This window comes from Elaeis guineensis, chromosome 15 (assembly GCF_000442705.2).
Source record: "Elaeis guineensis isolate ETL-2024a chromosome 15, EG11, whole genome shotgun sequence".
NCBI lineage: Eukaryota > Viridiplantae > Streptophyta > Magnoliopsida > Arecales > Arecaceae > Elaeis > Elaeis guineensis.
In genome coordinates, this window is record NC_026007.2 from 71,841,669 (window position 1) to 71,913,470 (window position 71,802).

A 71,802-nucleotide genomic window follows, 5' to 3' on the forward strand; every position below is an offset into this window, starting at 1 on the left:
GGGACCCACTATAATAGAGAGGAGGTAACTACTATATAACTATTCCCATCAAACTCGTACATCGTTAGTCTTTGGTCTTGGAGGTTTGATAGAGCAGAGGTTTATTTGTTTATTTTTTTTCCATGATTAGGTTTCCACAAGGTGTTGGCTTGTGTGATTGAAGTTTCTTTTTCCTTTTCCTTTATAGTGAATTCTAGCATTTTTGGGCACCTATAATAGAAGAGGTAACTACTTCTACAACCATTTCCATCCAGCTCAAACATCTTGGTCTCTGCTCTTGGAGGTTTGATAGAGCCATTGGACCCTGGAAACTTCAGCAGGTGTGCTACATTATTAATTGAAACAACTGAAGAAATTTACAAGGGAGAAAAGGACAAGGACGGGCACTATTATACCAGAGCTACATCACATACCGAGACCTCTATGAACATTGACCTCATATGTCACTAAAATGACCATCATTTCCTGACGTTGATCGAACTTCCGGACCATTAAACGGGTGGCCGTAGGCAGTAGAAGCTGCATGAACACACATCATCTATGCACTCTCCTCTGCCATTGGGCTCTATAGAGCACTCCTGTTCACATCTCTCTGGCTTGCACTTAACTGTTCCAATCGTCTTTTGACACGTGTGCTCCGGAATCCGTGCTGAATTTGGTCCATCCACAAAGAGCTCGGCCTGCTCAACTGCTCGGAGAACGAATAACGATAAAAAAAAAAATGGTCCATGAATGCTACCCCAGGACTATGCAAGAATGAAGAATCTAGAACTAGATTTAGTTTTATGCAACTTTGGAGGTATAATTCTCCATGCATCAAAAACAATCATTAGAACACTATAATGAAAATGGATATGAAGTTTATGAGAACATCATATTTCTCTTGAGAAATGGAGTGGGTATATATTCTGACAAAAATTAAAAAATGAGGCTACTGGTTACCCTGCTTGCCATTCTACTCCAGCGCATTAATTGGCTCATGTTTATATCTTTGGTCAGCCTAGGCTCACTTTCGTAATTAATTATCTTATGTCTAGCTAATAAAATAAATTGGGCTTAGGCTTAATTCCTTTTCCTCTGAAAAGAAATATCTGGATTTAATTGAAGTGAAGTGAGTGTTTAGGAAACAAGGGGATCATGGAGTACCTGAAGAAAGCACAAGCAGGCCGAGGAGAAGAGGCAGCACGCAGCCAAGCTTCATCTTTTCACGATGGAGATGGAGCAGGATCTCTTTGTTGGAATGGGAAGTGAGAGATGCCCTGGAGATTGCTTTCTTAGGGGGTAAAGAATAAAGGTGGTGGCTTTGAGAATATATTCCTTTCTTCCAACGGGAATACTAAAATTATGTGGATGGTTAGCGGAGTTCCAGCGCTTATCTGTGGGTCCGGTTTGAGGCAGGAGCTGGCTCAGCCCATGGACAGCCCTAATGGCCATGGATTCTGAATATGGATAGAAATTTCTTGGAAAAATATTGTGGGAATGGCCGCCTGGAACCTCGTTCGACCCATTGTTTGAGAAGAGAGATGGGAGATGGCAAACCAGCTTACGTAAGTGCTGCTGGCCATGCATTCTATGAAAATGGAAGTTGGAGCGTTGTCAACTTGATGATGCCATGGAATAAACACTAAATTTCTTGCTGATAAGGAGATTACATAAAAATGTTCAACCGCTATTACTGGAAATCCCAATCTGGGGTTTTTTAATAGTGTTACCGCCGCTGTTTATATATATATATATTTGAATAGCTTGTTGCTGTTATTTTAAACCCAGCTTCGGGTTAACCTTTTCTTGGAGTGTTGGTCCGGATTATGGTTGAACCGCCCCCGCTACCAATCCTGAGCCGGCCAAGCTGAAAATAACCGGAATCGCGGCAGGTGTCCGTAACTCTTGCATTCCCTCCTCTCTCCATCTCCTTCTCGGCTCCTCCTCTCTCTCTCTCTCGCTCGCGAACTGCGATGGCGAAGGCCGAGGGATTCCGCCCACCTCTTGAGGCTCGTCCTCCCAACTCTTATTGTTCTCCGGTGTCTCCTCTTCCGCCTCCGAGACATCTTATGCGTTGCATAATATCACATTTTTGCTCGTCCCGTTGGGAGGGGAATCTTCGAGATCCGTTGGGATTTTTTTCTAAAAAGAAAAAAAACTCAGCGGAACAAAGTTTTGACTGAGGTCTGCAAATGGGTCAGGTTGGCCCATGATCTAACCCAATCTAATCCGCATAAATTCGATCTGAGCCATTTTGAACGATCTATGAATCCGGATCAGATTTTAAAATTGAATCTGTTTTATTTTTTGGATAGAATCTAGATTTACTAAATTTTGACCTGACCCAATTCGACCAAATCCATGAAGATTTTTAGATTTATTTGGATTTTGAGATAAATAATCTGATTTAATACGATCCAACCTGAACCTAATACGAGACCTAAATGGTTGAACCCGAACCTATCTCGAGTCTCTCTCTCTCTCAAACTTTTAGACACTCTCTTAAAATAAAAGAACACTTCCTTTTGGGTTCTTCTTTTCAGAAAATTTTGAATCTAGTAGATTTTAGGAAACATCCAAACACCATGGCGGATGTAGGACTAGAATTCAGCAACTTATATCAAATTAATGTCAGAAATCAATTTAATTGCCTTTCTCTGTAGCTTATAATTTCCTTAGGAATAGCACAAGCATCAGATCTTATTGATATACTTATTGATTTTGTTATTCATAATCTAGATCCGAACTGATCCAGATTTACATCTAGATCGAATTCATATTTTATGGATTAGGATTGGATTATAAATAGATCCGATTCGACCTAAATGATCCATTGGATCAAAAAATTTGATCATAAATCTGACATGATCTTTTACTGGACTGAATTTGTGTCCAATATTCAGATATGATCAAGAAATCGGATCAGATTAGAGTCACTCATGATTCAGATTGATCCGACCCATTTGCAGCCCTAGTTTTGACTAAGGTCGTAAAAGAACTTGAAATATGGCTGGGTGGACGCGATATGAATGAGATCTCAGTTTATGTAAGGTAAAAAAAAAATTGAAAAAAACTAGAGATTGTCTAAAACTTTCATGGGTTTTTCATGTATGGAAAATTACATCCTAGAGTTGGAAAATTTACTTCTTTTTCTTTATAGAAAATTATGGAAAGCAGATTTGTGCCCTGGAAAATCACTCCTTGATGCCCGTTAAACTTGTTGAGAACATATTTAATTGGAAAATTAATGGTGACTACAATTCATTGACGGAAGAGCCAATAATGCCTTCCAAGATTTATGCACAATTTTTCAGTGTGAATCCCACTAACAGTATAAAAGTGCCTTAATTGTTAATGTCATCTGTCTGCAAGGCTTCCAAAGCTGTAATAGTGCCAACTGGTGAGACTAAGGGTAAAATGATAACCGATGATATTGAGATAGAAATCTGATAAAAGTGATAACTGACGATATTAAGATAAAGGTGAGCACAAAAACTAGCTTTTTTAATTTTTTTTTAATAAATATTTCATTAGTTGAAAAAAAATAGGAAATAAATAAAATTACGATAGTTGAATCCAGTTATTTTTGGTTCAGTTGGCTCGTGATTGGCAAACTATAATCCTAGGCTTCAGCTCATGGTTATATTCCTGGCAATCCGAATTATGTTTTAGCTTGTGATTAGCAAACTATAATCCTAGGTTTCAGCTCATGGTTATATTCCTGGCAATCGATAAACGAATTATGCTTTGGCTTATAATTAGCAAATTATAATCATAGGCTCCAGCTCATGATGGCAAACTATATGAACTTGTAGCTGCTTGTAGTGGCGAACCATAATTCCACACTTCAGTATATAGCAATGAATTATATGCAAACAAGGCAAACAGAGAAAGCTAAAATGAAGAAAAAATTATCTTCATATTTCTTGATTGAAAAACTAATGAGGAGGTTCCCTTTTTTATACAAATGAAAAGGACTATCTAGAATTCAAAAGAATGATCTAGAATGCTAGCTAAGTTGTACAGATTAAGAAAGGATTCATAGCAAATCTTTTCTTTTCTTGCCAGCTAAAATAAGTAAGTAGATCAGCTGGATAACAAATCTTTGACGCTCTTTTGAGTAAGTAGACCAAGTGGATAACAAATCTTGATTGCCTTTTTCTTGCTAGCTAAAATAAGTAAGTGGATAACAAATCTTCATCCCCCCCTCAAGCTGGAGGCTGGTGAAGATCAACCAGACCAAGCTTGGACAATATGAATGTAAAGGCAGCAGCAGACAAAGATTTAGTGAATACATCTGCCAATTGAAGACGAGATGGAGTGTGAATAGTTTGAAGAAATCCGCTGTTTATATGATCCCGAACAACATGACAATCTATTTCGATATGTTTTGTACGTTTATGGAACGTTGAGTTGTTACTGATGTGAATGGCAGCTTAATTGTCGCAATGCAATGGAATGGGAGTATGGAGGAAAATCTGAAAATCTTAAAGAAGAAATGAAATCCACTTGAGCTCACAAGCTATGCTGGCCATGCTTCTATATTCGGCCTCAGCTGAAGAACGACTCACGGTCGTTTGTTTCTTTGATTTCCATGAGATAAGAGTAGAGCCCAAAAAGATACAAAATTCCGTGATTGATCTACGGCTTGTTGGACATGCTACCCAGTCAGCATCGCAATAAGCTTGAAGCTTGAAGGATGATGCTGCTGGAAAAAATACTCCCTTGGAAGGACATCCTCGTAAGTATTTGAGAACTTGTACAACAGCTTGCCAGTGAGGAATCCTTGGTGATTGAAGGAATTGACTGAGTTGTTGAACAGAATATGTAATGTCTGGTCTAGTCAGACTTAAGTATAATAATTTTTCAACAACTTTTCGGTACTTTTCTGGATCTGGCATTAAATCTCCCATATTTGGTGATAAACGAAGAGCTTTTGCCATGGGAAAAGAGGCATGTTTAGCATTAGAAAGCCCAACGTCTTGTAGCATGTCAAGTATATACTTGCGTTGGCTGATAAACAAACCTTCTGATGATCGAGCAAGCTCAATACCTAAGAAGTATTTAACATATCCCATGTCTTTAATGGTGAACTCAGCATCAAGAAACTTCTTAGTGGAAAAAATAAAATGCTCATTTGTACCGGTGATAAGGACATCGTCAACATAAACAAGAAGAGCTTGAAAATCATCTCCAGAGATTTGATGAATAGACAATGATCAGAAGATGACTGAGTGAAACCGAACTCCTTGAGTTTGCTTGTAAACTGTTTATTCCATTGACGCCCTGCCTGTTTCAACCCATAAAGAGATTTAATAAGCTTACACACCTGGCCATTGCATGCCTTTGTATAATCCTCCAGCGGTATCATATAAAGATCTTCATCAATGAAACCATGAAGGTACGCATTGTTGATATCAATTTGATGAATAGGCCATTGTTTGACTGAAGCAATGGCAAGAAAAATGCGCACCGTAACTATTTTAGCAACCGGCGAAAAACTGTCTATATAATCAATTCCTTCAATCTGGTTATAGCCCTTAGCTACCAGCCGGGCCTTGAATCTATCTACTGTGCCATCCGGCTTGTACTTTATATGATATACCCATTTCAAGCTATGGATCTTTTTCCTGCTAGAAGTTCAGTCAACTACCATGTATTATTGCGCTCGAGGGCATCCAATTCTTGATTCATGGCTTGAACCCACTGGACATCATTCTTAGCTTGATGATAAGAAGATGGTTCCTTGACACTTGATACATTAGCAATAAAAGTAAGATATTCATGATTAAAGGTAGGAGCAGAAATGAAATGGTTATGGGAAAAGATGTACCTGCAGAACCATCTTGATTAGGAGGTAAAACTATTGGTAAAGAATTGTCATGTGTAGTTTGTGCTACAAAATCTTGTAGCCAAGCTGGTTTTGAGACCGTCCTTGTACTTCTACGAAAAGATGCAATAAGAGGTACAATAGGTGGTGTAGGACATGACTCTTGATGAGGTGATGGTGGTGGACACTCAACTGGAACATTGGAAATAGGGATGGAAAAATCATTTTGTGTAGTCACAGGTATGATGGGTACAGAAATTGTGGATGAAGGATATTGACTAGATGATGAAATGGAAGGCTCATGTTTATAAGGAAAAATGGACTCGTGGAAGACTACATCTCTTGACATAAATACTGTGTGTGATTTGATATCATAGACCTTATATGCTTTGTACCCAGATGCATATCCAAGAAACAGACATTTTGTAGCTCGTGGTTCAAATTTTGTTTTGTGTGGCTTGGTGTTGGTGGCAAAACATAAATAACCAAAGACTCTAAGGTGTTTATAATCTGGTAATTTGTGATATAAAACTTCGAAGGGTGTTTTCCAGTTTAAAATCGAGGAAGGTAATCTATTTATTAAGTAGACAGCCGTAAGTATGGCTTCACCCCAAAATTGTTTAGGTAGATAGGAATGAAATAAGAGTGCTCGAGCTACCTGTAACATATGCTTGTGCTTTCTCTCAACCACTTCGTTTTGTTGAGGTGTGTGAGGACAAGATTTTTGGTGAAGGATCCCTCGGTCTTGGAACATAGATTGGCAAGAGGCATTGATGAATTCCGAGCCATTATCCATGCGAATGAATTGCACTTGTTTCTGGAATTGTGTTTCTGTTAAATTCAAAAATATAGTGAGGTGAGATAGGGTTTGGGTTTTATCTCTCATTAGGTAAGCCCAAGTTGTTCTACTAAAGTCATCTACAATGGTTAGAATAAATCTTGCTCCAGTGATTGTATGAATATGATATGGTCCCCATAAGTCTACATGTATCAATTCAAACACAGTTTTACTAGAAATTGTATTGATTGAAAAAGGTAATCGCTGCTGTTTTGACAAAGGACAAACTTCACAAGGTAGAGAATCTTTAATAGAAATATTGATATTTGAGATTTTGAACAATGTAGACTTGGATACATGACCTAAACGTTCATGCCATAGAGCACAAGAGTTTGTGACAGACTGAACATTATTGCAACTTTTATGAAAAACAAACTGTGAAGGAGTGTGTGTGAATGATGAAGAATCAAGCTTGTATAAACCAGCTTGTTCTTTTCCAATAGCAATTATCTCCTTAGTCCAATGGTCCTGCAAAGTACAATGAGAAGGAAAAAAATAAACCATAGTATTAGTAGATTGTAGAAGTTTACTGACTGAAAGAAGATTGTACTTGAAAGAGGGCACATACAACACATCTGTGAGAGTTATTTTCGGATGTAAAGAAATAGTGCCTATACATGTGACATTTTGTTTGGTCCCATCGGGTAAGTATATGGGTGAGGGGTTAGGTGGTTTATGTAATTGAGAAAACATTTGTATATTTGAGCATATGTGGCTGGTTGTACCTGTATCAACTATCCAGTACCAATATTCTCATTACCTTTGCTAAGAAGACACCAATGAGGTTCATTACCTGCAAAGTTCGAATAATTGGCAGTGTTTGGCTCCATGGTCACCTTTCCTTTCATATACTTTGCTATTTCTTGCTGAATTACGGTGGACAGATTAGCGCTCCGATCACTTGGCTGAGATGGAGGATTGAGTGGATCATCATCCATAGGGGTTTCATAAACTCGTGCTGTGTATGCCTGATTCTGTTGATTAGCACATTTTTGCTTCAGCTCCTTGTACCAATCTGGATAGCCGTGTAGTTTAAAACATGTGTCACGCATATGACCTTGTACCTTACAATGGTTACAAAATCGATCCTCCTTTCTAGCAAAGTCATGCTTTTTGTTGCTACTAGAATTCTGACTTTTTTGAATATTAGCCTCTTTTGTACCTTCAACCTTCAATCCTTTAACCATCATTACCCCGGCGTGATCCATCGAATCTGAAGTAGAGAGAACTTCACGCTATTTTTCAACACGAAGCACCATAGAATATGCTTTATTCACGGCGGGTAATGGATCGAGCAGCAAGATCTGGTTGCGGACATGATCGTAGCTATCATTCAAACCCATAAGAAATTGTATCAACCTATCTTCATTCTCAATACTTGCAATAGTTTTTGCAGCCCCACATGTACAGATCGAAAAATTTCTCAAGCAAGATAACTCATCCCAAAGCTTTTTCAGCTTTGTAAAATATACCATCACCGATATATTTTCTTGAGAGAACGAGCTAATTTCTCGTCTAATTTGGTAAAGCAACGGGCATTGCTTTCACCAAATCTTTGTTCAAGTTCATTCCAGAGTTCACATGCAGTAGTTACATAGAGAAATGCCTCTACTAGATCTTTAGAGATAGAGTTCAAAATCCATGACAGCACCATGCTATCGACTCGTTGCCATTTCTCAAACAATGGTGATTCAACATCAGGCATAACACATTTCCAATTTATAAAACCAAGTTTATCCTTAGCCTTGAGTGCGATCTTCATCGATCGACTCCATGACAAGTAATTCAATCCAGTTAAGGGAGCGCTTACCAGGAGCATGCCCAGATGATCAAAATTCGGAAGGTTGTAAGGATCGCCGGTAGGAACTCTGTCGATCTGAACACCGGACTGAGCTTTTCTTCCATGAGTTTTAATCATCACAAAATTTAGAATATTCTAGGCCACAATGATCGTGGCTCTGATACCATGCAAATAAGGCAAACAGAGAAAGCTAAAATGAAGAAAAAATTATCTTCATATTTCTTGATTGAAAAACTAATGAGGAGGTTCCCTTTTTTATACAAATGAAAAGGATTATCTAGAATTCAAAAGAATGATCTAGAATGCTAGCTAAGCTGTACAGATTAAAAAAGGATTCATAGCAAATCTTTCCCTTTTCTTGCCAGCTAAAATAAGTAAGTAGATCAGCTGGATAACAAATCTTTGACGCCCTTTTGAGTAAGTAGACCAAGTGGATAACAAATCTTTGACGCCCTTTTGAGTAAGTAGACCAAGTGGATAACAAATCTTGATTGCCTTTTTCTTGCTAGCTAAAATAAGTAAGTGGATAACAAATCTTCATTATAATATTCATGTTTCAATCCAGATGGCAAATCAAAATATAATAATTTGACTCCTGACTAGTATTCATAATATGACTAGTCCAAATTTTTTTTATCCAACAATCAAATTATTTGATATCATCTATGTCAAATTCAGAATAACCTATATTATATACGAAACAAACGATACTATTGGTATCTAATATATATATATATATATATATATATATCAGTAATCAATCAGCGACCATATTGCAATCGATGCAAAACCAAGATCATTTAATTTAGCTTACAAAAATTCATACATCTACATAGATAATCGTGTGCAAGAATTTTTGGCCCATCCGTTACAAAAATTCAAGTTATAGCTGAGGTATAATCCACTGTAAGTTACTATAATTGTATCGGAAGCTCGGTAATTGGTTTAGCAGTACAAGAGGGAAGGCTGGCTCATACCATGATGGGATGCTATTATGAGATTGTAAGCACTCAGCAAGAAGACTCGGTCTCAATTTTATTCAAAAGCACAATATTAGACTCGGTCTCAATTTTATTCATAAGCACAATATCTTTAGTTCAAATCCCGATTGGTATCTTACCAAAATAAAATCCCAATAGGTAGGAGATTAAATAATTATTCTCAAGATAACAGGGATAACGTTAGCTCAATCGCATTGATAGACGCATGCACATATGTTGTTATTCCCCGGAGGAATTGGGATACAATTTCCAAGTCCATTTTTGTACACTGGATAGCAATCCTGAGCGCACACTTTGGGGTCGCAGTCGCCTTGGGGACCCAGGTAAGCTATACATGACTTAGCATCCACCATTGGCACCATCATCTCCGCTTCAAATATTTGAAAAAAAAAATACAAGTATTAAATAAAAATAAAAGACAAATATTCAAGCATATATTGAAAAACGTTCATAAAAACAAAAATAGACCGCAAAAAGAATTCTGTTGAATGTTTTCTAAGTATAGAATTCTATGGAACTTTGGATAGGAACTCTTAAAAATGATTCAAGTGCTTGTATTTTTTACATTTCAAATGATAGCTATCTAAGAGTTAGCATATCATTTGATTTTGTTATGAGAAAATCTTGAGTACTTATATAGAACTAAGAAACCCAAACGATAATTTCCAACTAGTCTTTTTAAGTGAAGTCTTGGATTGTTGAAAATGATATTAGAACAAATGCAGCCCATAGTTCATGAAGACTAGAGGACACCATAATAAAAGCCTATTTGGATTAATCATAGACTGATCATAATATTTGTGATTAAATTTATGATATTTATGATTGGATTCGAAATGATTTAAATCTTAATGTAGTGAGAACATTAAGGTTTAAAAGGGGGAAATATGTGAAGATCTATAAGGGAGTGCTTTCGAAGATCTTATTTATTTTTCTTTTTCATATCGATTATCCATAGATCAAGGTTAATCTTTTCTCAAAAAAAAAAAAAAAAAAAAAAGAACTTAGCTAGTTCTATGAAAACATCTTGTCATTTGTCTAAAATTGAATTTGGTTGGTAGAAATGGATTAAAAGAGATGGAAGGAAATTAGAAGTACCTGACACAAAGACAAGGAGGATTAGAAGAAAATAGGAAAGCCTGGCCATCTTCTCCTGTGACAAATAGCAACACTATGTTTTTCAAGTTTACCTCTTCTTTGGTGATGAAATAGATTATAAAATTTCATATTTATAATCACTTGATGCATAAATTGTCGTCATGTAACGATAGCCAGGATTCAGTAAATATTGTTTTGCTATTTTTGGATGAGAGATTTACAGAAGGGGATCTTTAAGATTTTTTTTTTTTTTGATTAACTTTTAGGGCATGTTTGGTTGGAAGTAATCTGACATGCTCAGGTACCTAAATTATGAAAGAAAGGAAATTTTTTAAAGCCCATTTTCTTTGGTACATTGTCATTTTTATTTTCTTGTAGAAAGAGAGTAATGTAGATGGGAGTTTCATTGGTAAATATCCATAAATTAAATTTGTAGATATTTAGGAAATTGATCCCAACTTGGGAAATCAAGAGTCTATCTTGGAAAGTAATTTCTTTTTTTGCCAGAATTCCATAAATATTTCTTTGTTATTTTTGAATGAGAGATTTATAGGAGGGGATCTTTAAGATTTCCTCTTTTTTTTTTTTTTGATAAAATTTCAGGGTATTTTGGTTGGAAGTAATCTAGTATTAGAAAATAAATCCCACATCAAATTATCATATTTGATATGAAAGGTGGATGAAAGAGATGGTAAAATAAATGGTTGTTCTCCTATCTAATTTTCTTAGATAAAATATAAAGATATACCACCTGAAGGTAGCATTCGATATTACCGAGTAGAGATAATTTGAATTTATTATTTCTTCAAGCAAATACCCTCACTCATATTATAAGTACCATATTAATTTTATAGAAAATTGCTCAGATACCTAAATTATGAAAGAAAAGAAATTTTTTAAAACTGTGCTAACGTTTGATGAGCATTTAAGAGGAATATAGCAGGGGATGAGGAGGCCGTGATCTAAATTGGAGATACCTTTCAGTAGCCTTGGATGGTTATGAGGTCTCCCATTTTCTTTAGTAAATTTTCATTTTTATTTTCTTCTAGAAAGAGAGTAATGTAGATGGGAGTTTCATTTGTAAATATCCATAAATTAAATTTGTAGATATTTAGGAAATTGATCCCAACTTGGGAAATCAAGGGTCCATGCTTAGAGAGTAGTTTCTCAGTGGGTTTTCTGTGATATTACTGCTGCAAGTGGTGGTGTAGTTTAGTTTGGAAACAGGACCTAGCCCTCCTCTCTGGCTACATGCAGAGGGATAGCTTTGGGGTCATTGCAACACCTGTACCTGGGTTTTCTGTGATATTTCTGCTGCAAGTGGTGGTGTAGTTTAGTTTGGAAACAGGACCCAGTCCTCCTCTCTTGCTACATGCAGAGGGATAGCTTTGGGGTAATTGCAACACCTGTAGCTGTTGTGGCTAGACACATAAAACGCATCCAAATTCTAGCAAGAGGATCTAAAGTGGTTATGATCATAATTAATTGGCAAGAACTTTTGTAGAGATTGCCGGAGGAATGTCATCCGCGAATTCGAAGTGTTGAAGGAACTAAAGCGCATGCGAAGGGAACCCTGTTATACTAGTTGGTTTTGTTTTTCTGATGCAGCTTTTCAATATCAGATTTGCATTTGCCACTGTTGTCAAAGATGCATGTCTAAATTTTGCTAGCCTATTCATCAACTTTAACAATTTAACATATTGCTATTCTAGAGATAAATGATTTATTCTACGGAAGCGCTTCTGATGAGAATTGCAAGAAGAAAAACTTTTCCTCAATGAGCCACTAGATGACCTAAACTATACTTAACCCTTATGATAAACAGGTCAGTGTTAGGGCTGGCAAAATATGACCCGATCCATGTTCGATCTGTCATAAATAGGTTTGGATTTAGGCTAAACGGATTTGGATCATAAACGGATCAATTCGTTTAAATCCTTTAATAATTGGATCAGATTTGAATTTTAGATATCCGACCTGTTTAACCTGTTTAATCCGTTTAATATTCAGATTGGATTGAGTTAGATAACCCATTTAACCTGTTTAACCTATTTCTTATCTATTTAACTCGACCTGTTTAACCTGTTTAATCCATTTAAGACTCGTTTAACCTATTTAAAATCTGTTTAACCTATTTCTGACCCATTTTACCCGATCTGTTTAACCTATTTAACACGTTTAACATGTTTAACTCGTTTAACCTAATTTGACCTATTTAATAAATAGGTTAAACAGGTCGAGTCAAGTTATCTGTTTAATAAATAGGTCGGATTCAGATTTGAATTTTTGACTTATTTAATAAACAGGTCGGATTGACGATTTTCTGATCCGATCCGTATTGACCCGATCCATTTATGACCCAATCCGACCCGATTGCCACCTCTAGTCAGTGTGTTCACCTACATGCAGCTGCACAATGATCAAGTTACACAATGAATGACTTTTTGATGTAAATGTGGCTTTTTGAACTAATTGCTAAGTTTTCAAAAACTTCCACATATTACAGCCTTAATTTTTACTGCTTACCTACAAGTATGCATTGAGGTTCATTGGTTCTGTATGCAAGGACCCTAATGTTGTGTTGATAGGTTTGGATAATGCCTAAATCAACATGTGCTCTTGTATTTGTTTTTATAGTGATGACCTCAACAATGGATCCTGCTTCAATCACTTCATCCACTTTGAATGATTTGCTCACAAATACACATGATACATCTACCTTTCTAACCTCTGGGGATTCGGTTACTGAACTACGAAATATTCGTATGTCTCCTAATGTCACAGATGAACAAACCTCAAGTGGCAGTATCGGTACAAAGTACATGAAGAGTGATAGTGTCTGGCATCAATGTTATATTGATGGAAGGCTAGGTGCTAGGGATGGAAATGCCTCTTTTGTACTTGAGCAGTTAATATCATCAGGAAGAAAATTGAGATTCAGAAAAGATTTTCTTCTGGATCAGGCTTATAGTTTTTATGACAAGCATCGATCTAGCAATGGCATTCATAGTAGTATTCAGCAAGACAATTCTGAATCAAATGGATGCACATTGTCTTCTACTTGGGGCATGATTGGGCTTCCCAGCTTCCCAGGTCACCAAAAGAAAGGGTTGTGAAGGGCAATGCTAGAAATTGCAATCTGCAATTCCCTGATAAACTCCACAGCTTGAACAGTATAATGTGAGATGGATTTGACTTCCAGTCTTGTAGCCGCAACCAACAGGCTGATTATAATGGAAAGGATTGGTATCAAATTTCTACAGTCAGATCTGGCTCAAGATTGCAAATAAAACAAAAGGTGCACTTGATATGCCTAGCTAGTTCTATTGAAGTGCTAAACATAGTCAGGGTTGTTATGTGCCAGATACCATTGTCATATCAAAAGGAAAGCATGTTGGGAGTATACCTGGCAAGGATGTTTTCAATACAGAACAAGTTTGGCTACCACTGAGTGCATGTAAAAAGTGCTCTCAAAGCAGTTCTAATCCTGACTCTACTTTGAGGACCACTTCTAAGGTTGATCCATCTATAGGAGCTAGATTTGATAAAGGTGATAATGGATGCCCACAACCATGAAGTGCACTCATTTGAATCACTACATCTCCACTTCTCTTAGCATTCTGCAAGTTCAGAAAAAAACTGAATCTTTGAGTAGTTGTCAACTTCATGAGAGCAGTGGAAAGTGACCATAATTGTAGCCAGAATGGATTTATCCCAGTATGAAAGTCAGATTGCCACTCAAAGAATGACACAAAGGAGGAAGTAGGCTCATGTCCCATGTCTACATTTCCAGTGAATAATACTTGTGATCCTACAACAAACTCATCTAGTTCAGCTAACTGCTCATCATGTCTCAGCGAGGGAGACTGCAGCAACAATTCCTTAGGTGCTCAACACACAGAATCATCATCAACTTCAGATTCAGAGGATGCTAGCCAACAATCTGATGGCAGAGATATATCCATATGTGATGGAAATAATTTTTTACAGATATCTGGATGAAGCTGCAGAAAGCAATCATAAGACAAATGGATGCAAAACTTTCACCAGGCAGTTACAGTGCTTGCAGCCGATCGAGAACTGTGTAGTGCCAAACCTTTCAAGGTAAAGTTTAGGAAAAGCTGTCCACAGTTCTGACAATGGTAGAATTGGATTTCATGTGACCCCTTTTCGGCAGCACATTTTATCGGTAAAGATTTAGGAGAAAAGATTTATTGCTCTTAAAACGAGTGAAAACGACAAGGAATAACAGAAGTTTTGTGCAAATGATGTCTCCAAAACATCAATCTACATGCAGTATTTCACTAGGCTATAGACAAACAAAAGCAGACAATCAGCAGGGACACTGAAACAGGCCCTACACAATCATGTATTATAAGACATGTAATGAGACAATTGGTTAGTTCCCCTTGCTAAGTTTAATGATCAATTTGTTGATTTTTATTCCTTTATAAAGCTGTTCCAGTGCGCTTCATATGGTCGTTGCTTTCACCTCTAGACCGTCAACATTTCATACCAAAAAGAAGAGATGAAGCTCTAGGCTTGAACCATTGAGCTCTCATTGGATAATACTGCCCACCAGCTGAGCTAATATTACTTGATTGATATTCATAGGAGTGCCGAGGTCAATCAAAGGGATGAACATTTTGAAGTCCTTCCCTCATGAAAATGGGGAAGTCAAAAAGTGCATACGCTTGTGAGTTTGTTGCCATATTAGATATTTTTAATTGCTCCAGGATGTATATATAAGCCATGATCAGATACATATCTCTTTATGTTACTGTGATTCTATTGATAATAAATCTTCAAAATTAACCTTCCAATATGACAAGCGTGACCCAAAATTAATAAGAGGTGGGGCTTTCTAAAAATTTGGATCCTTACAGATACGAGCAGGAGATTTTGCGTAACACGCCCCACAAAATAATGGAAAGCAATATAGCATAATTTTCTAAAATAGTAGGAAGTCGTTGAAGTGGGATAATCGAGTCAGTTGGCTATTTTTGTTTGATTGTATATAAAGATACGCATATATACCTAGTTGTAGCATTCGAATTCTACTCTTATCTTCAGAAACTTCATGCTAGAGAGGTCTTATTTTCATTTTCAGAAACCAAATAATACCCTCTAACTTGACACAGATTTGGATATGAAAACTATTAATTTAATTAGATGGATATATATTGAAAGTATAGATCAGAGTAACTTGAATAGTGTGGTTATATAGCAAGTTATTGGAAGTCTAAGAATAATTTTGGTGAGAGGTTCTTGCATATACGTGTTGGCTCGAAACATGATATAATCTTTGGCGTATTTAGATAGGTGCATATCGAACAAGCTGTCATTGTGTTGGCATTATATAAATCAAGCATAAACAAAGGTATGAAGTAAATACAAATCGGAATGACTTGAAGAGAAAATACTATTTATTTGATGAATTGAAAAGTAGTACGTATATACGAAATCTTTTTCTTTTTTTCGTTCCAAAATCAAATCCATCAAGATGGTCTTTTGTATAGACTCCACACAGCTTTGCTTGCCACAAGGGGATTTTGAATTTGCTCTTCTGTTATATTGAACTATTCAGCATGCGGTCCTTCATCTTTATTTCTCTCTGCCTTAAAGGACAAATGAAAAAAAAGAACAAAACAATCAGTCATAAATTAATAAAATTACTAAGCATTACCAACAATTCATTTGTTTGGGTGTACACTACTTTTTCATGAAGTCCATCAAAAAGTGAAGCCATTTTACAAGCACATTTCAAAATGGCTACATGATGTAACAAATTTATTTCCTGTGGAGAGATAGATTTAACATAACTACAAATATTATTACATAGCTTTATATCAACTATTTAGGACTAGCTTTTTAGATCCTCATTCATCAAGTATTCCTTATTAAATCCACTTATAACATTTTTCCAAATTGATCCATATAAAAATTATTATAATGCATGATATAAAAACATAGAATTAAAACTACCAGCAAAAAAGTTTGCAAAGTAAACCCCTGAAAATGATAAGTTTTTAATTTTTTGTTAAGTAACTGCAGCTTGGGCAAGAAAAATAATCACATTAAAAATATTATGTCTTAGGTTAAAAAAAATAAAACATATATTATTCTCAAAAATCCAAAATATTACGATGCTTGATGTATTAAATTAAATCTGCAAATAATGGAAATTGCTTTTAAGGGTAGAGCATTTGGAAAATTTACAAAATAATACGATTAATCTATAGAGTTAAGCAAATCTTCTATCCATATAATATTTTAATAATAGTTGATGATTTATTAATGTATATAAATATAAAAATAAAATACTAAATTAATTATTATGAATACTCCTAGAATGGGGAGTCTTTATTTTACAAGGTAAAATTACATTTGTTCATAATAACAGTTTACGCAAAGCTCATAAAGTTATTAATTAAATATACCATAAGTTAATCAAAAAAGTGTATAAACTCACAACATATGAATTTGACAAGTCTAATGTAAGCAACATTTATTATCAACGAATAAAAAGTTATCACATTATATAGTTACCTGAGCTTTAAAAATCATATTATTCTCTGTGACAAATCGATCAAAATTTGGAGATAATTCTATGATCTTGAATTCTAGTTCTCTGTTCTTGAGTTGTACTTTTGCAAGCTCAGTTTGGGATTCTTTAACCTAATAAGAAGCATTCAATAACAACTATTAGATGGGCATAAATTGTTTCTAGATCAAAGATCTTGACAAACAAAAATAGAAAATAATACAGCCAAACCTTTTATGGAATAAAAATAAACTTTATATTTTTGGTTACCTGAGCTCTCAAAACTTCGTTCTCTTTCTTGTGCTTTTGGCATTCAACTTGTGATCTTGCAAGCTAATAAGTAGAATTCAATAACCCTTTTTAGATAAGCAATAGAATGTTTAAGATCAATGAGTTCAGTAAAAAACGGATACCATATTATGGCTTCTTACCTCCTCTAGAAGCTCATAAACATAATCTTGCTTTTTTTTTCTGGAACGTCGGGCTGATTCCCTGTTAGCCAGCTTTCTAATTGATAGAGAATGCACCGATGGAACCGGAAATAATAAAAATTATTGAGATGTTAATATGCTAGCAAGATATACTTATCCTTTTATATGGTATTATAGACTTAGGAGCCTGATTATTACATTAATATGTTAACAATATTTTATGCTACAAATTAAAGGTAAAGCATGATATGCTTAAGGAAATAGTTCTAAATGTATTCTAACTAATGATCGATAAACAAATGCATCATTGAGTTATCAAATAGGAATATCAACATATCACTTAATATATATATAATGTTTACCTTTTTAATTGCTTTTCTTCCATAGGGTCCATATTTTTTGCAGTCTGCGTTTCTCCTCCTTTATCAGTTGACGACCTACTATATGATCCACCTGAAGGTATATCATTTGGAAACCTTAATCCCTGGATAAGAGGGAAAGAAAAAATTCTGTGTTATATCATGAAAAATTCAGAATACACAATTTTAAGTGAAAATGGTGAGAAACTAGTTTAGATGACATAAACAAATAGCATCATATAATATCCACAAAAGTTATTTTTGTGGAGTAGTGCATGACATATACTGAATTATTTTCTACATGTGTTTTCCTATGGCAGGTGTTGATCATGCTAAAAAAAAGTATAATATCGACATAACCAGATCATTACAGTCGCTCAGCCCATCTATTTATAGGATCACGTATTATTAAAACTTATTCTTTGAGACAGAATCGAATGTCCTAAAAGTATGCAGTTCTTACCACCGCGGCACCGGCCTCGTCCAGCTTGCACCTTAGATTAGCCTCTGAGTACTCCGTGTTGGAGTTTGCCTCCATGCTAGAAGATTGGTGGTTAGGAGGTGGTGCCAGAAGAAGGGAGGATGAAGGATTAACATGGTCGACTTCCATGTTGACCGCATCCACGTTGCCTGCAGGCAGCTGCTCTTCCAGGAGATGAGAGGCATACTGCTCCATGTCATGCTCCGAAAGCATCCATGCCCGGAGATCATCAATATCTGAGAACAATCTCTCCATGACAACTCGTTCTTCTCCCTTCTCTTCGATCTGCGACGCTCGAGGAGATGTATCCTTATGGACGACTATATATATAAGCATGAGGGAAAGGAGGGATTGAAGCATGCATGAGTCGAAAATTCTATCGGGATGGATTTGGATTTTATTTTCCTTCATCTTTCCATGTAAGGAACGAAGATCCTTTTAACGAATTTATTGCCTTTTTTTGCACTCCTCTTCGACTCTCTTTGAGCTTTCCATAGTTGTCTATTTAATTTATTACCTTCTCTTTCCTTTTCCTTCCACGTACTCCATGGTTTACTCCCGCCACCTTCAATCTCTCTTCCAACGCTCGACCACTCTCCCCCATCTCCTTCAACTCCACTCTCTGCTCCTCAAAACCGCTTTCGACCACCACCCCTTCTTCGCCTCCCGACTCGTTGCCTCTCTATGCTCGCTCTCCCTCCACCACGCCCATTCCCTCTTCTCCCACCTCCCCTTCCCCCCTCCCGTCTTCGCCTGGAACTCCATCATCCATGCTTACGCCAACTCCGCTTCCCCTGTTGAAGCCCTCCATTTTTCTCGGCCCTCCGGCAAGCCGGGGTCGCACCGGATAACTTCACCTACCCCTTTGTTCTCAAGGCCTGCGGGCGTTCATCCTTGCTGCGAGCAGGTGGGATGCTTCATGGCTTGGCTTTGAAGTCGGGGTTTTTATCGGATTTGTATGTGGGGAACGCCCTTCTGCATTTGTATGCTAGTTGTCGAATGATTGCATGTGCCCGGAAGACGTTTGATGAAATGGAGGTGAGAGAAGATGTCGCTTTGTGGCAGGGGCGGCTGAAGGGCAAGGCCATCGAAGCCCTTGCCTTAGGCCCCCGCCCCCAGGAGGCCCCCCGCCTCCACCTCCGGCGTCCTGGTCCCGCCTGAGCCACCCTCCAGGCCTCCGGCGCTCCGCGGCTCCGCCTCCATGTCTCCGCGGGACCGCAGCTCCGCCTCCAGCCGCCTGTCGGCACTCGGCAGCGCTGGCCCGCGTCGGCCCCCGCCTCGACGAGATCCACCAGCGCCTCCCCTCCCTCGAGGCCTCCGTCCGCCCGATCCGCACCCACCGCGACGCCCTCGCTACCGTCGGCGGCCATATCGACCGTGCCGTCAGCCCCGCTGCCGCCGTTCTCAAGGTGTTTGACGCAATGACGCCGTCCACGGCCTCGAGCGACTGCTGCGGCCCCTCCTCTCCGACCCCGACGCCGACCTCCCCGGCTCTCCGGCTACCTCTCCGTCCTCAAGCGCCTCGAGGAGGCTCTCCGCTTCTTCTCCGATGGCGACAACTGCGGCCTCGCCGTCCAGTGGCTCGATGACATCGTCGACTACCTCGACGATCATTCCGTCGCCGACGGGCACAGCCGTCAGCCGTCCAGGATCACCACCGGTAAGTTTCTTCTTTTTTTTTGTTTTTCGACACTCCCCCTCCGCCCCGCTAGGTGCGCCGGGCCGGCGGCCAGCGGGCCGCCGGTCTGCCTTCGTTTCTCGAAAGTCAGAGCCTGGAAGAACCGAAGAAGGCCCCTCCCTGGCGGCGGTCCACCCCCCGACCTCCACCGGTAAGTTTCTTCATTTTTTTTTATTTTTCGACACTCCCCCTCCACCCCGATTGTGCGTCGGGCCGGCGGCCCGCCGGTCCGCCTTCGTTTCTCGAAAGTCGGAGCCCGAAAGAAAGCCCCTCTCTGATCTCACCTTCATTTTTAGCTTTAGGCCTCCAAAGATGTTGAGCCGCCCCTGCCTTGTGGAGCTCCATGATCGAGGGATACGTTGCTTGGTAGGTGAAAACTCACTTTAGCGAGCCCGTTCTATTTAGTTTTCGATATGTTTCCTAGAGTGTGTGTCGCTTTGTCTCTGAAAACATCTGATACATACTCAACTCTAGAAGTAACTCTGATTTCTTGATTCAGTAAATGAAATTTAGCTAAAGCACAACTGATCTTTCTTACAACCTACAGTTCATGATCAAGACATCGGCACTTTTTGCAATTTTGTGCCATGAAGTATTTTAACGAGCAAAACCATTATTATCTAAGGGCTCGACCTTCATATGCATATTTATCGGTTCTTCATGTGCGCACTAAATGCATTGAAGAATCTATTTGTTCTTATGTTCCTTTATTTTCCATTTGCAATTTTCGATTCCTTATTGCAATTTATGATCCTCTGCTGTGTGCTCTATACTTCCTGACCTCTATAGCTTTGCCTTTGTTCTGGTTCCATGTAATTTAATTTTCAGAACTGCAGCATATGCATCAAACTCTTATTCATGGAGGTTCTTTTGTGTGCACAGTGATCGTCCTCTTGATTCTTTAGTGGTGTTTCGACAAAAGAGACGGGCAAATGTTGAACCCAACTCTGTCACTCTGGTAAGCTTGCTTTCTGCTTCCAGCCATCTAGCTTGTCCGAGCATTGGTCGATCTGTACATTCATACATAACAACAAATGATATCAAATTGGACGTTGCTTTAGGAACTGCTCTTGTCAACATGTATGCTAAGTGTGGGCATATAGAGGAAGCCTTCCAAGTTTTCAAATCCATGGAGGAAAGGAACCTGCTATTGGATAGAATTCTATACCGTTCGTTGCAGCAGGAAGAAAAAAAAAGATAAAACAGGAACACAATCAAGTAAATGAATTAGCTCAAATGCTATCTTTACGAGACATATAAGCTTCACTATGAAAAAGAAACAAGTACAAGAGGAGAATACCTACTTTCAACTCTCATACACAAACCTTTCTCAACAAGAAGCACTCATCTTCATAAAAGCTCTCATAAAATCCTCCAAAGAGATCCTTTCACAGACCTGTCAGTGTGAGGATTTTCAACGTCTCTGGATATTTTCTGTGATGCAAATCACTACATCATGCCTCACTGCCACTTATACGGTCATTGCTGCTGCTTTGCCTGATGCTCTGCTCTGCCACCGACCCTCTGTATGTGCTCTATCTGTGTCTGCTCTGCCGGCTGCATGCTCTTTGGTCTGTACGGGCCGTCAGGCCTCTTTATAGACCCCAAAATCCAATCCTGATCGAAAAAACACTCTTGTTCGGACTCCACATATGTTTAGACCATTCGATCTTCGCCACACACTTATCTGGCCATCAGATTGCGCATCTACATGCTTGATCACATCCGATTGAGCCTCCAAGCCGTCCGATCAAGCCTGCGAATCCTCCTCGATCGTTAGATTGCACACTGGCCTCCGTACACCGCGGTAGATCGTGAGAAATGCAGCGGTGAAACGCATTAGTCCATGATGGACCGCGCGAGATGCGTTGAAAAGGGGCATCGCACCCCGCCCATCTATTGGGCCGGCCCACATGCGCCCGCAGTTGGCTCTAACATGAGTCGGGCCATGCTCGCAGGCCTGGCTTGTAGGCCCTCGGGCTCCACCTCTCGCATCCTTGGGTCTTCTCGTGTGGATTTCTCCATTTTGGGCTTCTGTAGGTCAAATTTCGAGACGTCGAATCTCAACACCTGCAGTCTGGACGATCATGATTTCAGGCTTTGTGGGTAATGGCCATAGGGAAGAAGCAATTGCTCTATTCTCTCAAATGGAAGCTTCTGGCCTGAAACTAGACAGCACTTCATTCTCCATCATCTCAAGTGCTTGCAGCCACTTGGGTATGGTAGATGAAGGCCGGAGCTATTTTAGCAAGATGGTGGATGTTTACAATATCCAACCAACAATCGAGCATTATGGCTGCACGGTCGATTCGTTTAGACGAGCAGGTTTGGTGGATACTGCTTATGAGTTCATCAAAAATATGTCTTGTCACGCCCCGAATCCAACACTCGAGTCGGATACGTGATGGCCGCACACTCCTTAGAGCAAGCCCTAAAGAATATGCAAGGTCAAATTAAATCGTTACAACCTTATCAACCATAATATTTAATTTCAATAATAATTCATAAAACTTGCATAATTACAAATAAATTTTTTCAATTCTCTGATCAGATACTATGACACTCCTATTTATTCTTCTGCCCACCCATAAATCCAGGCCATAGTCAATCATAAGCATCCTGTAACTCTGAGAAGAAAAGAAAGATGAAAGGGTGTGAGCTTTACAGTCCAGTAAGAATTTTCATATCACACCAATATAATAATATAATCTGAAAATAAGGATAAGCAATAACACATAAAAGCCGATGTTTACTGTCCAGAATACTGCAAACATTTATAGATTATCTGTTTTATCAAAAGAGATGCATCATCATATGTTAAATAAGTGAAACAATTTTATTCAACGATTGTTTCATATCTTATCTTTCCATTTTCTTCTATTATCACATCATCTTTAATTCTTTTCTTTTTGGCTTTGGCTTTGGCTTTGGTTTTGGCTTTGGCTTTGGACTACCAGGATCATGCGACGATCTTTTATTCGGATCGATTTCTGTGATCTTCCTCGGATCGAAATATTCATGATCTTTCTCGGATCAAAGTGGCCATGATCTTTCTCGGATCAAATTATTCATGATCTTTCTCGGATCAGATTCTTCATGATCTTTCTCGGATCATATTCTTCCACACATAAGCCTGTGGGGGCTGTCCCAGGCATAAGCTCCTGGTAAGCTATTCCACATTACAAGGTCAGTCCAAACCATATTTCTCTTTCTCTTTATTTTTCATTAAACTATAATATTTGACTTCATTAATCAATTCAAATTTTACAGTGTAATAAATATGTCATACCCATATAATCATGCTATCAATCGCTGATACATATAAATTGATATAACATACTCATGCTCAAAATCATATAAATAAATAACAGTGTCTCAGATATAACAAATTCATCAATCTCAAATCCAACGATGCAAAATCAAGGAGATAAAACCAACGGTAAAATAACATATATAATGATAATCATGTACAGAGATTCTTACATTTACTGGTGACTGATCCAAGCACAGAAATCAATGTTCTTCTTTGATTTATGAATTTCTCTAACAAAATATTCCACTCGATATCATATGCAGACAATCATCTCTTCATGACCCTGATCAATATAAGAGTCACATATAGAGAAATTACCGATAATCGATCCTAATACACAAATCGAATACCTCTCTTAGGATTAATCAAAATTAGGACTTGTCTAAGTATCTGGATCCTCCACTGATCTATAAGACTTCTAGAGAGAGGAAATTCATGAAGAGAGAGAAAATTCTAAAGAGAGAAAGTAGAGAGAAAGTGGAGAGAGAAATCTTCGTATTCTTCCGATGAGGCAATCATGGTCAAGATCATCAGAGGTCCTATCAGGGTGACTCAATATGAATCAAATATTACAAATTTCGAATAGGATCGGACTGGAATTAGATCTACTGCACGAATTTTGGAGCGATCTCGAATCATCTTATTTTCATCTCAAGTTTATTCTACGGTCTGTGATGAAATCAAAAAATGAGAAAGACTCTAGAGAGACAAAATCCATAAAAAGAGAGAAAAATCTAGAGAGAGAAAATAGAGAGAGAATTTAGAGAGAGAAATTGGAGAGAGAAGGTAGAGAGAGGAGAGAGAAAAAAATTTTCTCTCTTCTTCTTCTTCTTATTTTATTTTATTTTTATTTTTCTCTCTCTTTTTCTCTCTTTTTCTTTTCTTTTCTTTTTTCTCTTTTTCCTTTTCTTTTTCTTTTCTTTTCCTTCTCTTCTTTTCTTTTTCTTTTTCTTTTCCTTCTTCTTCTTCTTTTCTTCTTTCCCGTGGGTTTCTTTTGGGCCGAAATAGAGGATCTTTGATCCCCTCATTGGTTGGCCGGCCGGCGACGCAGCCGGCGCGGGGATGGTTGGCGGCCAAAGGAGAGGTGATCCGACGGCAAGAGAAGATCAAACCGATGGTCGGCGGTGACCACCGACGTCGGAATCAAAGAGAAACGGTCAAAAAATGAAGGTTACTTCCGCAACAAAATCCGGCGACTCCGGTCGCCGGCGAGCATGCACATCGGCACGGGAAGGAAGGGGGAGAAGAGAGGAAGGGGAGGAGGCTTACCTCCGTCGCCGGCGAAGCTTTTCCGACGAGAAATTGGACGTCACAGTGATGGGTCTCCATGAGGAATTTCCGGCGATTGCCGCCGTTTTGCCCTGGGATTTTCGATGGAAAGGAGAGAGGAGGGATCTCCTCCTTAAATAGGACCGGAGGGAGCTTGTCTCCGACTCCGATTGGGAGCCGGTGAAGGGAGAAAGAAGACTCCCTCCGGGAGTCTTCTCCCCTGATTTTTTTTTTTTTTCTTTTTTTTGTTTGGGCTTTGGGTTGATTCTGGGCCCAATTTGGGCCGGGGTGTTACATGCCTATTGCTCCAAATGGTGTTATACTAAGGTCATTCTTAGGAGCCTGCAGGAAAAATGGTAAAATTACTGTTGTGGATGGTGAACTGAATCGATTGATGAAGCTTTTGCTCCAAGAGGAGACTGATCTTGGAGCAAACTATATGCTTGCTGCTAACATGTCCGCATTGTCTGATAAATGGAGCGATGCAGCCAAGCTACATGGCAGCATTCCAGAGAGGGGTTTGAAGAAAGTTGCTGCATGCAGTTGGGTGGAAGTGCATGGAAGACTTGTTGAATGGGAGGGAATGGGAATTGGTGGATGACCATAATGCTGAAAAGTAAGCCCAAGCACAGTTATATGTTCAAACTACAACAAATGAGAAGCAGGGCGTAAAAGATTCAGTCTTCTTTAGTAGTTTGTTGCTGTGGGTAATTAAAAAGGGATCGACTGAATCTTTATATTAATTCCTGAAATTTTTATACAACGTCACATGGTCCTTATCCATATATTTTTCATCAGATTATTGAAATGTTGATTGCGTTTCAATTGTTACTTTGGTCTTCTTTTGCTGAAGGTTTATGATACTCACTATTATCCAAGCAGGTGATGTTCAAATGAAGTGACAAAGCGACTTTTTTAGTTGATGTTTCTGCGGAATGGAAAAAGAAAAATATTCTTCTTATCCTCTGATGAAATGGAGGATCAGGTTCAAATATAGGCATTTAATCACCCGTCTTTTGCATCCAATGTGCAAGTGATTAAGCATTATTTTGTTTTTGCACAGGTGGACGTACTGTAACATCCTTGCATGGTTAACAAGAAATTCGTTTTTCACTCAAGTTGAAGTTTTTCATGAAATCAATTTGGAAAACTGATGTAAACCTTTTGATAAAAATGCTCAGATAACTAAATTGCGAGAGAAGGACATTTTTAAAAGCTGCGCTAACATCGGATGAGCATTGAGGAGGGATACAGCAGGGGACAAAGTGGGAGTGATCCAAATTAGAGATTCCTTTCAGCAGTCTTCAAAGGTTGAGGCCTCCCATTTTCTTTGGTACATCACCATCTTTAACATGGATCGAATAATTCAGCAGGGGTTAAGGAATCTAGGAGCATGACAAGAACTTCAAATCTTATTTGGTTGATTCTGTCAGAAAGTGTTTATGGAACTGGCAAGCATTTAGATCCTCTTCCTTAGACATGAATCCAATTCAATTAGGAATCGTGTCCAGGCTTAAACTAAAAGCTGCAATCTGGGTTTCTCCAAAAGTTGGATCATGTTTGAATCCTCTAAAATTATAGCAAAAAAGCGCAGGTCAGAACACAGGGAAACGAAAAACAAAGGTGGTAAAAATCTTGAACTCCAAACAAGAGAGAGAATAAGAAGAAGAATTTGTTCCATCTTCTTCAGCAACAACAACAAAGATGGTGGCGAAGCACAATGGTAGAGAGAAAAGAAGCAAGCTTTGTGACACATCATAAACGACCTGGCTTTTGTATCGGTCACCTTCATATATAATTACACTAATTACTTCCCAGCTCCACTCTTCATCCAACCACACCATCATCATCATTATCAGCGGCTAAGAAGCGGGAACCAACGGCGATGGAAGTAGGACTGTTGGGAGATCACGAAGATGACGATCACCAGCACTAGCCCGACGCCCCACGGTGAGCCACCTGCTCGACGAAATGACTCCCTCCCTGGAAGCTGGATGAAGAAAGGGACCCACCTCTTGTCTCGGCTCGAGAGCCAGTGGACAGCGAGCAGCAGCACGAGCGGCAGCACTATCATGGTTAGCCTGAGCTGATCGACCAAGCTCTCCAGGGCCGACTCAGAGCTCATGTACCATGAGAGGCCAATGGAGATGAAGACTATGAAAAGAAAGAGCCAGAGGTGGAGTGGCATGGGAGGGACTTGTGTGGAAGGATCAAAATTATAGGGACCATGCTGATAATAGTATCTACCAGACATGTGTGTCTTAATTTTGGGAAGGGTGGGGGGTTGGTCCTGCAGAGGTTGGAGAAGTGGGTTCTCTCTGTTTTCTAGAGGGTGGTGGAATGATCATGGGAGGGAGGAGATGAGGATGGTGAGTTTATATAGTGACATGTTTGTGTTTCACTTTGAAGGGGTAATTAACATTCAGGGTTTAGGGTTTATGGTTATGTTAAAAATGTAAAGGTATCTTGGAAAAGCTTTACCCCTTCGGGTCCTTAGGAGTCAATTAAATTATCACCTAGATGTGTGACCGAGCCAAGCTTGATCATGCTTGGCTTGAAATTATTAACCAGCCTGAAGTTAAAGATGAAGCTGGGCTCTGAATTTTTTTCACCGTCTAATTTCGAATCATGTCAGATGCGCAGCTATTTTGATTGGCTCGATAATCTGAAAATGAATCAAAATCATTTGAAGCTTGTATTGAGCTTGGGTCGAGTTTGGTCTAAATTTGAACTAAAGTTGTTTTCTCGCTTGTCTTTTTTTCTTTGATTTCATAATCTTAATGAAATCTAGTTGCATTTCCCAACCCTCTCTTGTTATCTCAAAAAATAATTAAAATAATTACTGATTTCATAAATAACAATGATTTCGTATGTGTCTGCACTTTATCAAGCTGATTTTTTAGCTGTCATATCATTTTGCCCCTTGTTACATCTTGTAATATCATGATTATCCAATATTTTGCAAAAATCACCATGCTAGTGTCAGAGAAGTTTTAAGGATGTGATTCTCACATTTTCTGTTCAGGGGGGAAAATGCATGAAACATGACAAGGAGCATGTTGAGCAAAAATAAGCTAAACGCTTGTATGGTAATTTGAAGCACAATGGTACAACAGTAAGTTATTTTTTGAACATTTCTTTTTCAGCTTTATGCATCATGGATATGTGGCTCACACACCTAATTGCTTCTGAAAAAAATTAGTAGGAATCAGGCATCCCACTGCCTGCTAGCTTTTCTTGTGCCGTGAGGAATCCTTCCAATTTGACAGTCCATGGGGCCCTAGTCGTTGCATGGGGGGATTCAAGGTATAGAGTGACCGACCAATGGCAAAATGCCACGTGCCACCGACCACACTCTGGATGAGGAATAAAGAGGTAAAAGGTATAGTCCAAAGAATTTGTTGCTTGAAAAGTGGAGGAATCAATAAGAAAGTATGATGGTCCTTGTTGGAGGCCCAACTTAGTGCATGTTCTAATCACCAAGTGTTGCCTTCAAATAGGCTTGGATGTGTGACAGCTTTCATGTCCAACGATTCACAAGGTTTGAATATAGTGGAATGTATTATATGGATAAGCATTTACAAGTGAGGCTTTCTCATGCATGTCCAACCATTGGATGTGGCAATTGTAATGGATCCAAATTGAAGGGCTTTTCCCAAACAACATTGCAGCAGATCCACCAGAGGGTTCACCAATTGGAGCAACAAAAATTCCTTGAAATTGACTCAGGTTTGGCCTTGTTGTCTGATAATGGCTATGTGTCAAAATTCTAGGTGATTCTAGTACCTTTAAAAAAAAGTCACAGTAGATAGCAGAGCTCAAATGACATATAACTACACTCCTTGTTCAGCTCCATCATGAATCAGTCATGTGCTTTGTAGAAATTACATCGAGGATGCAAAAAATTTCCAATTTTTTGAATCGAGCCAAGTGGAATGACTCTGAGCAATCCAAATTTTCTTGAATGCTCCTCTTAGCGAAACAATTTTAGAGCTGGGTGAACTTTTCTTGAATGATGGAGCCTCGATGGTGGTTTTCTCATCATGACTTTATTAAAAATTATAGATGTCTCTCAGAGATTTTTGAACCTAGCTACATTTAGGATTTAGTATTCCACATTCATAATGGTATAGACTTCCATAGCAAACCTACATGCCAACAAATTATGCATACAGATAGACTTCTTGTTTAGTGGGCAAACCAGCCAGGTCTTGTTGTCATTCATCCCAAGTACCACCATTGGTGGCAACTTTGTAGTTCTCATAGGTCACTTGTGAGTTGATTTGTGCCCAGCTATAACATTTTAGTTAGCTGAGCTAAATCTGAATCTTGAGTTTATACTCTATTGGCTTTTTCATTGGTTCTTCATATTTTTTTTTTTTATTTTCTTGAGACAATATTTATTCTATTTACATCTAACCACTATTACAAGTCAAGGCAAGATTTCTGAGTTTGTTCTCAATATTGTTCCTTTGATATCCATTTTAGTAGCTCTTATTTGGGGATGTTTGGTTCACAACCGAAATTGGAATCGGAATGGTCAGATCCACCGGAGCATTTGGTTTATGACCAAAATCGAGATCAGAATCAAATTAAGTAGAAATTTGAATCTTTAAAGAGGAGTAGAGGTTGAGTTTTATATAGATTAGGTCATTTCCATTCTATTTCGGAATAGAAATAAGAATGAGACTCCTCCTAACCAAATGGCTGCAATAGGAATCATCTATTTTCATTTCGATTTCAGATCTTAATTTTCTCTAACCAGATACCTCCTTAGTTTCTTCACAAGTCAATCAACTGGCCAGTTATCTTATCCGTATACATGAATGTACTTGTATGAAATAAATTCCTTAAGATGCACCAAACTTTACAATCATACTCCTATTGTGGCAATCATGTGGTGGACCGAGCTCAGGCTATCAAGAGCATGTGGTCACCAACTAAAAAGCCCGTCCTTGGTGGGAAGCAACCACACAAACATTTAAAACACCTTCTCGCTAAGTCTGGGGGGAACAAACTATGACTTTGTGTGCGCGGTAGTGGGAAAATGGACCCTCTGCTGCCAATAGAAATAAAGGGGCCAAGTGAAAAAGGCTGAAGAGCTGAAGGCACTGAGAGGTAACACAAGAAAAAGGTTAGAAAAAGAAGAGGGGAAGAGTCTGATCTAGAGGTGACCGATTCCGGGCCCCATCAAAGGAAAAGAATCTGATTCTAAATAGTGCAAGGATTTGGGCTTATCATCTAGGGTTTAAAGGTACTACCAGGCTCAGCTTCTGCTCAGTTTTATTTACCCCACGAAGAGAAGTACCAAAAAGATTAAGGCCTAATTTTGCCCAAAAACAAAAAAGATTGAGGCCTAAACAAGCTAAACTGAAGCCGGTTGGTTTCGACCTGTCCTAAGCTGGCATTTAATAGCTGAAATCTTGATATATTGGTGATTGAAATTAAGTTGATGGGATACACAGTCCCAGAAGATATAAGATTGGTTAAGAATGCGTGTGAGAGGTGTAATTAACCTATTAGAACCGATTTTTTTTCAAATATTTTGTTAATTTGATATTGAAAATATTTATATAATATTTATAAGTATGGTAGTATAAATAAGAAAAAAAATGACAGACCCACAAACTCAAATTAGCATTTCTTCATATAATGTATTTGTTTGATGGAAGGTGATATCGATTGCATAGTTCCCTCGTGACAAAAAAATATTTTCTTTTTGTCTCTCTTTTCTTTTTTTCTTTTTTTTTTTTGGGTAAAGAAAGGTGAAACCCCCAAATTAAAATTATAGAAAAACCTACTTGCTCGAAAACTGCAACTCACTGTATGTACTGTTTCAGGACAAAAGCCTTATGCTATAACCTCCAGCTCCTAAACTGTTTGAGAGTTGATCCTTTCCCCTTCTCTTCTTAGCTTTCCATCAATTGATTCTTTTGCTCACTAATTCTAAAGAAATTGTACCAACTTCAAGTGCACAAATTTTAGAAAAATTATACATACGTTACACTAGGTTCACCACTGGAATAATTTGAGACAAGCTGGATGATGAGTAGAGCCTACATGAATGAAAAATTTGATTGATGTGGTGCATTGCTGAGGTGGTACATTTTTTGCACGAAGTCTTCATTGGATCGTATAATGGTCGATTTGAGACTTGTGCAAATAAATGAATGATAGAATCTGGAGTGTCTTGAGATCTATGTAAGGTGCTATCCAACAGTCATTCTTTGACATGAAAGATACAACCCAAACCTAATGGCTACTTTGTCCTAGACAAATATTACTTTTTTCATCTTTCTCGTGACCAAACAATGGCAATACCAAGAATGGATCTAGTGAGCCTTGTCTTCAGGATCAAGCTGGCTATCATTCATTTATTTAGCCAAATTTGAGTTACAAAACCTATTTCTAGCCCTTATTCTATTGTATTCTTAGCATGATATACGTTGATCAGCTGACAATTTTTATTATTTTGAATAAAAAATTTATTTTTTAGAATGATGTGCTAGTTTGTTATTGGATGATCTAAGATATATATATAGTAGATTCATTCTAACCAATAATTTCTCCTTAAATGATGAAAATAATTCATGTGTGATGGAATTTTATCTCCAAATAGTGGAACCTTCTGAAGCCGTTATTCACCAGTATAACAGCCGTAACAGCCATTACTTTACAATGCGATGCTTTGCTTTTCTGAAAATTCTGAAAAAATGACTCTCCAAATTGTTGTCATTTATTAAAAAAATGGTTGGCTATTTCTTATTCAACTTGTCTTTGTGTTCATGCATTTTCATTAAAGATGAATAAAAGTTGCAGGGTTTAAATGATATATATGCGTTTGTATGAGATGAGACAATGTTAATACACAGACGAATCCAGATATATTCAATTATTATTATTATTATTATTTTGAGAATATGGTGATTATTAATCATTCAGGTTTAAAATGAGTTAATATTAAATTAGGACTAACTCAAACCTTGCTTAAACCATCATGTGCTGCATCTAATTGGTCTCTAGGTTTGTGAGGAAGGAGAGCAAGGAGAGTGAATATTACTCGGCTCACAAGGAGGATTTTATTATATGATGACAATCATCCACATTTGTTATTCCCAAAAGAAAAATGTGTATATGACTACACTCTATTCGATCCAAAAGAAGCAGGCCAGGAACGTGCACTTGCTTGAAATCAATCCTTTGTCCCACATCCAAATCCACATTTGATAGATATTTTCAACGTGTCCAAGTTTTTTTGTCATCTCTTTCCTAGATTTCCAACTGAGACCTCCCTTTCTATAACAAAATTATCACCTTTTTCTCTATTTCTCTATCAAATAATTTTGTTCTCCTAAGTTTCGATGTCTAATCCTTCATTTGTAATCTTTATTTCAAAAAGTTTGATAGTTAAGTTTTTAAGTATTCCTTATTTCATAAAATTAAATAAATGGTCAAGAGAAATCTTTATTTAGATCTATAATATAAATATATTTTGAAAATATTTAAATAAATTTATTTTACTTCCAAAAGCCACCAATAATATTCCATCTCATTTTTGTCCTGCCGATGTCCTCAATTGAGTTAAATATTTTGGCATCTCGCCTTTTACTGGGTTTTTTGTCTACTTATGAACTCAAGTATTTTTACAATACAAATATATATTTTTTGTAAGTTTACACAATAATTCATTGTACGATTTACGCTAGAATTGAGCTTCTGTCTGCTTCTGCAAGGATGACATGATGGCCACATAACCAAACCTAAACTTAACCTGGACTACAATATGGACTTCATATCTAGGCCTACCCCAGATGTTCAGTCACAATCTAGATGTAATTGAATTGCACAATTGTATCCAAGCTCCATCATAAATGAGACAAAATTTGATGGTACAACAATCAAATTCATGTTCAATAAAATCAAATAAGAATCTGTAAGATGGTGCATCAGCAATAAAATTTCAAACTAAGAATTTATCTTGACATATAGTAAGTTTATCAATAAAATGTTTAGAATTTCTCAATATATATAAGATAAACAATAGAAGAACACATTAAAGAGCCTTCATATATAGCTACTAATTTGATCATCTTCAGACAAAAAATTGAACCCCAGCTTGATTTGGACCAATTCACAATTAGATTATGTTTTAGTGAATTAGGTGGCTTCTCTCCCCTCCCCCCCTCCTTTTTTAAAAAAAAAAATAATAATAAATTTTTGAGCAGTCTATCAGTAACTTATCCATGGTCTCAGCTAATTGGGATTGCAAGCCAAGCAAGTCATCTTTAAAGCAGAGATCCAACCTGACAAGCCTATTAAACTTTTGTTAGTCTGTAACCTATCTGAAATGAAAGGAGACAGCTCTCGAGCCAAACCTAGTGCCATTAGCCAGAAGCTAACTATGAGGTCACGTCAGGTTGGACTCTTTCTGAGACTTTTTGGCATCAAGCAGAAGTGGCATCTCTCTCACAAAATAATTGAAAAAGACATCAACTAAGATCAACCATGTTCAGATTTCCTTCATCCTGGCTAACAATTATGATGCTCCAAGCCTATGTATTGTCCTTGGCAGTCTTTCATTCAGTGCTTACAACAAGGTAGCATGTGCACTGCAACATGGAGAAAAGAGTGAGGACTGCTGTGATCCGTACCTTTTTCAGAAGAGGACAGTCTCTTTCAGCATTTTATAAGAGTAATGTTTGTTTTTTTTCTGAAAAAAAAATAAGAGAAATGTTTGTCCTAATCCAATGATGCGTATCTATTGCAGATATAAATAGGTTCCTATGGGATCAGATTGGCAGCTTGGTCCTTGACTAGACTCTTTGAGATACTTGTTCCAACATGGCAGGTGAAACTTGCATTTCTCTGCCGCATGTTAAACAGGCATAAAGCTTGCCGGCTACCCATCTGTACCTCTTGCTACTTTACACCACTTACGAGGTAAAATAACTGAGTTGTGTATATCCTGTAGCACTTGATGAATGGATTGGGGTTGTATCTTTCGCACCAAAGAATGATTCATTTTTTGTCACGGTAGGTACCATTGGATCTGACCGCTAAAAAATTTGTGTAGATAGATGAAAGAGAGAGTTCAGAGTGCCTTGAGATTTGTGCAAGATATGATGCAATGATTGATGTTGCGAAAAAAAAAAAAAAAAGATCAAATAGTCTTTGTATAAAAGATACGATCTGAACCCTTGATAATTAAACTTGCCATTGGATTCTTTTATAGATTGCACTTTTATTTGGCATAACGTTTTTCTTAGGAAAAAAAGTCTCGTAATTTGTTTGGGTATTTTAGAGCTTTAATAAAGTCTAATAAGTGGTTTGGAAATTTGTGACTGGTTGGGTATCTGATGAAAGGGTTAAAGGCATGGAGAATGTTGCCATTGGTCGCTTGGGTACAAATCCTAGTTTTTCTAATAGTGCTAAGGATGGTTTACAAACATGGCAGAAAAGAATTTAATTAAAATGAATTTAGTAATTAGGAAGATGCTTAACCTTATAACAATGTCATATCATTGCAGTCTCTTCACAGGAAGTTAAATGCTGCTATAGTGAAATGACTTCAAAATTGGGTAGGCTACCATATCCATCAATCGTCAGAGATCTTGTTGATTAATAATTGAACTATGTTGTTGAATCTCAGACTGCATTCTTGTGTTATTTTTCTTAAAATAACCTTGACCTATATAAAGTATAATGGTTAATTAGTTTCATTCTACATGTTGAATAACTTGTGGTCAAGAATCCTCTACCAGGTGTATGTACTTTTTAAGGAAAAAAATGCATTATATCTGGATAATCCCATGAAAATAAGTAAAGCTGTTAATCACATTAAAATAATAGTAATTTTTTTCTTGCTATTTTCTTGGTAATAAATGTCGAGTGGCTTTTGCCTCCCTTACCCTCAAAAATAAAAACTAAAAAATAAAATTAAAGATTGCATCACCTAACTCAAATTCCTGCCTGCCACAACTATCATAGATCAGTTATTTTGAATCCAGTGAAGTCATCCTTCTAATCATTATTTATCTCAACTTTTTGTCTTGAACCTTAATGCATATGTGATGTGTCTCACTAAAGCAGAGGATTCCGACTCGTCTCACTAGATTCTCTGTCAGTTGTTAGTCCAAAAGAAAAAAAAAAAAAAGAAGAAAATCTTAAAGACCAATTGAATGCAACCTCCTTAAAGGCACTGATTTAGATATTCACATAGAAAACATCTCAGTCCATCAGTCCTGCAGATTTCATATTTAGGGCATAATTATTTCTAAATAACCTTACAAACAATTGAATGAGATTAATTGATCCTGAAATCTCAATTAGTTCTTCATTCCACATCTTTCCTAATATCACTTTCTATTAAATTGCAATATCTTATCTTAGTTAAATAATACGAGATTAACTCTCATCTCAATACAATTAATGAAAAAGTTAGCCATAATTAGGCAAATTGCCAATACATAGACTTAAAAAAAAACAAAACAAAAACAAAAACAAAACAATTTTTTGAAAATCAACAATACTAGCAACGTAGAATTCCCCATTTTCGATTAATTGTGCTTTGGAGGTCAGCAAGAAAGACAGACAAGAACAATGAAACAGCAAAAAAAATTTTGAAGATCTATACATAGGACAAAAAAAGAAAAAACACTGTGATTGGATAAAATGCAATGTACTGGTCTAATAATTGGACGTAAAAGTTGTTCACGAGTTCATCAACAGTAAAAATATTCAAAATAATAATAATAATGGTGCAAACGGATCGAAATGTACGATGGGAATGTAGATTCCAACTTTGCTAACTGCCTGAAAAATTTCCATATCCATATTTCTTCTGAAAAAGAAATCCAAATCCAAATTTTAATGTGATCTAGAAACTCTACAAGACACAGAAATGATGCATATGAATCACAAATCTTCACCTCATAAGTTATGATCTAAAACTATGGACAAAAGTTTTTTTTTCTTCTCCCAAAACCAAAGAATTTCCTAGCAAGTCTCTGATAAATAAGAGGCGATTAATTCTTTGAAATAATCAACAAAGAAGAGACAAGCAGCCAAACTTAAAGCAAATAAAGACAACAAAATCTAATTAAAAATTCTCGGTAATTCACTATGAATCACAGGTGCAGATCCAAACTCACATTCTCTTTCACTCCAGATTGGTAGCTCTGTGGAGATGTAGAAGGAGGGAAAGAAAAAGAACCAACACTAGTACTCAAACCAACACCCTTCACTCCGGACTCATCCCCTCCGAGCAAGGGCAGCGGCGTCGTTCGGTCCCGATGGACTAGTCCCACGCTCGTATCGCCATGCACCGCTGTGGGAACCCTCCAGAGGCCCGGCAAGGGGCTTCCATTGATAGGCTGGCTCACCGATCCAAGCTCGCCATAGAACTGGCTGCCGACGCTGCCACCGGCGGTGCTCGGACTGCTCCATGAAGGGTATTGGTGAGTGGCAGGGGGCTGGAAGCCAAAGCGACCGGCGGCCGGCAGCGAGCCGAGGCGGTGGTGGTTGAAGAAGGTGTACATGGGGTGGCTGTCGGCGGCGGATTGGTGTTTGGCGGACATAGCTGACTGGAATTGGGCTCGCTTGGCATGCTGTCGCTCACGCTTGTGAGCATTCTGGTGGCCGCCGAGGGCTTGTGACGTCGGGAAGTGGCGGCAGCAGTAGTGGCACTCGAACTTGCGATCGCTCTCGCCACTGCCTCCATTGCCATTGCTGCTGCTGTTGGGGTAGTTGGCGGTGGTGTAGGGGTCTTTGGAGGGATCTTCCTGGGTGTCGGGCTCGTGGGGGACTTCGATGCCGAAGAGGCGGAAGGTGGAGGCGGGGGAGGGCTTCTCACGGCTGGGCGCCGGACGGATGAATGGGAGCTGGGAGAAGGAGTCGACGCTCATGAAGTCGCGGGTCTCTCGCTCGCTCATCTCTGCCACTGCCGGCGCCGAGTGTGGGAACTGTAGTAGCTTTGGACAGCACAGCTCACGGGACTTGCACTAAGATATAGAGAGGAAGGAAAGGAATTAGACAAAGATTGGGAGAAAAAGGGTGCATGCGGAGGAGAAAATCTTCTTCTTCTTCCTCTTCCTCTTCTCCTCCTGTTCCTCTCTCTCTCTCTCTCTCTCTCTCGCTCGCTCGATATGTTTCTTGTAGTGGAGACTACTGGAGAAAACCTTTTGTTTCTGGGCTTGAAGTAGGTAGGAGATGGAAGAGGAGCAGAAAAGAGAGTGGGGGAAGGGGAGATCTCTCTTTTTCTCTCTTCTACTCGGCTTTCTTGGTATGATTTGGATGTGAGCTAGTGTTGGTTTTTGTTAGCAGGTCTCAAAGTAGGAATTGGAGTGGAAAGGAAGGGGAGAGGTTTCTTTGATTTTCTTGTCTTTTTTGTTTTGGTGTTCGGGTAGATTTTTCTTCTTAGTTCCAATTCTGTTTGTTGGTTGATATGGCTTGGATGTTGGGATTTGGGACTATTGATATGGGTTTTTTGTTTTCTTTTAATTTTTTTTCTCTTTGGTTTGAGAGAGATGGGGACTGAGGGAGAGGAGCGTGGACAATTGGAGCTGACCCCATCTGTGGGGGCACTGACAATAGCTGCTGCTGCTGGTGATGGAGGCTTTTGGCTTCTCAAATAACAACCAAGTACCACCACAACAACGCCGTCACCTCACCATCTCACCCTTCCATAATCTGTCCATCTCTTATTTTTCTTCTCCTCTTTATATCTCTCGCTTTCATGCAAGTGTAACCATAGTCAAGAGGGAAGATTAGTATATATGTGACCAGCTTCGTTGGTGGGTCTCTCCCTCTCCCTCTTCCTCTCTTTTTATCTATCTACCTGACAGCGTGTGACTATCCATCTGGTACTAGTTGCTGTGGAGGCTCTTTATAGCTGTTGGCTTCTTTACGTACGGAGGTGCAGAGATGGGTGTGATAGTGGTCCTGGAGATGTTTTTGGTGATCAGGATGAGCGGGGATGCGCATGGGACCCTTTTTATAAAAAAAATAAATAAATAATTTGGGGTATACGTGTTTTTTCCACCCTTTTGTCTTGAGTTTCATTATGACATGTAGCCTCCTTCCCTTTGATCCTTCTCAGTTTGTCTACCTTCTTACCGAGCCCTCCTACCATGCCATTTCAAAACATTTTTTTTCAAAAAAATAAAAATAAAAAAAAAATAAACAACCATGCCGCGTCTTATTTACATGATGTCAGTAATTTGATGCGTTAAGCCATATTCCTCAAAATTTGATCAATATCTCATATCTGATTCTTAACTTATCATTAAAAAAATATTAAAAAAATCTATCTCATGACAAGTTTTAATTTGTTTTATCAATTTTACCATTTGTTTGCATTCTTAATTATATCTTAAGTCCATGATGTTCAAATAATAGAAGTTTAAGATTGAATATCCTAATTTGTGGACTTCTCGAAGGTGGCCCCACAATCTAGATTTGCATATCATGTAGGGATTTGCGATTTAGATTAAAATTGGACAGTAGTTGATTGATTTGGACAATGGGCAGGTGTTTTATGCAGCTCTCTTGTGCAGTTATGGATACTTTATCTCCAATCTTCATAATTGACAATTATAAAAGTAATAATATGGAAGGGTTTTCTTATTATTTTTAGTTAAAAAAAATAGAAAAAAACCAACAGCTTGAAGCTCCCGTTCTAATTCCTACCTCTCCAATCAAAATTCTCATCTTTCAACTTCTAATGAAAAAATTATATCTCACACCATGCGAACTATGTGATGATGCACCATACTGATTATAAAAGTCAGGTTCTATTCATTAAGCGCTCATCTTGATGATTAATCTAAATTGATATGGTGTACCTTCACATGATACATGTGGTGCATGATATATTTTCCTCTCTCATGAGATAAAAAAAAAAAAAGCTCTCATAGTCAGTTGTAGCAAGGTTAGCGAAAATTTTTGTTCACGAAGATGTCCTTACTCTTGAAAAATTATTGTTCGGATCGGATCCAATTGGATCGAGACAGATCTCGAAGTATATGCATAGTGGATAACATACAATCGAGAATCGGTGGCCTATTAGATCTGATTCAAGTAATAATTAGACCTCTTTAGGGTGTTTTAGTATTTTTAGACTTTCGGCCATTCAGACATACGTGGTTTTCAATAGGTTTTGGCTGAAATAATCATTCAGCGATCAGGACCTGCAACCTCGCATGGGCAACTACGAAGCCCTACAAGTCAAAATAAATTATTTACTAGCATACGTTTGTGCGTCCATCAATCAGTCTCTCCCCCCCCCTCTCTCTGCATCTCTCCCTCCCTCTAGTTTCTTTTCTTGCTGGGTGGGTTGCTTTATTGATGCATGCCTGACCCATTTTGTAATTATCCCCTCTCACAACTGTTCACATCCTCCCTCATTATTCTCTCTCTTCTCCTCCAAGGACCAGTCAGTGTCTCCTTCCCAACTTCCCCCATCTACCACCTTGGTCTTGAGATATAAGCGCAATCCCACTGCACCAACATTTGCTCCCTTGGAAGGCCTATTAATATGAAAGGTACTTCTGTCTCTCTTATGCCCCACCACAAGAAAAAAAATGCTTTACACCCACATCGCATCTTAAACCCTCAAGTATATTCTTTTTTTATGAACAATATCAGAACTCTTAAACAACCACCACCACCTCCCCCTCCCTCTTGTGTTTATGCAACTTTTTCCTTGACATGCTTTTTTACTCGTAAAAAACCCTCATCTTGTCACCATCTTTGGTGCCCCAATCCTAATCTAGTGCTCAATATTTGAATAAAATTTTTATAATCGGATCGATCATGAAAAAAATTATGATCGGACATGCTTCAAAAATATCCATCAAAAGATAGATGGCCGCACGCATTAATACTAAGAAAAAAGAAATGAATAAACTCCAAAGATACTTGAACAGTGTAGATAAACATCACATAACCGTTCTTTTTTTTATGAATGTCCCAATATATGCACGTGGCAGACGATGACGGTTTGATCATAATTTCTTTCATGATCGATCCGATAATAAAAATTTTATCCTCAATACCCTTACTCATACCTCATTGCCTTTTATCTGTTGGTGGATTATCGTTGGAAGAAATTATTTAGTAGATCAGGTCCACCGTGGATTTAGAATGAAATTTTTTTTTTTTTCGTATAATTATAACATGATGTAGGATGATTTTATTCTAGATCCATTGTGGATCTCACCTATATGATAACATCTTTATAGCCGGACCCAACCTCCTCAGCTTGCTTGACATGGGTTGGGTTCAACCAGGCTCACACGCGCTTGTTGAATCGCCTCGTCGTCCTCCTTCGGCCCCGGGTCCTTTTCATTTTGGGCTGAACATGTACTTGATTTGATCGTTCCCCCCAAGCCAGACTGGCACGATAGGCTTGCATAAAGCATGCATCCTGAGTTGCCCTGCCACACAGTCGCTTTAAACACGTGAGCTTTATCAGTGCACAATTAGTCATATAACAAACAAGTTTGTAGCCTAGTAATTGCACCCTTCTTCCTTGGGAGCAAATTTCTCCAAAATATCCAACATGGATAATTCATCCATCACTTTCAGAAGACATGATTAGTCTATCATCAAAAAAAATTGCTATATAATACTATTTTCAACATCGTACAGTAGATGAACTTATAAATACTTTTTGATTATTTGCATCGTCAATCAACAAAAATCCAGAATTATATAGCGAATCTAATTCAATCATGTTGGTGTCATTTATATGGTCCTTGTTCGGCCATTGTTTTTTTTTTTTAAAAAATGGCGATCAGTATCAAATTCTTCAAAATGTAACATTGCTTTAAATTATTTCTTATTACTCGCATCCAAATTTTTCTTGACTTTGCAGTCCCTATGCAGGAACCATTCCACGCCAAATTATTGTGCAAGGTCCGCTCCACATGGCATAAAACCATGGGAGCACTTTATTTAACAGACACCCATGACAGTAGATTTGGAGCTAATGGGAAAAGGATGGACCCACATTGTGAGAAATCTACTGTAAGATCTCTGATATATCACACTCTGAGGAGCATGGCTCTCCACATGTTAACACCCACATCAATGTCAATACGGATGGTTCCGCCTCTTAAAGGCCTCGGTGGTGTTATCAAGGCTTGGTATGATGGTGCTGTCGGGGGAGAGATCTAAGCTTAGGACCACCTGAGAGGGCACCTCAAAGCTGAGGTCACCTAAAAGAGAGAGTTATTGTGAAGTCTTTTGAGAGACCAACACAAAGAGGGGGGTGTGGGGGATCTTTTCACATGTGCTATGAATGCACAGGAGTGAAGTTGGGGAAATATGATTGGTACCTCCCTTTTTATATTTGGATCTAGACAGCTTGGAGCTGCCCCTTTTCATGGGAAATCTGCCCCTTTTGTTGTATTTGATCTTTTGCTAGTAGATTTCCCAGGCATTTCTAGTCTTATGAAAGGTAATGTATGATAAGAGCGGTGATTAGATTGCAGTTTGTTACAGTCCAAGTCCTGATTATATATATATATATATAATATATATATTATATATATATATATATATAAGCCTCTAACCCATAACCTAGGACTCTGGGTGATACCCAATAAGTAGTACAATGGATCCTACGATTCATCCTAAAGACTGGCTTGAGCAGTAGATGTTGAGCATGCATTCTTTGTTGGACGGTCTTGGAATTCAGTTGTAGATTCTAATGGGGTAAGGTACAATTCTTGCTGAACCAGGATCCAATAACCCAGTCAAGGGACCACTGGTAAGGATGTCTCATCCACCACCACATTATTGTTTGAACATGTACCACATTACACTTAGAAGTTGCACCGTCATTTTCCACTGGTTGTGACATCACAGAAGAATGGCTAGGATGAATATGGGAAGTTTGGCATTGATGGAACATCAGATATGTGTACAATGAGTGTTGACACATTTCTTCCGCATTTATAGATTACATAGTTAATATGCACCACATACATACACACACATTTAAAGATACATCAGCAAACTAAGAACGAATTCAAGTATAATGCTATCACTGCACACATTGTGATATGCAACTTCCTATCTGTATGCAAATATTTTAATATCAAGAAAAAGGAATAAATATGAAGAGTTCTACAAATTTCATTAAGATAACGAAGAATACAAACTCAGAGGATCTGGTTACAATAAAAGGATTTTAACTACAATTTCTTTGGACAATAAAATCTTCAAAGCATGGGAGAGATTTTTCTTTCTTTTTTGATGTAAATGGAGGCTAAGGAGTGAACCTCAGAGACAACAGAAGTTTATTAAAGCAAAAGGTATATGCAGCGAAAATGAGAGGAGACTACAGCATTAGATAGAAATGATAGAAAGAAACCAAGAATGTACAGAGCAGGTAGGAATTCAACCAGTAAGGATGTCAGAAATTAGTGCAGTACAAACTTGCACTTGGTCTTGAGCTGAAGAAAATAGCTTTCAGAGTTGAATAGAGCAGCAGTCAGGTAACAGTGAACATCTCTAGGAAGCAAGGAAAAGAATTCTAGGCAGCAATCTTGTAATAAAATCAGTAGCTCATCGTATGAGATAGACTCTAAATGGCCTGTGACACTACAGAGTCAGATTGTTGAGATTCAGAGGGAAGACCAGAAAGATTTTGGTGTTTCTTTCTCTCCACAACCCGCAGCAGATTGCCATAACAGATAGCTAGCATCAGTTGATCCCTGGAATGTCTAAAATCTGAAAGTTTGGAGTGATTCCTCTATAAAGTCCAGATGGAGGGAAAGAGAGATCAGAAGATTAAAGTTGTACAAAGTTTTAGTTTTGGTTGGGAAGTACAAAATCATGAGCTTCACTAATGTACTTCATGTTGGATTTTCCATTAACAGTGGAATAGATTAATATATTAGTATATAACTAATCTGAATCTGAGAGGAGTTCAGTTTCCACAATTCAATCTTCATTTTTTTCTTTGCCCTTGGTGAGAAATCAGACCGTTGGAGTTAACGTTTTATATCCAGCAGTCATTACTAGGTTTGAATTCAGACCCTGGATGATCCATTGTGAAGCTGACTCGCTTGTCGCCCGTCCTAAAACTTCATTAAGTTTGGGTTGTAGAAGTCGAACACCCCAAAGAAAGCTTTTGTATGCCTAGTTGGAACACAGGAGCCATTTGACAGGGGGAGGAATGAATCACGGTCTGGACAAACACGTTGCCTTGGCGACCATGGCACGAGGGTACTGTCCTATAAGAATTGATGGCTTTCTTGAATGACCCCCAGAAGGAATGTGTCATTGGTCTGAGAAATAGGACCACATGAACAACTTATGGCAAACGTCTTCATTTTAACAGGCTTGGTAGAAATGTGTGGAGTCCTCTGCAGTTTAAACTTAAATGTAGTACTGCATAGGTACAAGTTCATTCCAGGAGTATGGATTGCTGTTACATTTACATGCTTCTAAGCCAAAACTAAAATTACAAGCATGATATTTTCTAAATCATAGTACCGTTGCAACAGATAATGACGTTAGTAATAGCAGCAATGATGAAAGGTCACGATATAAGAAATCTTAAGATATTGGTAAAGCAGCAGTATCCTCAGTTTCATAGGTCCCGCAATTCAAACTCTATGAAATTCTTTAAGGCTTTGTGGAAACCTGGATACCAAGAGTCATTATCAATCCTGACTAATCTGTTTGCAGTCCCTCTTCTATCATTTAACTGTAACGAATTATCTATGGTAAAGTTTGTTTCTGATGTCTGAACATTCCTGTGCCACTTAAGGATGCCAAGGGAACTGCTAAGATGTGGACTTTGACAAGCCAGGGAAGAAATCAAGCTCTGCTATTAGACTATATCTGGACATCCATCAATAGATTCAATCTACTCTTTGATTCTGACATTAGTCTTACTTCCAAAATCACAGTAAGTTCTCATATATGTGATAACTCAAATACCTCCATGTGATATAAATCCAAGTAAAAATGTGTTATTCTCTACGATTTTTTGATGAAATATATACTTCACAATTTAAATCTTTTCCTTGTGTATAGATCTTGTGGTGTCGATTTCATCTGCTAACCTTTTTCTGGATAAAACTTCTTTCCTTTTTAGTCATGATCGATGAATGCAAAGAAAGATAAGCATGATAACTGTTTATTATAGTGACATTTTAAAGTAAAGAATTGGTCGGATAACATCATCCCACATCTCATGGTTCCACCATTAAAGGCAGTCTATGAGTAAAGACTATTGTACTTGTCGAGGTTCACCAATGATTCTATATTTGCCTTCTGAATAAAATGCATTTTGGGTGAATCATTCACTACCAGATGTTCATTTCATTCTACTAATTCTACTGCTCACGAGGAGGATGAAAGCATAAGATATTCAATGCTCTGCAACATTGACATGTACCTGACTAAGAATTGAAAGGATACTCGTCCTTCCATGTCTCATGACATCGACATCAAAGTTAGGCAATTGATTACTGAAGCTCCAGAGTTTGGTAGGTGAAAGTTAGAGAGATTCACATGAATAACGTTCCAACAATAATTCAAGCCCTAACATATGGTCCCCTTTCTTTTATTATCAAAGTCGACAGCATGCATCATGCTGAAAAGAGTAGCAGTATTTGTATGCTTTTCGTACCATTAAGCCCTGGCGCTGTAATATTTCCCAGTGAGTGATGATAGGAAAAAAACACACATACACGGGTTCTATATTAATCTAACAACTTCCAAACTGTAGTCTTGTGCTACAAGGTGATCTGTGACTAAATGATCATAGCAATGGTAATCCAAAGATCATACTGTGATAGGCCACCAGCCCACATGGTTAGCACCCTCTTCCTTTTTCAGTAACTTCCATGGCTCAAAAAACACGTCTCTAGATGCTCTTGAGGCTGTTCTTTAGTAGCTGTAAAAGTAGCCCCCACTAAGAAAGTAAGGTGTAGTCCATGCTCTTGGTAGGCCATGTTGCTTCCCTCCTTCAGCCACCCTTTGGCATCACTAGGTGTGGTCCCAAACAAAAATTTAGTAGCACTGTGTTCCTTCGTCGCTAGTAGCTTTCTACCTTTTGTTGCACTGTGGAGTAGGGTCCCCGATGGGCACCATAGTTGTTGGAGAACCATTGGAGTTTCCAAGCAAGATGCCATTGATATGAGGCAAAAATAATGCAAGTATAACCCCTTCCATGCCTAGTTGTTGAAGTCTTATAAAGAGTTCCTGTGGCATGACCTCCATGTTTTGGTATATGAGCCAAAGCAGCCTTGCCATTCCATATTAATATAGCAAGACTAAGGCTACGAACCACCTGGGAATCAAAGTCATACATTTCTGCCTCACAATAAAACTTGACACTTTGGGCTGATGTTGAACATCAATCATCCTTCTTTAAGACCTTTCCACCCTTCCCTTACCATCCCTGCGCGTATTCTGTTATTAAACTACTTCAAACGGAACCAATGTGATGTTTTTGTGGCCACCTCTGATGGTTCAGGTAGAACTGCATGACTTATTAACATGCAAAGAGAAACCAATGCAATGAAAGGATACTATGATGACACGATGATCCCACAACAGCCACATTTTAGGATGTCCTGCTGCCTTAGGTTGATCATCGAGCTAGACAAGATGGATATTATTACCATATAAGTAGGTGCTAGTCGTAATCTTCTATCATAAAATTTTAATTCTTATTCATGGGTAAATGAAGCCGACTTGCTTATATGAACATGCGAAATTTCTTTTTTTTTTTTTTCTTTTTTTTTTTTTTTGGTATTTTTAACCTCCAAGTCCTAACCCACGAATCCTGATGAAGATGGGATTTAGCCAAGTATCTTTGGTACAACTATCGAGAGACTTCACCAGCTTTCCACACCCTGGAGGAAAAAGGAGAGGAAACTCATGATGCCTAAGCCCATGATTTATGCAAAAGATGGTTCCTATGCAATTAGCCAACATTGGGGGTAATACTTCGTTTTGTTTACTCAGAGCAGTCAAAATATGGAGAAAAAAAAAAGGATAAAAAACTCCGAGAATCTACTTGTTAAGAGAATGTAAACTAAAAAACATTCTATTGTATCTCTGCAAGTGTCATGTAAGTTCTCGAGCTCGTTTCACACAATTTTTCAAATTAGCAAGTATGACTATAGTAAAGGATATTTGGTTGGGAGGAATTGAGGTTTGAAATGAAATTGGAATGGATGATTTTATTTCCGCCGCTTAGTTGGAGGAGTCTTATTCGATTTTGATTATAGGATGGAATGAGAATGGTCTAATCTATTTAAAACCCAATTCCTATTCTCTCCTATGAATTCAAATTTTTATTCCGATTCGTTCATGAATCAAATGTTTTGGGGGATTTGATCATTCCAATTCTCATTCCAATCTGTTCCAATTCTGATCGCAAACCAAGCACCATATTAATGGCTCTAGTTCCATAAGAGAATAATGTGGCTTTAATTCATGTTCCTTCGATCAAAGAAGTGAGAACAAATGCTTAGTCTGATCATTTCATCTTTACGAGCAACAATGGCCTGTGCACATTGGCAAACACTTAGGATTCTATTGCCATTTGCTTAGAAATGGAGCAAATGTTTCGGATAATATAATCTCGCAAAACCACATCATTGATTTGGACTCTCTTTTGTCAATCTCCTTGATTTGTTTGCAAGCCCTATTAAGTTTAAATAAATTTGAATCTAGTAGCATTGGAGCAAGGACTGCAAGCATTCTGCTGGACCAACAAGATGCCCCTGACAACATGTTGATCACGGTCATGAAAGGGCCAGCATTAAAGGGCTTCATTGAAGGTGGAGGGTTTTTTGCTAAACATCAATAGTTTGCTAGCCTTTAGACAGCTAGCAAAAGCCATATGCACCAGTGTGCAAATTGGAGTACTAGAAGTACTGGAGCAAACATCATTTAGTGTGATATTTGGGACTATGGGGACATCCAAAAGGTCCTCCCATGTAGATGGGTAGGTCGGGGTTGGGTGTTTGGTAGATATTTACAGGTCCATGAATCATGTTACTAGATCAATTATGTCCCCATAATTTGGGGCTACGAACCTTCAGATTATTCAGTGATTCTTGTGTAATTATGCTTAGGTGTCATGATGAGTGGATTTGGGTTTGTAAAGGAAAGATTAAATGTTTTTTTTAAGAGATATTGGGCTTTTGGTTGGCTAAGCAATTAGGCTTCCCTTATTGGGATATCTGCAGCTCTGAAGTCTGACACTGTATTTCTAAGCCCAGTTACGTTGAAGATGGTATGTATGCGTGTGTGCGTGTGTGTGTGTGTGTGTGAGAGAGAGAGAGAGAGAGAGAGAGAGGGGAAAGCTAAGCTTTTTCCTATGAAATTTAAATTTACTTTTGTTTTTGGAGAATTTATCAATCCAAACATCACGTTACCCCTAGCTAATTCCATATGACCATAACCTTGAACTGATTCCGTTAATTGTCAATAACTTATATTGGATTTAAGGCAAGCATGCTCTGCTAGAGGAATGCTAGAGTAAAAAAAGATGTAGAAAATAATTTGAAGTGCCCGAATCATGTTAAAATTAAATAACAAAAAAATTGTAGTTTTGGCAATACGTAGCATTTCTTGTAGATCGTTCTTATTTGAGATCAAGATTTTTTTGCTGTAACCATAAAATTAAGAGTCTATTTGGATAATTAGGCCTAAAATCCAGTGAGATTCATGGATTAGACCCGTACAACTAGCAAAATTAGATTAGATTAAGCTTATATTCATAAATATCCAAAATATCTTTGAAATCCTACATGAAGAATTTTAAATATAGGATTTGAAGCACTTTTGGAATTTGTTCTCCCCATAGAATGCAAGCTGATCTACTCTAAAAGTATTCTAATACTTATGAATATGACCTAGCCTAACCTGATTTTTTTAGTTGTATTGGTCTAACCCATAAATCCTATAAAATTTGAGCCCAATCATCCAAACAAGCATTAAGACTTCATAAAATCTCAGACAATATAATAAAATTGTATTGGATCAAACAACTAATATCTCATGATATATTAATAGATATAAAAGAAGCTAATGTCTTATATGCAATATAACTATGAAGGGTGCCCGATGGGGACACATAACATGAAAGCTAATCTGTGAAAACACTCAAACTCAATAAATAGATTTAAATTATAATAGTACAAATTTATCATTACCTAATATATCACATACTGAGTTCCAAAAAAATGTACCCTCCACGGATATATAAACCTTTCTAGAATGACTTTCACGTAATCTTGCCTCGTTTATGATGAGTTTTGTAAAGCTTTTTCATGTCTATCCAAATTTCTAAAATGGTTAGCCCAGAAAACTTTACATGGCTCTTCTCATAATTTGTCCAGAACATTTAAGTGACTCTCCACTTTGGTGACTCTTTGTTCATCATAACTAACTTCGATGATACTTATAAAAATACATGATATGATGATCAAAATGGATACATGACAGCCAATCATTTTAGTACAATAATTTTAATTGATTAGCCCTCTCCTCGTAACGTGCCATGTAGCTGAAGATAATCTAGACGATTGATAGTCTTTCACTCCATCCATACAAGATACCACGTAAACTACCCTTACATGAATCTATCTGAATTTTCAAACTCACAATCTACAGTAATTCAGCGGATGGAGCTTTAAAACTGGGATATATCAAATCAATCAATAAGACATAAGAAAACTGAAATTTGTGAGTCATTTGTATCCATTAAAATATTTCTAACTTTTTCCCCCCTTTTAAGGAGTTTCATGGCCTTTCTGTTGTTGGTATTCGTTCAGGGAGTCAGCAAAATTGTCTCTCTCCAAATCGAAGTATTATTATCCATCTTGTTCTCTCTTTTGTTTGATTCTACTTTGCAAATGAATAAAAATGTTAAAGTGCTTCTTTTACTTGTTTCCTTTCTGTTAGCTATGCTTATAGATCCATCAATGATATTCAAAAGATTGTATCTTGGGCACTATTAATGTTAGTATACATGTTATTGGTAAAAATTTCTCCTTGGCTTTTTTGTTGTCTTGATGAATACTAGCAACAAGGTCTTTTCCCTATATTAGTTAGCAATTCTTTTACCTAAACGGTGTGAATATTACATATAGCTTCTTCACATATATTTCCACTGCAGCGTAGGAATGGCAAAAATAGAACCAACCTAAAATCCAATATGACTTGGCATCAGGCTTGTGGCAAAATTCTTTGTGCAACACTCGTGGTGTAGAAAATCTGATGTGGAGTGCACCGTTTCATCCTATTAGACCACGTGTTCGCCGCTTTTCAATACGTATTTAATGTCCATTTAATGTTCGTAGTTCTATTTTTTCGTTTGAAATTTTGAATGATGAAAATACTCTTTTTCTTTTGAAAAAATTATGATATTCTATGCAGAAAGTCATAATTTCAATGCAGAATGTCATAATATCAGTAGAGGATGTTATAAATTTTTCAAAAAAAAAAGATATTTTCGTCATTCAAAATTTCAAATGAAAAAATAGAACTGTGAACATTAAATGTGTATCGAAAAATAGTAGCTCGTGATCCAATAGAACAAAACAGTGCACTCCACATCATATTTTCTATACCACGGGTGGTGCACAACGAATTTCTCTTTCACCCAAACTGTATGGGCTAGATATGAATAAAAACTTTGACCTAACTTACATCATGAATCATACCTCTATATTTCTGGCCTAAGCATAAAAAAAATGAACTATAAGCAGATCAAGCCATTTGTTTACAAATATTCAGATTCACTTGTTGAATGGGCTGGCTCGAATCCCATAGGGAGGAAAAAAGAGTCTCAGTAGGTCATTTTTTTCTCTTTATAAGATCCGGGCCAGCCCACTCAAAAATAATCCTAGATATTTATAAAAATAGGACGTGGTCTACTTATAATCTAATATTTTTTATGGTTGGGCCATAAATCTTATAAGATTTTGAATTTAACAATCTAAATAGGCCTCAGGGGCTTTAGGAAAATGATTATATTAATATCGGCATCTGGTGCCGGAAATAGCTTAATTTGTTTCCTGCGTTTCCCCTTCCACTCCTAGGGCGATTCCCCTTAAGCCATGACCGGTAGGTTAAGCCCTCAGTCCGCGTCCTTGCAGAGGCTTCATTGCTTATATATAATAGAAACAAGCAGAAATTGCCAATTTTCTCCAACTTCATGCGATCCAACGGTGAGTCCTATTTCTTGATCCCTATTTTCCTTGTTTTTTTAATCATTTTTAAGATAAATTGTTACGAAACCCTAATCTTTTCCTCGTTTCCCCATTTTGTCGAATTTACTGCAAGATTCATAGAATAGTTGTTCTTTGTGATTACATATCGTCCGATCGAAACCCTATTTCTGAATGCCCTTGAGAATGAAACTAGAATTAGGATGGAATCGTTTGGTTATAGCCCTAGCTACAACTTCGCAGGAGGAATGAGTTCCTTTTTGTAGTTTTATTTGCTATGGCTTTTTTTGATGAGAACGTTTATCTATGAATGTCGTAGAGAATATCATGCGTTTTTTCTCTTTTTCAGCGATTCTTTAAATGAAAGAAAGAAAGAATGCTTCTTTCTTGAAGCGTGTATTGGTGAATTGCAGTTCGCAGGTCCGTTCTCACTGATCTTTGTCTAGTTTCTTCAAATAATAAGGGATCATAATTGGGTGGTTTTCTTTATTTGATGTGCTCTATGTAGTAATATTGGAATTGGGCCTTGGATATTTTTTAAGTGTTTTTTTTTCCTGTCAAGAAAGATTTTTTGGTGTATTCATGTTCATTTGTTGGCTGATGATATTCTAGTTGGAACATGTTTACTTAGTGGAGCATAAATGTATACCCACAGAATAAAATCTGCTTTATTTACTGAATAACTTTACAATTTATTTGCACATGCCTGTTAGCTTTCTTGGAGCTCACAATTGAGGGAATATTTGTTTGATTTAATAGTCACTGACTTTGGTTAATGGCTTATTGATAGCCATTAGTAATGTTGCTGTTATCTACATAGGCCTAATGCAACTTTTATTTCTTCCTAGATGATCTCTAATTTTTCTCCTTTTTAAAATTGATTCTTTTCCTCTCTGTTTGAAAATTGTTGCATGTTTGATCTTTCAAGGGTCATGGCCCAATTGTGCATGTCAATGATCTCACAATAACCCATTGCATGTCAGTGGCTCAAATTTGCTTTTAGCATCACCTACCATAACACTTACGTTATATTCATATTGATTAATGGTTTTATCTTAGGTATAATTCCGTGCGAGCTAAAGTTTTGACCAAAGTGGCCTAAATTGGAAGCGGGTGCAGGTGTAGATTTAGGCACTGAAATGATTAAGGTGGTTTTTATACATAAAATCCAGGAAGTGGAAGTGACTAAGATCCTTTAAAAATTCCTAAATATTCTAAAGTAGCTAGAATATACTTATCTGGTTCCTCTATTATAGAGAGTGTGATACATATGGTATGAAAATGAAAAAACAATCAGTAGTATGTTGGTTTGACTGTATATGAAAAGGAACACAAATTCTTGATTAAAGACTTGCTTAGAAGCATCAAAATGCCGTCATGGTTGAGAACAAGATCCTAAATCTGGTCAGGCACTCTTATGAAAATTTTGATATCATCTGGACTCGGCAATATACCTCAACAAAGCAAACTATAAAATCCTGTGAGTATGACAGAGATGACCATTATTCTCATCTCATGTCTTGGATTGAAATAAGATTACTTAAAATGGGCACATAATGAGATGGATTTCTAATTCATTATGAAGAATCATTAGGAACTGATTGTTTGCCTTGCAACCTTTTTTTTGTAGTTCTATATGATTGTTAGCCACCTTGGTCTTGGGTTTCTTGACAATATCCGGTTAAATTTGTTGCTATCAGTTTTTCTCAGGCTAGACAAAATAATTTTCTTTTGCTTTAAGTTTTTTTATTTTATTCTGATGTGTTGTATTATGTTCTGCTAGTCTCTTCCTATTTATGAAACATCAAAGAAAGAAGGGATGAAGTGATCGTGAAAAATTTGAAATGAAACCGAAACAGAAATTTGCAAAAGTCATCCAGTACAGGTAGCTGATAGAAGGATCGGAAACAATCATAGTTTTTTTTTTTTTTGTGTGTGTGTGTGTGTGTATGACATCTCTTTATTGATTCTAGTGATGTAAACAATCAATTAAGAATGTCTTCTTATATCGCTAAAATTTATATGGAATATCTTTATGTTTATCTGCATTCTCTTTCAAAACAATGTTGATGGTTAAGTCTAAGTGAAGGAGTATGAAACCTGCTTGTACAATAATATTAGCCTTAGCAGGGAAATTGGAAAATATTAATTTTTTTCTCTCATTCTTTATTTTTTTTCTTATATTTCATACCTCTCCAGGTGAAAGAATATGGGAACTGCATTGCACAAAAGGTCCCAGAGATTGAACATGGCATGTGTTTAAAGGAATTTCTTGCGCTGAAATCATGCATGCAGAACATGGTACTCTTAGTTCTTACGTATACGAGCATATATAATATTTCCCGGATAATGATGCTCTTATCTTTTATTCTCTTGATCATTATTCTAGTAACAAGAACTATCTCTTTTGCTCATAAAGATTAGAAACAAAGCATAAGATTTGAAAATAACTGGGGCAAATTCTGCTGACCTCTATCATCAAACTTGGAGATCTGGAATCAGCATCAGGTTTGGTGAAAATGTATGACATAGTATATATATTGTCCAAGGTTCCGAAGGTTCACAACTTCACATATCTTAATTATTTAGTCATGTGCAGTTTTCTTTTCTTGTGCTACTTGTTGGCTGCAGTTTTTACCCTAAAGTTGATTACTGAAGACGTACAGACTAGACAGCCAAAAGTTGAATAACTGAAGCTATAGACCAGGGAAAAAAGGACATGTTAGGGAAAGTATCTTGTGATCAACCTCGGGCAGGTTTGTCTGGTTCAGGGGCTCTCTCTCATGTTTATATTCAGCATCCACCCCTACGATGCAGCATTCCTGAAACACAAGGGCTCTATTATGATGATGGAAATAAGTTAATTCTTGCCCCAACATGTGATCAGGTAGTATGAGTCATATAGTTTTTTTTTTCCTTTTTTGAGGCTCCTTAGATGTATTTTCCAGATCGAGCTGGAATCAATTGCCTGGAGTGGTCTATTATTGCAGGTTTTATCATGGAACATTGGTCCATCTAGTCAGCTTGATCCACCAAACTCTGATTCAATCAGTGAAGGGCCTGTTTTATCTATTCGATATTCTCTGGATAAAAAGGTCATAGGGATCCAGCGATCAAATCATGAGATTCAATTTAAAAATAGGGAAACTGGTGAGACTTTTAGTCGAAGATGCAGACAAGATTCTGAAAGCATACTTGGCTTTTTCTGGACAGACTGCCCATCTTGTGACATCATATTCATAAAGACAAGGTATGTTTCCCAGATTCCTGGTGTGCGGAAAGTGGTGGGACAAACTTCCATGAAAGTAAACAACATTGCAACTTTGTCTTTGAAGTTATATTAACAATGAAACTTGTATTTTTATTCAGGCCTGTAAGTTATATTTCTATATATATTTCATGCATTTCTCTATAATCCACCTTATATTTAACTTTCCATTTTGATTTTATTCTCATGCAGGCAAGTTTTTGTATTCATATAATAATTAATTTTTTATGGCACCAACTTGTAAATTTTCCTATTAACTCGTGGTAGTTATGCTTTTATGATGTACAGTTATTATTACCATTTTGACTTCAGTTTTGCTCGACTATGTGGTTGCACTACCATAAAAAGTATGTCTTTTTCAAGTGAAATATGAAATGCTGTTTAACTTTCATATTGTACTGATCTTTGTTTTTTTTATATATTTTTTATTTTTTTAACGAAGACTTTGCCTATCATTTTCTCCATAGATTCTGTAATATATCATTACTATATATGTTTTTGAATTTATTCATTGAATTTGTGCTGGTCATTTAGCATTTGTAGTTGAAGCCATAGCAGCTATGCCTCTTGCTGGATGAAAATGTTCCTTTTGTTCTGTTTCTTGATGATATCAATAGCCATGTTCTCATCTAGCATCATGTCTGTCAAACTTTAGAGTTGAGTGTATTTTGGACAGTAAGTTGAGATTCTTTTGTGAGAACATGATCATCATTTTACCGACTGATTAAAATTTGAGTCAAGTATTCAAACACAGGGCATACTGTCCCATGCTTTTTGCTGGTACATACCAGGAATGGGGATCAGGCACCCTTGTAGGACTGATATCTGGGAAAACCAGCCAAAAAACCCTGGGTTGACTCCATGCTGCGCGATATGTAGCTCAAGAATGTTTTGACATTTTTTTCTCTGCCTTCACCCTGTTTTTGCTTAACCTTTACCTAGGGCTGTAAATGGTACTTGAAAACCCAATAGTTCTACCTGATTATTTTCTCATAATCGAGTACAGAACCAATTTAAGTTTCTGATGACCTTATCAGATTGAAGTTTATATAGAATCTGATTCTTATTGGATCAAAGTTGGATCTAGCTATATTCTAATCCAAAAACCCTATGACCTGATTTTATATACATACTATATATGTGTACTATTAAAAAAATATAGGAATATAAAGAGGACTAGCTATGTGACTTGCATTAATTCCTTTTCTGCATATTTGGATTAATATTTTCTTTTGCCTATGCACCTTAACTCGTTTATTGCCATTTTAGTTCCCAAATTCTAGCTAACACCTAGATCTCAATTCCATTTCAATCAAATCAAATATAATAGGAACTTAAATCTATTATAAAATGATTGGATTTTTTTCAAAACCAATCATTCACTCATTAATTATTATACTTGTAATGGTTAATATTTTTCAAGTCATGAATTTGTTAAATTATTTTTCTAATAAGTGGTCGAAGGAGAACAAAAGCAAAAAAATAATAGCATGAAGGAATATAAGATAAAATCATGTGCTATATTGAACCCAAAAAAACTTGAATCGAAATTTGAATATCATTATCAGTGATGTTTGGATTTGAATTTGGAGCTTGCTCATTTTGATGGATCTGAACCTGAGTCTGAGCTTGATTTGTCCTATCAAGTTCAAGTGTGGATGCAGCACGAATACAACTCAAGTCTGACCCATTTACAGGCTTACCAACTGGTACACTATTTGATAAGTTGCACACTTTGGTACAGCCCATATTGACTAGCAACAGGAACAGCTTTATAGTTGATTTTTGGAACTTTATTTTAAGTTATCTTTAATATTTTTAGTTTTAAAGCAGGAATAAACTGTCATAATGTGTGGGTTATGTATGCCTATACTGCTAGTACTGGTCCATGTAACTGCATATTGGCATGCACTAGCATGTATCACTTGTACAGAATGCATGCCCATAATGTTACATCCATTACCTTGTTTTATCTTTTTAAACACATTATCAATTATCCCAGACACTCTTCTACTCTCCCTCACCCCCACCCTGCGCATATATGCTCATAAACACTTTTGTCAATGATCTAAATATTCAATCTATGCAAGAAACCTGGCAATGATGCAAAATTATAATTCTATATCAGTTTAAAGAACATAAATAAACGGTTCCTGTATGTTAGCCCATTGTACTACAGTTATATCACCATCCTGTTATTCTAGCAATACTTTCAGAAGATGCACTTGTCATGGTGTAAATGTAGCTAGGTGTCGCATATAATATTTTGATGAATATTGCAATTCATCGAGTTGTTAACGTGCAAATATATTTGGTACTGTTGAATAGAAATTAGCTCCTGTATCTGGGTGATTTATGGTGCTGGAATTCTATAGATTAGTTACATAGTTTGTTTCTTTGTTCAGAACATCTGTTCACTACTATAGTTACAATTTTTCTTTTGAGAACAACTCCCATAGTTAATCTAAAACAATTAAATTTGGTCTGAGTTTGAAAGGAATTGTTGCATATCCAGTGCTAGTGTGAGCCAAATGTCAATTTAAAATGGCATGCTACATGTGCTGCGTTGCACCTGGCTGACATGGGCACAGTATGTGAGACTTCAGTCCTTGGTCATTAAAAAGGATAAACACTAATCATGTTGCTGCCATAAATATTACCATGAAATGTCTCTTTCACTTTCACAATCATAACTTTGAGACAACTATCATGAGGCAAATGCCTTGGAGCTAATTATTTTCCTTGCCTTTCCTCAAGGCACAAACCTGAAAGATGTTATTAGCTGGCTTAAGAAAGTAACTGTGCGACTACATGCTAGCAGTCAATATGTTATGGTGCAGTTTTTTTTTTTTTTTGACCCTCTTGGCTTGGCAGATAATGGCATGGTGCTTGATTTAAAACTTGTGGGAGAAATAGCATAACCTATTGCATGAGCAATAGCATGACAAGATGTTAAGATATGTAATTTTAGTGCTTTTGGAACTAGCAATGATTTTCTTGTTGAAATGCATAGCATTCCATGCTTTATACAATTCTTTTGGAACATATTCATGCTATATTCTTTTTTACAAAACACAGTCTTATATTTTGTACCTTTAAATGCAGATGTAAAAATAACTGGCAGTCCCCAGCAATTAGACTCAGCAGAAAGAAAGCTTTGTCATATTAGATGAGAATCCATAGTTAGCTAAGTTGAAAGAGAAAAGCAGTTTATAGCTTGAAGAGCTGCTTATCTGCATTGAGACAGTTTTTGCTTTTCTGTTTTTCTAAAAGCCCTCTGTCTTGTTAATTTTGTATTTTAGAAGGCTTCAGGTGTAAATGCAAGTAGTTAAATCTTGAAGTTCCATAATTCTTGATTTTATGATTTTTTTGTGTTATGTATATTTGATTAAAGCATTCCCAATCTTCATTTCCTTGAAATAAAGTTAAATTGCAGTGGTATGGACTTGCTTTCCTATGAACCCGAGTTAAACACCCTTCGTTTGGTGGAGGCAAAAAGATTCCATGTTTGCTGGTATGCCTACACGCATGAAAGCCGGCTGGTTCTTCTTGCTTCTGGAATGCAGTGCAATATCTTCTCCGGATATCAGGTAACACTGCCAAAATTGGTTTGAACAAACACTTATCCCTCTATTGTTCTCTCTATACATGTGTAAATATACACAAATATATTTGTTTGCATGTATGTATGGTTCTAATTTTGGTGGCTACCACGCATTGGCTATTTTTGCTCACTCATGCTAAAGAATTGTAAGAAATGAGATATGGCATAACTATATTAAAAGTTAAACAGCTTTATTCGATTGGTGGACCTTATCTTCCTATGTATTTTGAAAAGGTAACTAGTTGCCTTAGATTTCACATAAATTGCGTTTAGAACTTGAAGGTTACACAAGGAAATGCTTTGAAACATCCTTTTAGGATAACTGTATTTACCTTCATTCTCTTCAATAGGTGTGGGAGCTCGTATTATGCTAGAAAACTAGTCGGAAACCAGAGTTACCGTAAGTTCTATCGTGTCTTACTTTCATTTAACCTGTCACTGAAAGTTCATAATATAACCATCTTCTAGTAATAATCCTCTTTGCCCAACATGTAGGTTCTAAAGTCATGCAACTATATTTCATGGGGATTAACTCATTTTGGCACAACATTAGTTACAATGGTTGGTGTTTTAAAAGTCAGTTGCAGTGACAGGTAACTAGTGGACCATACCTAGTGGTTGGGCAGACTTTTAGGTAGGTTGTTTTAAATAATTGATTAAAAGTCATATATAAACATATATATACACATACCTACAAATTATGCAGTGATATTCATTGGCTGAGAAAATATGCCTGATAATTTAAGTGACTAAATTGAAGCAACTTTATAAAAGGATTATTAATCAAGCATGATTTGAGTGAAACAATTTTTTAAGCATTAGTGAAGCTTGTAAGTTTTAATTAAGATGCTTGGGCTCCAGAAAGAAAGACAGGTTCATAATCTAACAAAACAACATGTCTTACAGAAAGTTAGGGGATCATAATTAAACCATCTAGCATGTCTAATACCCTTGCCCATCTGAAAATATAATTCAAATGCAACCCCCTTGGGCTGCCCAGGCATGGCAAACTGCCTGGGTACATGATAGGAGATCGATTCATGTATAATGGCTGCCTAGGCTGTTGGATCCTAAGCAAACTTGCCCAGGGCCTACCTAAGCTTAGGAAGCTACTGAGCTGCTTCCTTATCATTGTTTTTGTGGTGTCTGATCCGAACAGAAATCTTGACATTTATACAAGCATCATATTTTTTCTTGGAATAAACTCAAATTGTTGTTCAACATTTACCTATAAACTTTAGACTACACCTTTATGTTTTCTTGTTAGAAGTAGAACTTAAACTAATTCCTTGGTTTATATTTAAACAAAACGAACTCAGATTGCTAGCTTGAGATACTCACTTTCAGAGATTGTGTTATATGATGTCTCAACAGTCTAACATCAGGCATGTTCTCTGTTTAGGTTTTTTTAAATTCTTCTTTTTTTCTTCTTAGAATCTATGGGCTTTGCACAGTCTCGGCAAAAATGAAGTTTGTTATTGTTATTATTCTATGCATCTTATTGTTATTATTCTATGCAATTTTTGGTAGCCTTGTTTCATACTGCTGCTTCATTGAACATATTGATCTTTTCAATTTTTAATTCAACTTGGATATACATGCTTGAAAGCTCCTTGCAAGAGGTGTCAAATGCATTGGCCCAATACCAAGTTCTTTTAGATAATTTTCAATCATACCCATCTACTGTAATCCTTCGTGGGCTGGAACTCCACTGTTTTTTCCAGCTTTGCAGGTGGACAGCACTTCATTCATTATTTGGAAAAGTGAGATACCCCTTTCTTTAAAATACTTAGTAGACAGTTTGGCTGTATTTTTACTTTTTCTAGGTTGGTTAAAGGTAAATATATGTGGGTTGACATCTACATACATGTATGCCTGCATGAGAACTTTGAGACTTGATGTATATGCATACGTGCGACATCATATTTTAGAGAGGCACCCCAGAATAATTTGAATTTTTGCCCTTTATCGATTTAAGGCTTCCAAACTGCTTATTCACTATAATAATCAAAGTGAAATGACCTTTTCCTCAATAGTTTTTTCCACCAGTCTTTCTGCTAAGGTCACAGACTGACTTGCAATTAAAGCAGAGATAGTGGTCAGGATCTGGAACTTTGTATGCTGTCACCCTCTGATTTCTGTGCATGTGTATGATTTCAGAGGTTCTGTTTCCACTATTTTCTGTGCAGAGATGGTGGTTTTGTTTAACTATTTGCTTTGCACACTGTCTTTTACCAAAAGCAAAAACAAAATTATTGTTAGATTTGATAATCCATCAATGGTTAAACATATATTTTGGAGCTTATTTGAGAGTTTTTTGAATGTAGCCTCTACTCAGTTAATTTCATGTATGCCCTAGCCTACCAATAATTTACTGAGCTTACTGGATACTTCCTAACAATATTAAATTCAAATGATGAAATTGGCATATACTTGCAATATTAAATATATTGGGGAAATTTGTACTCCTGTTTCTTAATTTTCTTGTTTGGTACTGATTGCTTATCTTTGTCTTTTTTTACTTGCTCTCAATAATTTCTTTCCTTTCTTTTTACCTTAGTTTTCATCTGGAGGGATCATTCGCTTGCCTAAGTTTGAGATGACAATGGCTAAAGCTGAGGCAAACCACAAACCTGTTCTCGCTGCAGATGACATTCATATTGCTACTATGTAAGCCTTTTATAAACAAATGTATCTTAAAATTCATGAAATTGTGAGAAATCTTTATAGCATAGTTTTTCAGTGTTCTGATTTATATGTTATCGATATTTACAGCTATGGTAGGATATATTGCCTGCAACTTGATAGGGCTGGCATGCTGCTTAACTTGTATAGGTTCTACCGTGATGCAGTTGTTCAACAGGTATGACTTTTGAAAAGATTCAATTACCATATTGTAAGCAAAAATATAAGATGTTTATTGGGTTTGACAAAAGTAAAATATCTTCTTTTTAATTTTTCTTGTTCACTGATTTCTTTCACCATGTTTCTGTAAGGATGTACAATGGTAAATGAATGATTCTGTAATTATAAGGAAATATGGTGGTTGATTACTTGCCTGAGATGCACCAAAAGCTGACCCAGTAAAGTTAGCAACATATGGTGACCTATACTGTAGGTCAAGCTCAACTATTAGAAATATCTGGGAAGAGAGTAGGAAAATATAAAACAAATGTATTGAGTTGCGTGGCTGGATTTTTTTGGTTAATGATTTTTAGGAGAGATCAATATCTTCAAGATATCTTAATCTCTGGGGGTACATAGCAGCAGTAGATACGCACTTATTAGAAATAAGACCCAAGGCAAACCAATGGACATATCATGTAATATAACAATAATAGTGAAAGGTAACAATTGAGAATTGAAGATACTGTGTACAAATGGAAGACTGTTAGAAGTGTAAGATTAGCACATACATTTGGTTTTGTTTGTTTACTAACTAGCCTATTTAATGAAACTTAAAACACAGGAGAATACCAATCAGCTTGGGAACATATTATGACTGGAATTTGTACGAGCAAGGGTGATGCACGGTATTGTAAAATGAAATTTATAAGGCACATTATGGAGTAAGGCACATTATGGAGTTGTAAGATAAGGGGTTGGTCCCTATATTTTAGGATGTGAAACCAAGAACTTGTAGCATTGCCTGCTAGGAAGGCGGATTGTCCGGGCCATGTCTTGCCCAAATAATTGATGGAAAATTATAGGGAGAAGAGTATTCAGCGTGTGATTTTTCTGAGTTTGAGAAAGCATTTATAGCGTATTTGTAGGGTTAACTTAATAGACCCTGATGAATAGGGACTCACCAAATTGATACATCTATTGTATTAGAGAAATTTTAACGACAACAGCCTTGAATCCATTCTGGTTTGGCAAGACCAGTGGAGTTTTGGTTGCTATGAGTCAACCTTGATTTCTATCAATTTGCGCATGTCATCACCCTTACAGTATCTCTTGTGTCATCCAGATAACAAGAAGGAAAAAAAAAAAAGAACACCCTATATGTGCGTATAACTTCTCTTGTGATTGATCAGCTTTTGATGCTTATAATAATGTAAAGTTAATTTCTTCCTGGTTCACTGCATAACAGTAAGGTCATAAACATGTATGTGTTGGTAATATAAACATACTTTTCTTAAATTTCCAGTAGCTGCAACTTCAAATTGATGTTCTGTCTAGGTTGATGGATTTAGTCCATCATCATTGCCATCAGCATTTTGTTGATTGCTCAAACAGAGCTTTCAGATAATGTTTATATTGATGACATTCATAATTATGTCTTTCTCTTTCACCTTATGCATGGTACATGCATCTGTCATTTCAGGGAACTCTACCAATTTACTCAAGCAGAATTGCAGTCAGCGTGGTTGATAATGTGCTTTTGGTTCATCAAGTTGATGCAAAAGTTATCATACTTTATGATATATTTCTAGATTCCCTAGCACCAATATCTGCTCCGCTTCCCCTTCTATTGAGGGCCACTTCCAGCAGTGGCAGGCAAACACTGCAAGCAGATGAGAATCTAACTGCCACATATGGGGGAACGATCTATGGAGAGAGTTGGACTTTTCTTGTCCCTGACCTTATTTGTGATGTTAATAATGGTCTGTTGTGGAAAATATGTTTGGATCTAGAGGCAAGTATTATTGGTTATTATTATGATTTCCCTTTTTGAAATCAGAAGCACTTCTTAATTAAGATATTCTTTTCATCCAGGCAATTGCTGCTAGTAGTTCAGATATTCCTTCAGTTCTAGACTTTTTGCAGCGTCGAAGGTCTCAACCTGGCATGGTAAGAATCATCCCTGTTCTCATTAAGCACAATTCTGGGAATGCAATTCACCTTCTATGTTATTATGCAATGCAATTATATTTTCTTATACCATCTGATACTAATACCATGCAATTTGGCTTCCCCTTGCAGATTAAGAGGTTATGCCTGGCCATATTGCGTACCATTATCCTGGAAAGAAGACCAATATCAATGATTGCAAGGGCAATAGATGTAATTGTCACTTCTTATTCCCACTTAGTTAAAATGGGAAGTGCTCTTTTGGGAGGAGAAAGTGTAAGCCCAGTACAAACCGAACATTCTGGAAGCCAGCATGGAGTCAACTCTGTGTTAGCATCTGAAGAGCCTACGACTAGAATAGTGAATCGTGGAAAATCCATCAGAGAAGAGTCTTTAACTGGAGCAGAGAATGAACAACAACAATCTACAGCACCATCTAAACCTAAACAATCATCATTTCATTCAGTTTCTGATTCTGAGGGTGATGCAAATATGGAAGCAGTGGGGACCAGTTTAGGAGACATGTCTCTTGCTAAGTCTTCATCAGGTGATTTACATGCTTCAGTTGCTAGAGAGCAGATGAGGAAAGCCACAGGTGAACAGAATTCAGATGCTGATTTTGAACAATCGCCATTACAATCAGAAAGACCTGAACAAAGCAGAACTCTGTCAGATCCTTATGTTTCTAATCAGCAGGGATCTCAATTAACAAGTGGAGCAATTTCACCAGATGAAATGTACAACTTCGTCTTTGCACTTGTTGAAGATGAAATGGGAGGTGATCCAGGTTACTTGGTTGCAACTATGGTAGAGTTCTTAAGGAGGTAAACCATTCGAATTTCCACCTACTCTAAAACTTGCTTGTTCTTTTTGCTACAAGATCTTTTATTAGACTGGTTTGGGGCTGAGTTGTATACAGTGCAGCCGACATGATCTTTAACTTGCAGCATCATGATTGTCACTTTAATATATTCTAATCATCTCCAACTTGCAGTGTTTCAAAGGAAAGGCTCAAAGTTCATCCTAAGCTTTATGTGATGATGATCCAACTGCTAGCCCGCACCAATCGTTATGCTGAACTTGCACTGTTTATAAGAAACAAGGTGATATATTGATGTCATTTTGAGATTTCTGGAACATCATTTGCCTTGTCAAGGGCTTCTATTTTTGAGTCCTAAGAATGCCATTTTATGACATCTGGTATTTAATTTTATACAATTTTCTGAAATGGGATTTGGTAAAATTCTGTTGAGAAATTTGTCACAAATTTTCATATTTAGTAAATCTTAACAATATATGGCTTCTTTTCTACACTGCATATGTAAATTCTGAAATTTTATTGTTTGAAAAAAAAGACATTCAGCAATGGTTTAAATATGTGAACTCATGCTAAAAATATTTGCTAATTTTTGCAATTAAGATTATTTGAAATTTGAGTCATTCTTTGTTGATGATTTAACTGTAAGTGTTTATTTTCTGGATTGGCAAAATACTGATACCTAGATCTCCCAACTACACATCCTTAATACTCTTCTGGGGAATATCTGCTTATTCATATGTACTTCTCATGCAGATCATAGAGCCCTCTAAAGACGTTGCTTTTCAACTCTTAGAGTTGGGTCATGAAAATTTACCTATTCGAAAGCTGGGTTTAGATATGCTTAGGCAGCTCTCACTGCATCATGATTATGTGACTGAACTATTGCAAGATGGACATTACCTTGAAGCTCTACGCTATGCCAGAAAATACAAGGTACTTCATCCCATATTAAAATCTTTCGCATCTTGATGACCTTTAGTTTTTGTCCAATCTATTGTAACAGTGGTGTTAAGCGAAGGTATTTGCTAGTAGAACAGTACTTTGCTTTTTGTTTCCATCTTGCACGTCGGCATTCAGCTTTATTAAGTTAGGGGAAATATGCATGAAATAAAAAGATAAGAGGCATACACAAGTTGTTTGGTACATTTTCAAAACAAGGTTATGTTGATCCAATTTACTACTCTGACAGTTTTTGACCAGCTCGGAGTATTTGATTTAAACTCTTAGATACTGGTGGTTACAGAACATATTACTGTCATGGGCGCTGGGATATTTAACAATGTTATCCCAACTATTTGATGAGTCATTGTTACCATACTAGTGACCATCAGCCTTGTCCTAAATATGTGGGGTTGGCTTTATATTTTCTCATGTTCCAGAAATCATTCCAACTGTGCAGCGTATCTTTGGTGTTATTGCAAACTTTTGGTAGATCCTTTCTATCAACTTCCATCCAGGTTAGCTTAGTTCCTTCCCTCAATATAGGCCTTTTGATGCAGATTTGAGGACCTCTCCTTACTGAAGCTTGCTCATATTTTCACTGGACATACGTCACATATCTACACTATCCCAAACAGTTGCATAAAATATCTGTGGCACCTAGGTATGCCACTCTTAATGTTCCTAGTCTTGACATATATCTTACATGTCAACTATTTGACATGTGGACCCCAATATCCGAACATGGACACTTCTATTCAATGACTTCGCATCTGTCTTGTAAAGTTTTAGTTTAAAAAATGGATGCAAAAGTAACATCAAACTATTTATTAGTTGTGACATATTTTGGTAGGGAAAATTCCACTCTATTCAGCAACAAATGCTAAATTGTTCAAAAGGTGTCACATTAAATGGTTATTTTAAATCAGACTCTTGGAAGTTTGATGCTGTATGATTTCGTAGCATGTCCTGGAAAGTTTCTGAAACTTAAAATTCCTTTAAAAAGAATTGTCCATGTAATGCTTTTGAATAGAATATTTTCCAATTCATCGCTTTCACCTTGAATTCATCCTTGGCGGTTCCCCCACTGAATGTTGGAATTGATCCTGGGGCTTCACCAACATGTGTTTGTAACATATAATCGCATGCAGGTTGTCACAGTGCGACCGTCCTTGTTTCTTGAAGCAGCAATTGCCAACAACAATCCACTACATGTTGCAGCGGTGCTCAGGTTTTTCTCAGATTTTACACCTAGCTTCAAGAGCACATCAGATTTCGATAGGTATCACCAGATTCTAATAGAGATGAGTTGATTCTGTTCTTTTTTGAGACGTGAGTTGATCGTGTTTATTATGAATCATGTAATGATGAAAAACAGTTCTATTATTTCCTGAAAAGCCCTCCAGTAATCTGTTTCTCAAGGTAACTAGATATTATTTGGACCTTTGGAATTTTATGCCTGCCTTATGGGAAGCACATTTGGTAGCGGTGACTGATCAGTGAAAGTCTAAATAATAAAAACAGTGGGAAAAAGGCTTGACACAAGTCACCATTCGTTAGCGCATACAAGTCTTGGAGAGGCTGCAGCAGGTAACAATTGCAATTAAGCTGATAATATGGTTGAATATTTTGTAAATGAAATATTGGTTCGGGAAGTACTTGGAAAACAACTCTACTAATGAGAAATCTCTGAATAAATGGAGGGGGGGGGGGGGGGGGGGGGGGTGAGCTATATTTTGAAGGGATTGTCGAAGTTTATGCTTGTGGTTTAACCTGGATTTGTGTCTGGTGGGATGGTGCAAGAGGTTTTATGCCTCGCGGGCCCAAATTTAAGGGCTTGTTTGGCAAAATCTCGTTTGATAGATGGGGAGAATGCGGGAGCCTGCAGTCTCCCTCCCTCTTTGCTCTCTTCTGTGCTGATCCCGCTGGATCCGGCGATGCTTCAATGGCTGATCTTAGTGCTGGATCCGGCGATGCTTCAATGGCTGATCTTAGTGCAGTGGATTTTGGATATGTCATGGTAGGTCACGTACAAATGCTTACCGGGTGTGAGATGTATTGCTTTCTCCTCATATCGATTGCTGATTCGCCGATCCACACAGGATGTGGATCGAGTCCCTTGAACGCGGGGTTGAGATGAGTTCCGGACGCATCTCCAGGTCAGGTGGGGTTGAGATGCTTCGGATGGATGCCCCATTGGGGAGCTGCAGCGAAAGGGAGCTGCCTTGCAGTGACCGTGTGTGTAACAAGACGCTAGCCCACTGGGTGGGCTTTGGGAGAGTACCGCGCTGGGTTAGTAGGACTAATAAGATTATGGTTGAACCAGATCCAGTCTGACTTACGGTCGCCATAGACCGGACGACACCACCATCTCTTCGCTCGTGCCCCGGAGCCACCATGGTTCGGCAGACGATTCGGGTGAGCGAGGCTGTAATGCACGAGTCCCCAACGCATGGGAACCGCGTCCGGGGTGAACAAGGTTGTAATTAATGATGCTTTGGAACTCCCAAGGGTGACCTTTAGGCAGATTGGTTGGTTATTGGGTAGCAGGGTCGGAGGGCTGCCACGGTGCTTGACGCCTGCGGATGGCGTTCATTATTTAAATAATTTTTTTAAAAAAATTATTTATTAAAATAATATATTTTTTTAATTTATTTATAAAAATAATATAAATCTATAAAACATCATTTGAAACCACGTTTTACACCAACCACATTATCATCCTCTTTGCTTCGTATGGATGATGAAAAAAAATAAAATTAAAATTATCATTTCAAATGATATTTTTTAAAACATCGTTTGAAACGGTATTTTTAAAAAAATAATTTCAAACGATGATTTTAATTTTTTTTAAAAAAATAAAAATTATAAAAATTATAATTTTAAATTTATAAAAAAATAAAAATTTTAATTTTGATTCAAATAAAAATTATCATTTCAAATTAATTTTTTTAAAAATTATTTTAAAAAAATACTTAAAAAAATAAAAAAAAACACCATAAAAATAAAAAAAATGATAAAAAATAAAAAAAAAATTATAAAAAATTAAAATTTTAAATTATAAAAAAATAAAAAAATTAATTTGAACTCAAAAAAATTCTCCGTTTCAAATTACTTTCTTCATTTCAAATAAATTTTTTTAATAAAATATCTCAAAAAAGAAAAAAAATACCTAAAAAAACATCATAAAAAAAACAAACAGAAAAAAATAAAAAAATTATAATTATAATTTTAAATTTTAAATTAAAAATAAATTGAATTTGAATTCAAAAAAAATTGCTATTTCAAATTACTTTCTCCATTTTAAATTAATTTTTTAATAAAATATTTTAAATAAGATAAAAAATACCTCAAAAAAAAAACACCATAAAAAAACACCATAAAAAATAAAAAAAATTATAAAAAAATAAAAATTATAATTTTAAATTTAAAAAAAATAAAAATTTTAACTTTAATTCAAATAAAAATAACCATTTCAAATAACTATTCCCATTTCAATTTTATTTTTTTAAAAAATATCCCAAAAAATACCTAAAAAATAAAAAAAATTAAAAAAATACTATAAAAAAGAAAAAAATTTGGAAAAAATGAAAAAAAATAAAAATTATAATATATTTTTTTAAAAAATAAAAATTTTAATTTTAATTTCAAATAAAAATCATCATTTCAAATTACTATCTCCATTTCAAATTAATTTTTTTAAAAATTATCTCAAAAAAAAATAGCTCAAAAAAATTAAAAAATTAAAAATATCATAAAAAAAGAAAAAAAATTAAAAATGATAAAAAAATTAAAAATATAATTTAAAATATGATAATATTATATTTAAAATATATTTTTTATGATATTTTTATTTTTTTAGATATTTTTTTATATTTTTTTTAATATTTATTTTTTTTTGAAAGTAAATAATTAAAGTCACCGTTTGAAATGGCATTTTTGAGAATGCTAGTTCAAATGGCGTTTTAAAAAATGCTATTTGAAATGATATTTTCAAAAATATTATTTCAAATGATGATTTTATTTTTTTTTTTTATTTTTTTATCATATACGTGGAGTTTAAAACGTCGTTTGAACTGGCGTTTTCAAAAATATCATTTCAAATAGTGACTTTATTTTTTATTTTTATTTTTTTATCGTCTATGTGGAGCAGAGAGGATGGTGACGTGAAGACTATAAAATATCATTTCAAATGACATTTTATAAATTTATATTATTTTTATAAATAAATAAAAAATATATTATTTTAATAAATATTTTTTTAATAAAAATTATTTAAATAATGAACACCCTGCAGGTGCATGGAGGACATGCGCCCCTTGATCCAGCCGTGCTCTATCCCAGGCTCACCGGTTTTATCGATACCATCTCATTTCTGCTTCCAACATGACCCCCCTGCTGCCGAGCGATAGAATAATATCTGTTATATTTGAGGGTGAGCTTAGAAGTTTTTATCCATATATTTGGAACATGTAATCAGTGGAGACAATTATTACATTTAGAAAATCTTGGCTGCATTCAAATTTTCATATTTGCTCCTGTCTTCCGGGAGGGGGATGAACGTCCAACAAAATTCATTCAAAGGTTCAAAACAGACTATAAATTGCTCTAATAAGGATGTTTATTTTATACTTTTCTATCAAAAAAAAAAAGATTTTTATTTTATACTTGAAAGGAGCCTTTCTTTCTTTATGTGCCACCAAAAGAAAAAAAAAAAAAAAAAAGCAGCCATCCTTTTTTGTGGCGCGCGCTCCCTATGTCTCACTCACGTGGCGACACGCGCGCACGCACGACACACACATTTTTTTTATATATTAAAAATACATTAACAAAACCCCTTCTTCAGATTTATCATCTACGCACCCCGGTTTCTATCAGTGGGAAGACTGGGAGCAAACCCTCTCCCTCCGGATCACCATCGTCTCTCCTTGCCGTCTCGTTGGAATAAAAAGAAGGGATTCAATCCTTGGATCGGTAGGCATCCAAGCTAATGCAACTCTATCTCCTCCAACCCCCCCTCACCCCAACTTCACCATTCCACTCGCCTCTCATCAATGGGAGAAATCCTCTCCTGCACCCACCCAAGACCCCCTTCCTCCCCTCTTTGGTCGGCAACCCCTCCCTTCTCAAAGGCGTCTCCTTTAGGCCACGTCCCCGTTGCCGGAATGGTAAGGTCACCTCCTCCATGATTGAAAGCCCTGTTCTTTGGGCTGGCAGGCTCTGCATCTTCTATGCCCTCCTAAAGGCTGGCCTTGCGGGCTCCCAATCCAATCCATTCATCTCTTCAGGTCTTGAATCCTTCATTTTGTTGTTTTTTTTTATTTTTTGGGTGTTTAAATTTAGTTTTTGCGTTTAATTTACTGCATCCCTATCCCATCGGTTGTGTTGTTATCGTTGTGTTTTTTTGGCAGAGGAGGGGAATGGTGGTGCTGATTTGGGGTTTTTCAAGTTGATTGAGAGCTTGCAAGGGAGATCAGGTTGGTGGGCTCTTGCCTTCTTTTTTTAATTGATCTCTTCTCTCATGGTTTCTCTAATCTGGGATTCTGATTGTTTGAACTGGGTGCTCTTAATCTTGTGGAGTGAAATTTTTCTTTTAAAAAGAAAAGAAAAGGAAAGAACTTTTGGAATGAAGCCCTGCTAGCTGATCTTTTGGGTGATTCAGTGGGGGATGAATGGATCAATTTGCAGTAAGTGGATCGGCATGCAGCTTCGGTATTCAGTGAATTGGAGGGAAGATTCGGACTTCAGAGAGGATCCTGTAGGGCCTTGTGCACTAGAAAAGTTAGATGCCGAGAGACCTGGATCTGGACCAGACCATCTTATTCAACTTGGTTCAGATAGAGGTTTAGATTGATAGGATTTTACTTCAATTTTGATGCCACCATTTGTCTAAAGTGGTTAATTCAGGCAAACACTGAGAACTTTTTTTTTTTCATTTTTATAATATATAAGGGAGATTGTTTTATGGAAAACCAGAATGGAGTGTATTACTGTCTATTACTGGGTTTCTTACTTCCGAAGGATGCTCTTTTCTGAACTACGTATTTCTGCATGGACATATAAGAGGCAATTGAATGTTTATCATTTTGCAGAAATCTTTCAACAATGAGGGAGAGTTTTGATGCATAATAGTATTCTGTATGCCACAAAGACTTAACATTGCTAATGGGAGGAGGCTGGATATGTAGAAAGAAATTGAGAATTCCTAAAAAGGATTTCAGTATGCTTCCATAATGGTGAAATAGAGGAGTTATAGAGCCATCCTTAATAGATGAACAAGGCTTTGGAACAGAACAACGTGGAATGATGAAATAAGCCTTATTTATTATGATTGACTGAGAGATTAGCATTTATGATTTATTGGAGAAAAATGCATATTTTCTTGTTTTGCATGTGGATCAGATGATAAAGAAGCAAAGGATAGAAGGAAACTAGTCAGTAAGTGGCATCCAACAACCAAAGGTACACTCAAGAGGAGTTACAGAGTACCTTCAAAGAATGAAGGCCGCCGCCTCCTAAAAGCCATTGCATCCTTACTCTCTGATGATGATCATTTCACTGATGCTACCTCACACAAGGTATTTTGCAAGTTAGCATGAGATCCAATGTGCATCTTTATATGCAAATGCTTCTATGTTAATTTATCATAGAATGTGCCTTTTCAGCGTATTGTCACATCATTACCACATCAAGAAACACATATAGAAATGAAAGGAATCGTTTTCTCTAATCTGAAATCCTGTCACGAGGCTTGCATTTCTTTGTCGGCCCTTCATTAGGTGGTGTTTCCATGGGACACCATTAATATGGATTACCATATCCAATTTTGTCTTACAGCTTGCCGTGGCTACATATTATTTTCAATGCTCACCTTTACTTTGAACACCATCATTTATTTCTAAATTGGAAGTTTTTGTGGCATATAGGGTTGTCAAATAAGGAGGGAGAGTGCTCATGGGGAAAGTGTATGCTGCAACAATGTGCGAGCTCTGTTTGATGAGCTTCCCACTCCACACCTGGTTGTTGAGATCACTGCTTTTCCTGCAGGGCCACTAACAGACAGAGACTATGTGAAGGCTGAGAAGCTTGAGAGGGTGTTGAGGTCTGGATCTTCCATTTGAGTCTTATTACCTTCATACATGCGACTGTACATCAATGAATGACTTGTACATGTGGTAAGCAGCATGAACACGAACACCTCATCTTTGTCAAAATTGTAACTGTCTAAGCCTGCATCTTTGCATGTGTATTTAGCATTAACATTTTTCTGAATCTCAATGTTAAGGGCATGCAACATCATATAATCAATTCTAAATCTTTTAAGCTTTCAAGTATCATGGTAGGAGGACATGAACTCTGGTGCAAATGCATGGTAAAACAGTCGAACACCAACAACAAATACTTGGCACAAAGATAGGTGGCAGTTGACATTTATGATATGTTGTTTTTTTTCCAGGTTTAACAATTTGATACTATCGGTTTTCTATAGTATCTTCTTATTTGTGGTTTGTCGCTTGGTGTTTATTACTTATCCGAAGTGCTTTCTTCTTATTGTTTGTAAAGCCTAGTTGGGAGCTAGGAGAGGTAAAGAACAGTGTAAATGCAGATGCCTACATTTGTTTCAGCTAAAATGGTCTAATGTTCCACATTGTGGAGAAGATACAGAGGAGAATAATGGAGAGATGAAGATAAGGCTTGAAATGACCTTGATTAATGCAACAGTCAGTTATGTGCTAATATTAATTTTACTCTAAAATAATCATTCAATTTTTCAATATTTTAGGTATCATCGCTTGTTTGTCCATGGATCAAAAGAATTTTACTTGCATCATGAATGTTGGTGAAACTGCTATTTTTGATAGTGATTCTTACCCTGAGTTTTGTCCCGACAAAAAGTGGATACAACTGACTGTAATCAGAAACACTGAAAATGGAATAGCAAAGTGGTCATAACATTGAACAAAATTTTAGATTCTTAAAGTTGCTTGGCATCAGGGGATGTGCTTCAATCTGGTAATCTGGAACTTTTTATGGAAGAAAAATCAAGGAAAAACTTAAGATGACCCATTCGATTTGCTAACAGATGATTCTTGAAATCACCTTGAAATCATCCCGGACAATACTCATGCAGCTTCTTTCAAACATGGAGATGCAATTGGCAATACCTATATGTTGAGGTCCAGAAACTGCTGGTCGGGTAGCAGTGTCGAATGGAGATAACCAGCTCAGCCAGGGATGATAAATACAAGCTCAAATTGCTCAATTTTCAAACAGTAAATATTTAGTACAAATTACAAGGCAGATAAAGTCAGAAAGTAGAATTCACTAAAAGATGACTTGCATAAAAAGTTATGACCAGATTAGCTCCTGGTCTGTACATTGATTGAAACTCAGACCCGAAAAGAAATAAAAATAAGGGACAGCTGAGCTAAGTTGGGAACATAAATTGACTATCTTCCAAAATTCCTTTTTTTCCCTCAATAAATACTGTACAGAAACGGAAAAAAAAAAAAAAGAAAAGAGAAGGAGAGATTACTGGTA

At 37.0% G+C, this 71,802-nt stretch overlaps 4 protein-coding genes and 1 long non-coding RNA gene across 16 annotated transcripts; 3 read left to right on the forward strand and 2 right to left on the reverse strand.

The window, feature by feature from the left end:
• Positions 1 to 15,931: 15,931 nt before the first annotated feature.
• LOC140854098 (uncharacterized) lies at positions 15,932 to 18,776 on the reverse strand. Its single transcript, XM_073249526.1, has 6 exons — positions 18,348 to 18,776; positions 17,888 to 18,009; positions 17,526 to 17,601; positions 17,365 to 17,427; positions 17,100 to 17,228; positions 15,932 to 16,168 (listed from the first exon to the last, which is right to left on the reverse strand). Exons 1-6 carry the CDS (start codon positions 18,774 to 18,776, stop codon positions 16,130 to 16,132), a joined length of 858 nt encoding a protein of 285 aa, XP_073105627.1. The 3' UTR covers positions 15,932 to 16,129.
• A 63-nt stretch (positions 18,777 to 18,839) lies between these two features.
• Positions 18,840 to 27,421, forward strand: LOC140854099 (uncharacterized). 4 transcript variants are annotated; one of them, XR_012137218.1, is made up of 5 exons: positions 18,840 to 20,194; positions 20,340 to 20,409; positions 20,926 to 21,001; positions 25,508 to 25,610; positions 25,689 to 27,421. It is a non-coding gene; the product is annotated as an uncharacterized lncRNA (long non-coding RNA). The 4 variants fall into 4 exon arrangements; XR_012137219.1 differs by having other exon boundaries at positions 25,807 to 27,421; XR_012137220.1 differs by lacking the exon at positions 25,508 to 25,610 and having other exon boundaries at positions 25,807 to 27,421.
• Positions 27,422 to 35,704: 8,283 nt separating this feature from the next.
• Positions 35,705 to 37,096, reverse strand: LOC105058647 (zinc finger protein GIS). Its single transcript, XM_010941633.4, has one exon. It carries the CDS (start codon positions 36,553 to 36,555, stop codon positions 35,752 to 35,754), a length of 804 nt encoding a protein of 267 aa, XP_010939935.2. The 5' UTR covers positions 36,556 to 37,096; the 3' UTR covers positions 35,705 to 35,751.
• Positions 37,097 to 49,704: 12,608 nt separating this feature from the next.
• LOC105058648 (uncharacterized) lies at positions 49,705 to 64,687 on the forward strand. Of its 5 annotated transcripts, XM_073249144.1 has the most exons (16): positions 49,706 to 49,836; positions 50,186 to 50,256; positions 51,620 to 51,721; positions 52,036 to 52,137; positions 52,256 to 52,357; positions 52,468 to 52,723; positions 52,827 to 53,086; positions 56,541 to 56,694; positions 59,269 to 59,378; positions 59,484 to 59,571; positions 61,036 to 61,347; positions 61,428 to 61,502; positions 61,635 to 62,326; positions 62,497 to 62,605; positions 63,076 to 63,255; positions 64,413 to 64,687. In XM_073249144.1, the coding sequence occupies exons 6-16, from the start codon at positions 52,556 to 52,558 to the stop codon at positions 64,572 to 64,574; spliced, it is 2,310 nt and encodes a 769-aa protein (XP_073105245.1). In that variant the 5' UTR covers positions 49,706 to 49,836; positions 50,186 to 50,256; positions 51,620 to 51,721; positions 52,036 to 52,137; positions 52,256 to 52,357; positions 52,468 to 52,555; the 3' UTR covers positions 64,575 to 64,687. The 5 variants fall into 5 exon arrangements, with proteins under 5 accessions (XP_029124341.1, XP_010939937.1, XP_029124343.1 ...); XM_029268508.2 differs by lacking the exon at positions 51,620 to 51,721 and having other exon boundaries at positions 49,705 to 49,836; positions 52,436 to 52,723; XM_010941635.3 differs by lacking the exon at positions 51,620 to 51,721 and having other exon boundaries at positions 49,705 to 49,836; positions 52,256 to 52,344.
• Positions 64,688 to 68,105: 3,418 nt separating this feature from the next.
• Positions 68,106 to 71,036, forward strand: LOC105058650 (uncharacterized). Of its 5 annotated transcripts, none has more exons than XR_003802669.2 (5): positions 68,106 to 68,549; positions 68,673 to 68,738; positions 69,664 to 69,839; positions 70,188 to 70,436; positions 70,825 to 71,036. XR_003802669.2 is itself a non-coding variant. In XM_010941637.3 (4 exons), exons 1-4 carry the CDS (start codon positions 68,252 to 68,254, stop codon positions 70,380 to 70,382), a joined length of 735 nt encoding a protein of 244 aa, XP_010939939.1. In that variant the 5' UTR covers positions 68,106 to 68,251; the 3' UTR covers positions 70,383 to 70,569. The 5 variants fall into 5 exon arrangements, 1 of the variants encoding a protein (XP_010939939.1); XR_003802670.2 differs by having other exon boundaries at positions 70,830 to 71,036; XR_003802668.2 differs by lacking the exon at positions 70,825 to 71,036 and adding an exon at positions 70,594 to 70,770.
• The last annotated feature ends 766 nt before the right edge of the window (positions 71,037 to 71,802 follow it).

Bases quoted from the DNA above. Each gene is read 5' to 3' on its own strand.
- LOC140854098 (XM_073249526.1), bottom strand. From the start codon at position 18,776: ATGAAGGAAAATAAAATCCAAATCCATCCCGATAGAATTTTCGACTCA. The intron at 18,010-18,347 runs GTAAGAACTGCA...CCTCTTATCCAG, and splicing joins ACGAGGCCGGTGCCGCGGTG to GGATTAAGGTTTCCAAATGA. The intron at 17,602-17,887 runs GTAAACATTATA...TCTATCAATTAG, and splicing joins GAAGAAAAGCAATTAAAAAG to AAAGCTGGCTAACAGGGAAT.
- LOC105058647 (XM_010941633.4), bottom strand. From the start codon at position 36,555: ATGAGCGAGCGAGAGACCCGCGACTTCATGAGCGTCGACTCCTTCTCC.
- LOC105058648 (XM_029268508.2), top strand. From the start codon at position 52,556: ATGTTAGGGAAAGTATCTTGTGATCAACCTCGGGCAGGTTTGTCTGGT. The intron at 53,087-56,540 runs GTATGTTTCCCA...GTTAAATTGCAG, and splicing joins ATCATATTCATAAAGACAAG to TGGTATGGACTTGCTTTCCT. The intron at 62,327-62,496 runs GTAAACCATTCG...TCCAACTTGCAG, and splicing joins ATGGTAGAGTTCTTAAGGAG to TGTTTCAAAGGAAAGGCTCA.
- LOC105058650 (XM_010941637.3), top strand. From the start codon at position 68,252: ATGCAACTCTATCTCCTCCAACCCCCCCTCACCCCAACTTCACCATTC. The intron at 68,550-68,672 runs GTCTTGAATCCT...TTTTTTTGGCAG, and splicing joins CAATCCATTCATCTCTTCAG to AGGAGGGGAATGGTGGTGCT. The intron at 68,739-69,663 runs GTTGGTGGGCTC...CATGTGGATCAG, and splicing joins GAGCTTGCAAGGGAGATCAG to ATGATAAAGAAGCAAAGGAT.